Below are 72,089 nucleotides of genomic sequence, written 5' to 3'. Positions count from 1 at the left end.
CTAACGCGTGAAACCTTGCTTTAGCGTGGGGATTCCTAACGCCCAGGTTTGCATCTCTAATGAGATGCAAAGTTGGCGTTCCTGACGTAACATGACAGGAGAAATGTCGCTTAGCGACATTTCTCCTATCATCAAGCCCCACGCTATGAAGCATAGCGGCAGGAAAAGTAGAGATAACCCCTGTTATCGCTACTTTCCTTACGCCTGCTTCAGGACTGACTTAGCCATGATATCCTATGGAAGGTGGATATCATGGCTAAGTTTGTGAGTCCCTATCAGCAAGCTAACGCCACACTACGTGAGATTATCGCTGGGTTTCCAGCGATAATCTCACGTTAGGCAGTTAGCGTGAGGATTTTTATCGCTGAGGAGATAAGCGTTGCTAATAGCACGCTATCTCAGCGATAAAAATCCACGTTACCTGGCGATAATTATCCTCACGCTAAGAGCGTTGAGCGATAATTATCGCCAGGTGTTGCTGATATGCCCCAGAATGTGGCTTTCATTCTCTTGTGGGACAAAATGACCAGTCAAATCCTGTAAGACTTCAGATGTCTACGGCCCTCTCCTGGAAACTCCAGCATATTAGTACAAAAATACCCCAAAACAGAAAAGAGGTAAGCAGTGATCCTTTAATGCACGGATTCTTGCTTACTTCTTCCAAAAGAGTGTAATGCTTTAAATTCTGCAGTTACATTGCTTGCTGCTGACTTGTCTAGTCCAAACTCACCTATTGAGCTAGAGAAAAGACCATTAGGCGATGACGGAAAACTCATACAATGCCGCGTGGGAGCCACACATGTGTAAAGACAGGGCTGTTCCTTTGTGAGGATTGCAAAAACTGGTAGGAGCTCCTGATAGTGGCTACACCTTGGCATATGATGGTTGTAGCTGGGCACACAAGACTATACAAGGAATGTGATGTCAGTATAAGGCTATGTCTGAGCATAAAAGGATGAAATTTAGTATTTTGAGAGTGTGCTTCCCATATGATTCTGTGATTCTAGGAGTATGATGTCAGTGCCTGGGCATATGACTCAGTCATGTTATGATCCGGCATACGGGCTGCATCTGGGCATTTGATGTCTGGGAAGGCATATTAAAAGAGATACTGGTCCCTACCAAAGGAACATACGGTTATAAGCACAGAACTACAATTTAGAGCTGTGTTAGTATATATCCAAATGGAAAAAAATATTTATTTAAACATACAAAAAGTAATTAAAGCAAGAACCAATTCAATTATTATCCAGTGAGTAAAAGTGGAGGGGTATGGAAATCACCAGATTTCCAGACCTCAGGCATTTCCTTCAAATAGTGACATTCGACGATACATGTTTGCAACAGTCACAGTGCAAAAAACAACTTGTGCTCCATATTAATCACCATAGAGTTGGAGGCGCGGTGTGGGTGTCACACACCCCTCCACTTTTACCCACTGGATTATAATTCATATGGTTCTTGCTTTAATTTTATTTTTGTTGGTTTAAATAAATACATTTTTTTCCATTTGGATATATACTAACATAGCTCTAAATTGTAGTTCTGGTCTTATAACCGTATGTTCCTTTGGTAGGGACCACTGTCTCTTGTAATATACTGTTTACCCTCGGTCCCTCTTGGCTCTCAGGTTTCCCTTGTTCTTTAATATCCTGTCTGTGTCTGTATGGCCAATGGCGTCTGTTCCTAGGTATATGAGGATGTGCCTGTGCATATATATTTTTTTTTTTGCATATTTATATAGCGCGAACTCGACCCGAAGGTATTGGAGCGCTTTACATGAGCACCGTATTTATACGGCAGACAGTCAGGTTATCTGTCTCTGGGACCTGCTTGGCAGAAATTAAATTGGGCTGCGCCTGGTTGTAATTTTGCTTTAGAGTAAGTATGTTTTCTGATTTGAATTGATTTCATACACAGTGGTGCATTCATTTGAAAAAATATTTTTATTAGTTATAATAACGGTGCTCACATTTTGACTGGGGTCTGTCCGTGAAAATGTACTCAGTGGAACTTTCTAGGGCAAGCCCGGCCTGCAATGTTTGTGTGATGTCATCACTTCATATTGAGGCTGGGGCCGACTGATGCGTCAAGCAGGCAGCGGGAAAGACTGGGATGGAGTTGAATACTGGAAGGAGCTACTTTCCAGGTCGCCTCATATGTCTTAATTAAGGTGGGTTCGTGGTAGAGCTTTCGTTTTTAAAAACAGACCCAAACCGTGTCTAATGTTAAATAATGAGAGGGTCCGAGGTTCTTCCATTTTGACTCACTTTTTGTAGCAAAGCCCTTGTGTAAATGTGGGGCTGTGAGGTGAGAGGAGCACGCTGTGATCACAAGTGAACCACCGAGATCCAAAACTATGCATAGTAATAGAACGGTGTAATTTCCCGAACCTGAACTAAGGGTTTGTAGAGGGGTGGTGCAAACTATGAATGTGTATAAAGTGTTCTGTGTAAAACATGATGTCTCTGTTCCTCATAATTAGGATTAGTGTCATTTATTAGACAACCTTTTAATACTTTTAATCAGGTGGCAAGGGAATTTGTAGTTTAAGTTACTATTTACACAAATTGGAAAAGGTTCACATTTCCAAAGTTCACGCTTTGTCCAGCTGGGATTTAGATTATATGAAGTCACCTTCTATAAAGAACAGGAGAGAACACATGGGCAATAACCCTGTTGAATGTTAAAGTTTTAATATTATGCTGTGAATGAGCAGGCAAAAGTTGAATTATGAAGCTGCAGTATATTGGCTGGAAAGCTAAACGTATATGTATGGTCTAATTCACACTCTGCATGTAAGATGTGAATATTGACATGTAAAAATGGTGCATTTTGTGCAAGCTATGGCCCTGAAGGTATATGAGTAAGGTATTCATGGGAAGTATGCAGTTATTGTGGCATGGAAAAGATATTAATTCTGAATGATCTTACTAACACTGTATATTCAAGGAAATCTCTTTTTACACTACATATGTGCATATAGTTCAGCATACAAAAACATGGAATGCGTTATGCTCAAGACCAGTGTTGTAAACAGTGTTTGTTTTAAAGTGTGATAAGATAATAAATCTGAAAAAACTGAGTGCTGTCCGGCATCCCGGCCGCGTGCCCTGAGGGGTACTTGTGGTTCTGCTGCCTTGACAGGTGATACAACCAGTGAGAATTCAAGCCGCCACAGTGAATGATGAGCTGCCCATGTTGTGGAGGCTTCAAGTGCCAAACAGGAGCACCCCCTAACCAAGCCTGCTTTTCTAAATGTTTCCAGTGACCTGAGAGAGAAGTGAGGCCGCGCTCTTCGATCCTGCACTCAGTAACGGCCAGCTTGTACCGAGGGTGGTGAGGTGGGGGGGGGGGGGGGGTAGTAGCGGTGGGGGACACACAAAAAAACAATTCACTTACCTCCACAGCATGATGTCCTCCTCCCTCGTATGTCTTCCGGGAAGCTCTCAATGCAGAGACTTCACTACCCAATCCTGGCGCTGCTTTTACAGCATGAAAGCAGCGCCAGGATTGGATAAAGCAGGCTCTCCCAGGCACTGGAGGTCTGCTCTTTCTCTAACCCAGCAGTCTAAGATGGCTAGTTTAGAGAACTTTAAAATGTGGATGTCTGGCTAGCCGTCGCAAGATGGCCGGGCAGTAGCGGCTCCTGGAGGGAGTGCCGCCGGGCGGTGGGGCGAGGCGGGGAGGGGCAGGGTGGGGGTAGTAAACTCCGTCTCACGGCCGACCAGAGTAATGTAAATAAATAAAACAAATTTCATTGCGCGTGCTGAAACGCCAAAAGGTGATGCCTCAGCGGCGCAATGAGCTTGTAAACGAGGCCCACAGAGATTGTATCTTTAACTCATAAAAGATAAGTCTGCCATTAGGAATATAATAGTTACCAGGGCGGACTCTTTTGCTCTAGATCTAAATGAACTCACCTACTCGTTACTCACACTAATAGTAAGCTCACTCCTCTGACTAACCTATGATCCTTTTTCGCTGTCCGGGCACCTTAGTTATTGGGGGCACCATAGGAGCAGCGTAATGTCACTGTAGGGGGTGTGAGGCATGACTAAAGCTCATAAATGGAATTGGCGAACCGTGTAACCAGTTCCTCATCATTGTGTATAATATTTAGTTTTGCTGTGACAATAAAGTACTTATCTTTTTATTAAGTTAAGCACTGGGCTGGACAATGAGTTACTGTGTCTGCTGTTTGTTTGAATTCTGAGCCTTTGCCACTAACATTACCTGCTTCAGAGGCCTTTGACTGTTCTCCCATTGCTACGCTGAGAGTCACTTACGTTAATTGAATTTTTGACACTGTTCACAGTGCCATAGTAGGGTAGACCTCAGGAGACCAGAAAAAAACTACCCCATTCACCACACTGTGGCCCAGGAGTCCTGTCTACCCTACGTCCTTCTGAATGGGGTCCGACAATTACCTACTTTCCTTTCAATCATGGATGTTGGTCTATATTATACGTTGGCTTTAATTAAACACAGTAGCTGCTATTTTGACCAGCCTTTTCTGGTCAGGTGTTTTTGTTTCCTTTTCCATATATGCTGTTCCAAAATGGGTTCCGCACACTTAGTACATGCAGATTTTTGGCTTTTTTATTGCCTTTTTGATATTTTTTCTTGTAAGTAAGTCTCATTACATGTGTCTCACCCACAGTCTACTGTGGGTGGTTACAAACAATTGGAACAAGATTGCCACATATGAGTGGGTGTGAGAGATGGTGGAAGGGTACTACTTAAGGTTTATGGGGATTCCAGCTCAGGAAACACAACCAAGACATTTACATATCACAAAGGAGCAGGAGGAGTTTGTGGAGCTGGAGATGAAGCAACTGCAGGTAAAGGGTGCAATAATAGAAGTGAAAGAAATTTAGGTTTACATAAGTATGTGGTCATAAGAAAGAAGGACAATAACTTTGAGAAGCTTGAACAGATTTTTAAATTTATTTGCACTTTAAGATGGGAAGTATATATCTTCTGAGATATATTTAACAGGAAGGTGATTGTTTAGTGAAATTGCATCCACTGTATTTCCAATAGCACCAGAGAGCTAAATGTATTTGCAGTTCAGTGAAAGCAGCAACTTTATCAGTTTCTGAGCATGCTTTTGGTCCAATTGGGCAGAGGGTCGTCAAGACCGATTTGCATATGGCTGGGTTCAAACTGGAATGGCATGGGGAGCAAAAAACTATGGATTTAGGCCCAGATCTCTGTACTGGGGTGAATGTAAGACATTCTTCTGCATTCTGTTCATCAATTGTTTTTTTTGCATTTGTCACCCCGAGTGGGGCGGGTATGCCCAGAAATGGGTCCTGTGCTCTTCATGCCACTGAAGTCAAGCTATCATTACTGATAAGGGGTGAAACCCCAAAACCGGCCCTAGGATGCTTGTTTTCAGTACAGGGAGGACCTGGCCTGGCAGTTCGGGCTGGACTGTTCCCATTGGGCACAGGGTCAAGACTGATTTGCACATGGCTGGGTTCAAACTGGAATGTCATGGGGTGCAAAATAATTTTGGATTTTGGCCCAGATCTCTGTACTGGGGTGAATGCAAGACATTGTTCTGCATTCACCCCATCAATTGTTCTTTTTGCATTTGGTCTTTCTTTGGCACCATGGTGCTTTAAAAGAGCTCTGTTCAGCAGAGTGATTTTCAAGAGAAAAAGACGAATCAGACTAATTATTGATTTAGATGACATTTAGGTAATGTCTTGGGATACTATGGAGTTACAGGAGAATTTAGAGTTAGTAATGAGTACTTTGGAGAAAATCTTGATGAATCAGAAGTCAGAAAGGACGTCCAGCAAGGAGAAAAAGTTTCTAGGTTTCCAAGTGGATACAGTTCATTGTGTGTTACTCATGCCCAGAAAGAACATGGCATTGATAAAGACAGAGGGGCACACCGTTTTAAATAAGGAGACAGATAATTATCAGACATTAGTCAGGGTAAAAAAACTATTTTCATCATCAGTGTTTCCAGGCCCATCAGATGACAGAGCTTTGAAGAGGTGGAAAGAGAGAGATCTGAGAGATGGACTTAGGTATGGAGACAAAGTGAATTTCATTAAGGAATTGAAAAAAGTATTACTTTGTTGACCAATGCATTTGGAGTCTTTGAATGTCAAAGCAACTTCTGAATTCTGTGCTGGTATCAGATTAGAGCTGTTACATGTAGGTAGCCCAATTATAGCAGAAGAAGGCTATTGTGGTCCTTAGAGTAGGTCTGTGTGAAATTTGCATATTTTCGTTTGTGGAGATTACTGAAATTTTCCAAACAATTATGTGAAATCATGCAAAACGCCAATGCAGCATTTTGCAGTATTTTAACTCGAAATGAGTTTCACATTCATGGGAACAGTCACTCCTGTTCTGTTCCTTCATGTTTTTCCTGTGCTAATATGATCGGATTTGTACCCAAATAGAAGATCAATTGGGCAATGTGGCGTAAAAGTATAATTTTGCCAGAGTAAAAAAAGCTGACCCTGGACCTACTTCAGATGAGAAAAATCAGCATATACGATGTCTACAAATGTATGCAGAATTTTTGGCAATAATGATTTTTTAAGGACAAGTGAAGTTCTAAGGAAGTATATTATTATTTTTTGGAGCATGAGGTAAAGCTTTAGGCAAAATACCTTCCAGGTCATTAGAATAATGTGGTTGAGTGGAATTTAAGGTACAAAGCTCATCAGCTTGGAACTGAGCCCAGATTACTTTGGGAGAATACAGGCAATATGTGCACCATTTGGGTTAGATCTATGTGCATCCAGACTGATGGCTCAGTTGAGGGATTACTACTGGGAGTAGATGAACTGCGGAACTGGGGAAAAGGTCTAATGAACGCTTCTCTGCTGTGGAGATAGAAGTGTTATGTAATTTTACTGACTCCATTTTGGGTTACTCAACTGAGGTTTACAAATGTCTTGGAGTTAGCAGTGGAGGAGTCTTTCGTAATTTAGACTTGCATAGGTCTTCTATTGGGAATAGGTGGCGGTGGAAATCCTTTGGTGGATCAAAAAATCCCAAACCTTCTTGTTTGGAGGATATCAGGGGGATTGACACATTACAAAGGTCTGTCACAGGAGGCTAGATTGTTGCTCAAACATACATGGGCACTAGGCAGCAGTAACATGAAAGGTATGGGTTTATTGGTGTATGGAAAAGGGTGTGGATCTCCTGGAAGTTTCTAATATCCAACCCATGAGCCCTAATAAGGCTGAAAAAGAGCTCTTGGGTTGTTTGTGTTCAGGTTCGGGGAGGTCCTGGCCTGGCAGTTTGGGCTTTACTGTTCCCACTGGAGTAGGGTCATGACTGATTTGCATATGGCTGGGTTCAAACAGAAGCGGTATGGCATGTAAAATAACAATGAACTAGGTTGCAGCACCTTCCTGCACAAAAACAGTCACAAGAGGCGTTTTCCTCATTCTATGTGTGCTGCAGAATGTAGCACATGTGGAAAGAGAAAAAAACGTTTTTGGCACTGCCCCAGATTTAATGGTATGTTGTAAATCTGGGACGGTGTCAAAATCCATGGATGTTGCGTGGGAACACCCAGAGCAACACCCATGGCATGCCCCCTGCCGCAATGTAAGGCAACAAATTGACTCACATTGCTTAGCCTTAAACATCGGACCAAATACCTCAACGAGAGAGTATCCTTTCAAGTACCCAAGAGAAACCTCAGCTCTGCCGACCTCGCCCTGGCAGAGGTCCTCCGCATCCGCAGAAACAGAACAGACGGGAGAGCCTTCTCCTACATCGCAGCCAAGACCTGGAACGAGCTCCCCGTGAACATCAGACGCTCCCCAACCCTGCACACTCTCAGGAAGGACCTTAAGACCTGGCTCTTCGACTGATCCGGAGCTGCCCCCAGCGCCTTGAGACCCTCACGGGTGAGTAGTGCGCTTGATAAACCCCTGATTGATGATTGATTGATTACACCTTCTCTACAAAGCCATGAAAAGCCATTGAGGGTGACTTTGTGTCGCCTTATAAATATGGGCCTGCACTGTGTGCCACCGGAGCGTTAAAAAAAGGGACGATCCGATGAAGCAAGGGGCTTCTAAGTACGCCCCAGAATTTTCTATTTTTTCACCTGATGTGAAAAAATGAATCAGCTTAATTCTTGCAGTGTATTATCTCATGGCTTGCATTTTTTTTTAAAAAAAGGGTCTCTAGTTTCTCCCTTGTGAATGCGCAATGCTGTGTAAATAGGCGCACTTGTCTTAACGCTCTGGACTTGCTCACATACAATATTGATGTAATCTTAACTTTTTCTGTTTATATACCTCCAATTGCAATTCTTACATTTCATATATTCATTTATTTTGAGTGTATTTTTTAATTTTTTTAATTTAAAATTATTTTATTAATTTTTACAAAACAAGTACATTCGCATTTTCGTCATGGAGTTCAAGTTAAAAGTAGTTGATGTTACATTAATTACAGGTACTGTGATGTACACGTTCAGCTGAGCCCCTGTGCGTTGACTTGCTGGAAAATTAGAGACAGGATAGTAAAAAGAGAGAAGAGAGAAGATAGGAGAGAAAGAATAGAGATAGGTTACAAGAAGTGTTTCTATCGCTCTGAGCCTAGTCTGGGGTTGTATCCCTGTGTGAAATCCGATCATCCCCGAGGGTCCCAAGTGGGCTCACGGGGGTTCGTAGGAGCCCAGGAACATGTCTAATGACTTCCACACCCCCCTAGTAGCTGGTCTCCAGGGTGAGTTTTGCAGGGCAGTGCTATCTGCACCTCTGAGGTTTGTCACCCAGTTAAACCAGCATTTGTATGATGTCCTAGCAGTGTCCTTCCAGTTGGACAGGACCAGTTTAACTGCCGCGGTCAATAGGAGGTCCAAAAGGTCCCTGTCCTGCTGTGCAGGGAGTCCTGTGGTTATGAATGCGGTGGTGAGGGAGGAGAAATCTGGGATTAGTGTGCACCCCAGTGCCTTTTTTTATGAAATCAAAGATTTCCTCCCAGAACTTTTTGAGTTTGGGGCAGTAGAAGATGAGGTGTGCTAGATCCCCCTTTTCGTTGCCGCAGTTCCAGCATAGGTCGTTTTCTCTGAGACATAGTGAGGCTAACCGAGCGGGGGTCCAGAAGGTCTTGTGGAGTAGGCAGAATTTCGTTTGTGAAAGTATTAGCGAGATTTTGTTACGTGAGGGGGAGGCCCAAAGGAGAGCTAGCTCCTGCTCATTGAGTGAGGTATTGGCTTGTTTTACCCAGTAGTTAGTTGACTTGTCGTTAAGTTTGGTGGAATTTGGGCAGAGTAGTTTGTAGAGGTGCGATACTTGATGACCAATTCTATTGATTTTTGTCATATACTGCATGATTGACAGATTGGATGGAGAAAGTTTGGCTTTTGTTATAAACGCATATAGTGTTTGGGGTTCTTTGCCCATGATTCACGTAAAATATTTGTTTTTATTATAGTTTGATAGTGTATTGTTCAAATATATATGTATTCACATGATTTATAAGGCTGTGTAGAATTAAGTGACATTGCAACAAGATTGATATGTTCATTCTTTAATTTGACCGCACTCCATTGGATGCATGGCATTTTCAAAATATTTAGATAAATCTATTCAAGCTGGATACAGACAAGTACAAGGCAGAGTGGAATCATCGGTTTTCTGGGAGACCAGGATCAAGCAAGGAGCACTGAGAGAAATGCACTGGGGCGTTCTGGAGGATCATCCTGCTCTCTACTACTAGCCTGAACTAGTGGCCCGTGGCATAGGCCGACCTGAGTACTACAAAGCCTACATTTGAGCTGAGGAGAGAAGCAGGCCGCATACGCCGTGTTGTGGGAGGCAGCCAATATGGACAGCTGTGCCATTTCTGGTCCTCATGACTGCAACTGACAGAACTAGGCTTCCCACCCACAAAGAACAGTGGACACAGGGACAGCTTAAGGATTTTGGGGGCCCTGGGCCCAAACGTATTTTGGGGGCCCCTGTTCGGAACAGCTCCGAATTTATGATCCAGTTTCAGCTCTTTCATGCTGTCTTTGGCCAGGTCACTGGTAGTGCACAGGGACACTGGTCCAAATTCTAAATGTGTTTATATCTAATATTCAGGGATGGTGACCGGTTTTCAATATTGTAACACAGCAGCAGCCACTAATATTACTGCAAATAATGTCTGTGGCACCCTCCCATTTCTCATATGCGAGGTACTATTTGGATCTAAAAGAACTTTTTTATGGATGCTGCATGAATCATAAACAAAACATTTCTTTACAAAATGTCTGTAATTGCCTCTCACAGATCACCCACATTAAAATAAATTAAAGGACAGTGGTATTTAAAACAATATGTTTAAGAACTATTCAAGGCCACCAATACTCCCTGCAGAACAGAGCTGGCTCTATCGGGAGGGGGAGTGGGCTGAAAGACTGGAGCCCTGGGCAACAGCCCACTTTGCCCATGGCTTAAAACATCTCTGGCATTGAGTGGCAACACATAAGCTGAGGCCACGGCTTCATGAAGAACATGGGGCAGCTGACTGCTCCCCAGCTACTCTGGTGGCTAAGATGTCAGGCCAGAAGGCCCCAGAAATACAAAAGCAGCAGATGAGGGTGCAGTGCTGTTGTAAATACTATGAATCTAGACTCTTCTATTTCCTTCATATTGTATATTTAAGCTCTTCTATTTCTATAGGTCAAAATCTTTTACTTCTAAAGTTTAAACTCTTCAATTTCTTTCATAAAAACGTGGTTTATGTATGCATAAATATGCTTGCATTGTGTGCTTCCGCTCTCTAGCTTTGTTTGTTATAACTTGGTATTATAAGATAAATGTGATAAACAGGCTGGTGCAGTTCCTCTATGAATTTTTATCAATTTGCTAAGTTAATGTAAATAAAGATGTCTGAGAGCCTTTTCTTCATTTTCATTTTCCTAATCAGAAAGCAGGGGCATATTTAACATGCTTTCTCGCAGCGCAACGCAGCAAGACACCTTTCTGTGCTGTGCTGCGTGAAAGGGAAAGGGCAGGAATGCAACCTGTTTAACATCATACAGCCCATTCCCGTCCTTTTCCTGCACTGGCACACTTCATGCAGCCTAGCTCTAATGCAGGCACCCTTGCACTGTGCATGAAGGGATACCTTCCTGCACAAAAACAATCTCTTAAGACATTTTCCTATTTGTATGTGTGCTACAGATTGCAGCACACATAGAATAAGAAACTAACAAAGAGAAAAAAATATATCTCTCCTCATTACGCCATCCTCTAGGAGGCGTAGCGATTTCACACAAATTGCAGGTTTAAAAACATTTGAAATCTGGGATTGCATGAAATCCATGGTTGTATGCATGGGAACGCTCATGTTCCTCCCATGGAACGCCTCCCAGAATGAAATATAAAGCAATGCACCGCAAGCAGCTTCATTGCATTACATTTTATTTACAAAGTCAAACAAGTCTGCGCTAACCCTGGGCAGTGAACTCCGCTCCACTCGCGTCAAGTTGGCGACCCCGAGAGAGGAAAATCAACCGCCCGGCGAGATTTTTCCTCATTCATGATCGTCAACATCAAGTTGGCGAGTGTGGAAATCAACATCCCGGCGAGATTTCTCATCGCGTGGGTGTCAAGTTTCTCATTGCGAGTGGTCGCGTATGCTCGCGGCAGCTCGTGTTGATAAACTGCCCGTTCGCGTTGAGAAAGCTGCCACTCGAGTAAAAATCTACTCGAGCAGCAGAAAAGGAAAGGAGGGACCGCTTGCACTGTGCATGGTGCCGTTCGCAATGATTGCACAGTGCGGACAAGCTTCCGGCACTGTGCAATCACCGTGAATGGCATTTTTCCATAGTGCGCGTAGTGAAACTCCATGTAATACCCCCAGGGTTAGTCTGCGCAAATTGCCTCTTGTGTGACTACTAGCATTTTCCATCATGGATGTGCCACAAAAGTGGTGCAACCATGAGGCAAAATGTTAGTAAATCTGGCCCTAAATATATAACAAAAGATTCACAAAAGTAATCTGAGACAAAATCCTAACTTTACGACTTTCGGTATTCACAAAAGACATTTAGGAGTAGTAAAGTTAGGAATCTTAACTTTGCTACTCCTAAATGCCTTTTGTGAATACTAAAAGTCCTAAAGTTAGGATTTTGTCTCAGTTTAGGAGTAGTAAAGTTAGGAATCTTAACTTACTACTCCTAAATGACTTTTGTGAATACCGAAAGTCGTAAAGTTAGGATTTTGTCTCAGTTTAGGAGTAGTAAAGTTAGGAATCTTAACTTACTACTCCTAAATGACTTTTGTGAACACCGAAAGTCGTAAAGTTAGGATTTTGTCTCAGATTATTTTTGTGTATCAGGTCCAAGGGCTTTATCAACAATCATTTGATTGGATTCTATAGAAACCCAGGTGTAAGACTATTGGTAGGAAGAGAGCTTCACTAGGGATATCGCTGATGAGGTCACACCAGATTGTAGCACCTGCTCTAGCCAAGACCGACAATTAGTAGAGTGACCTTCAGTGGTTGCTCTTTGTATTCCAGAGTGCACAAAGGTGATAGGAAATATATACTTTGCTATTTCAGAATGAAACAATAACTCCTTGCCGTTTTAGAAACAAGCATGCTGGGCACGCCAACTCTGAAACTAAGAATTACTCTCATTATTTACTGATTCAGATAAAATGGAGCATAGCTCCTAGAAGTAGCAGCATGAGGGTGCTAAGATTATAGGTTTCAATAAACATATAACAATTCTTTCTGTTATTTTCATTATCCATTACCTGATCTGCTGCTTACAGTTTAGATTATGTGTGGTTACAATTCATATGTTATATACTAGGTTCGTATTTTAAAATAAACATTTTAAAATACATGTCCTGCTTCTTAGTGCTGTTTTGAGTGTGTTACTTATTTATGAAAGAGGTTTAGGAATTCCATGGTTGGAAATGATTTGATCTTATGGGACTGATTGTTACCAGTAAACAGTTCCTGCTCAACATTACTTTGTGGGTTGTGTATGGGTTGCAGTCCAAAATGATTTCTGATACGGGTTGGCACATTGTTTAGGTCCTTGGTGCCAGGGAGCAAGAAATCCAAACCCTGTAACTCAAGGATAACTCTAGGGGAGTGTAACCCTAGCGAATTTATCAGTTTGGTGCAAGTTATGGGGCTCAGATTATCTTGATCCTTGAATAGTTTTTCATGACACACATGACAAACAATGATTACATTTTAACAGAAACATCTGTTGTAATATTGGTTATATTACCACATACAGAATAAATAGATGTCTCCTATTTACTGTAGGTTTATCAAGCTTGGTTCATAAAAGGTTACTCACTGTGCTTTGGTTTCTGATATTTGGATCTCATGCTTACAGAATTTGTTTGTAAAAAATGGCGCAACCACCTTTTGCAACAGGTATGAATTACAAGGAGCTATTTGCACAACATATCCTTAACATTGATGCAAATGCTTTAAAATATTTTACTCATGGTTGGAATTTGAGGCTTTAGATCGCAACACTTGGAATTTTCAAATATACAGCCCAGCACCTGTGAAACAAGTTTATCAAGTTTATCTTGACTTGGAAGTCCCTTTGACTTACCAAGAAGTGGGGCAGCGGTCATTTATTGCATGTGCCAAAAGTTAGAAAAGCACCCCTAGGTAATGAAAGGGCCACCAGGCCTATAATGGCTGTGTACTTACCATATCTTGATGGAGCAAATTTACCAGTTGCAAAAGACGTATGACTATTTGATCAAGTAATAGCTGTTTACGGGTGAGTTAGACAATATGTACTTCTGACAACATTTGCCAGAGCATTTCCTGTAGGACCTGTACAACAAGCAAAGTTTGCCATACAGACAATCAGCCCACCGACTGTAAATGCTATTATTGGTAAAATGCCCCTAAAATGAGATGAAATTCCAATCTAGGTTGCCAGCAAGCCAAAAATGGTCTAGTCTCACATAAGATATCAACATATTAACACAATCCACCATTTCTCAACATCACAGATGGTTCTTGTTTGCTACTGGTTTCAAGGCACATATCTTATCCCACTGTGGTCCTATTTTTAGATTGCTACTGGAATATGTTTTCTTTTGATGCCCTTAGGCCCCCCGGTGTTGATTGAGTGATATAGTCCGGTGAGTGAAGAACTCCTCAACTAATGAAATATACATGGCTCCTCATAGAGCGGTAAAGAAATGATACCCGGTGCTCAAGTGTTGAAGTCTGGCAAAGCCCTCTCGTACCACTGACATTTGAAATAGGCAGACTGCATAAGTGCTCCTGGACCCAAGAAGTGCTGTCCCCCTCTCTTTCTCTGTAAACTGACTTCCAAGAGGAGGGATAAATATTGTTACCTGCTGGGTGTAATTTATAATTCATTAGACTCCTTGAAGGTGGCGGACAGACAAATACCATGAAGGAATGGAGTATAATTATAGTCAAACTCAACCTTGACATTGATAATGCTACACTATTTTATACTTATCATTTTATTTTAACCTTTGTAAGGCCCTGTGTTGTTGTCCCATCAACCACCTGTGACTACAGCAAATTCTGTTCCTAGCAGTGCAACTAAACCTGGACTGGCACCACACAACAGTAGGCAGGTTGTTCCCATTGGCATGTTAAATGTGTATTTTTACATTTAGACCTAACCTCTCCCTTTAGTAGCAATGGGGTGGGGAATTTGTATATCTTTTGTCACACATCACTGTAGGCATCACACTCAATATGTAATACAATTGATTTTTATATTATATATTGTCTTACAAATTTAGGGAGCAGATATTGTTTCCCAATTTCATACACATGATGGGTGCTCTTTTGGGCAAAAAAACAGAGAGGAGTATTAGTGGACAATTCTATTAGCCAGGGATATTCTTGCAAATAAAGCAATATTGTAAAGAATGTCCTAACCGCCAACTTTCTAGTCTGTGTAAAACTGTGAGGGCCAGATGTACGAAGCATTTTACTAGTTGCAAACAGCTCATAGGGCCATTTGTGACTTGTAAAATGCTTTTTGGCATGTACCAACCCGATTTTGCTAGTTGGTAACCCATTACCGACAAGCAAAATAGGATTTGCGAGTCACTATTAGGAAGGGGCATGCTAAGGACGTCTCTTCCTAATAGCGAGTTGCAGTGGTATGTAGAAATGTTTTGTGACTGGGAATGCGGTCGCAAAACATTCATAGTTCACCCTTCAAGTTGGTGGTAAGCCAATCATTGACAAACAGTAAGAGGTCCCCTAGGGACCCCTTCCCTTTCATGATGGGGGCACCAACATGTTTTCAGAGCAGACAGTGGCCCCAGGACCACTGCCTGCCCTTGCACTAAGAAAACCTTTTCTTTATTTCTTTTTAACACATCCCGTTTTCCTAGTATTTGAAAAAAAAAAAGTTGCTTTGATTTTAAAACAAACACAGACAGGCCACCATCCCTGTTTTATTGCCCATTCCCAATGGGTTGCAAATTGTTAAATGCCTAATGAATATTGATGAGGCAGGTCCCTTGTGACCCATTTGGGAATTGCTGAGGCACATTGATACATTTCATTTTGTGAGTCTGTAATTGCAAGTCACAAAAAATCACAATTAGAGACTGACAAAATGAGAAGTTCGTACACCTGGTCCCTAAAGTATTGATGCAGAACATATCTATTGTAGGGGTTCCTTCCAACATATTGGTATGGGTCTGGCAATACCACTTGTGCCTACCAGTAAGGGGCATAATTACATTCTTGTCATTACGATACGCGATATCTGACAGCTATCTGGTAGCTAAGCTCATGTTTGAGGTTTAATCCTATAAAGAGTTTCCAAAGGAAATACTAATGAATTAGGTTACCATCTTTGCTTCTAAAATGATGGTCCGGGTCTGCGATCAATTGGAGGTCTAACAGATCTGTACTTCCACTTACCCAATGGGCTAGTGGAATGTTATAATGCCACTTTGAAACTAAGCCAGAAGAAGCTTGGAGGTCTTGAAGGGAGAAGTTGGGATTAAATGCTCCCCATGGCTCTTTTGTACTATCATGTGCCTAGTCTAGGGAACCTTTCGTTCTCCTCATTTGAGATGTTTTTGGGAGGAAACCAAGAATGATCTTGGAAATAACCAAGAAATTCTAGTAAGCCCGACTTAATCATTACTAGAGTATCTAACCCAGTTAATGCAGCATGTTAAGAAATTATGAGATCTAGAACGTGAAAACGTAAAAAAATGCCAGGAAAAGCAAAAAGGCTATTCTGATAGAGTACTGCGGGTTCTGGAGTTTCAATCTAGTTTCTGTGTATTAATCCTTTCACTTAACTGTGAACATAAAATGTTAGCCAGTTGGTAGGGGGTATAAAAGGATCTGGAAAGAGTAAATCAAATTATCAAATTATATACAGGTTATAATTGTAAGAGAAAGGAAAGGAAGAACAGACCTCACCAGACGTTTGCGCTGGGCCCTGCAGGAGTATCACAGTACCCATGACAAAATGAAACAGAAAATGAAAACCTTTCACCCCTGGGGGGGTACCTATGGGTCTCTCTCACCAGTTCCAGGGGGTTGCTCTATTCCTATACTGCCCCCTCATATGTTTTCTTTTAATAGCTTCAGAATGCAGGGTTTGAGTCCCCTTGTCCTGGCAATCATTTTTCTCTGGGTTATGGCCAGCCAATTAGATCATTTGCTCCGACAGGACTGGTCCCAGTCATGCAATACCGAAAAAGCCAATGGGAGAAAAAGGACCCTTAATCAGAGGGTTCTTTTATAAAATTTCCAAATTTCTCAAACGGATTTGCACCAAATCACAAAAAGCATGCTTTCTTAGTAAAGATGCAACGTTTTGCCAAATGTGTTGTAATTCTGTTTAGCCAATGGATGGCATGGTGTACAAGAATTAATTTGCTATGTAAACTATAACTGGTGAATTTCAGTGTTTTTTTGTTTTAAAACATAGTTTTTATATTAATACAAGGCCTAACTATAAAATCAATTTATCTTTGGTGTTTTCAGTAAATTTCTACGGGTTTATTTACAATATTATTATCATACCTAACTATAATGTGATTTCGACCTTTGTTTTTTCTGTGAATTTATCAGTTTTTTTAACATATAGTAAGATCTTATTAACAGATTGAACTATAAAGTAACTGTTTTAGCAAGTTATAGAGGGTAGTAGTGGTTTAATTTTTGCACCTCGCAAAGAACAAAATGGCTGTCCACGATATTACTATTGACATTTACATTATACACACAGTATACATTTTGTTCTTCACGAGGTGCGGAAATTAAACCACTACTACCCTCTATAACTTGCTAATATTGGTTGTGGTACTCTGCACTCAAGTTCTTTTGATCTTGGGCAATTTCTATACTATATTTAGACTGTACGACACAGATAGATGGCTTCTTTTGATGACAAAAGGGACATGTTTTACAAGAAGTTTTCACAGGTCAAATGACCAGTTAAAAAAAAAAATCCACCCAACACCAGCCAAGAAGGTCTCAGGCAAATATTCATTAGGCTTGAGTGCCTTAAGAAACAAGAATTATCAAGATGGTGGGACTTGACCATATTAAAAAGGTATATAGATCCTAAACAGGTAACACAAGGCTTACCAGTGACTATCTTCCCGTTCTTTGACGACCTTGACACAGATCTCCTGGGGGAAAGGGAAAACTCTATTCTGTCCTCCTCCTTTGGGATGATGGACATACTAATTAGACATGCAGAATAAAAAAGGGTCACACTTTTACAAGACATTGAGAAACTTGATGAAGAGATTACGGGCCTGAATTTGTCTGATGCCACTGAAAAAAAACTATAAAATCCTTAAGGATGTGTTGAGTTCACATCAAATGTACATCAACGACAAAAAATTAGAAAGTTAAGGAGAGACGAAAACAACTATAGAACTGGCAGAGTGTTCACATTCGCTCGCAAGTTTGATGAAATCAAAACTCAACCTTGGCAACTTACTGATAATAATTAAACACCAGTGACCTCCACGTCTGCCAGTGAATCAGATGTATTAAGCATTACTAGCGACCGGAGCGATATACAAGAACTAAATCCTGCTCCTGCAGGCTCATCCAAAAGTATAACATCCACTTTTTTAGTACAGTTGGAACATGTTAGACTTGGGGGTCTCTAGTTGGCACAGGTATGCACTTGGGACAAATAGGGACCCTCTCCTCTAGTCAGGGTAAGGGGGTACACTCCTAAAATAACCCCTGCTCACCCCCTTGGTAGATTGGCACGAGCAGACAGGCTTATCTCAGAGTCAGTGTGTAAAGTATTTGTGAACACATACAGTAACCAAGTGACAACACTACAGATGGACATCACACAGGTTTTATATCAAAAATAAGTATTCTTTATATAGATTTATCACAAGACCATTAAACGACAAAAACACACAATACTGTTACTTTAGATGGTAGTATTTAGCTTAGTTTTCTTAAGTTCTTAGATGCGACACTTTAAGTCAATGTACCTTTTAGATGCGACACGCAGGGCAACGAAAGTGTTGCAAAGATGTTGATGCGATGAAGATTTTGGTGCAAAGAAATAAAGACGTGAAGATCTTCCAGACGCGGTACGCTTCTCCGATGTTGCGAGAAGACTTGACTCGATGCTTCAGCTGCAGCGGCGACACCCTTTACGCGATGCGATGACAGCGGCCTTGGCAGCGACACTCTTCTCCGAAGTTTGCGAGACGCTTCAGCTCGATGCGATGTTGCAGCGGTGACACACCTTTACGCGATGTCATGACAGCAGCTCCGACGGCAGCATGCTTCTCCGTGGATGCGAGGCGCTTTTTCTTGATGAGGTGCAATGTGACAACTATGATGGCTGCGATGGCGACATGCTTCTTCCTCGATGCAAGACTCTTCTCTTGATGCGGTGCAATGCGTCAGCTACGATGGCTGCGATGGTGACACGCTTCTTCGGTGTTGCGAGACACCTCCTGGATGATGCGAGACACTTCCGCTCGATGCGATGCTGCAGCAGCGGCACACTTTACGAGATGCGACGATAACATCTCTGACGGCGGTACTGTTCTCCTTCTTGAGTCGCACTTCCAGCTCCTTGCGACACGCAGTCCCTCAGAAGGCCCAACAACAGCAGCAGGCACTTCCAAAGAACTCTGGGGAGCTGGGGGGTGAAGTCTGTTGTTCCTGAGACTTCAGCTGGAGGCAAGCTCTTTTCCAAGCCCTTGGAGATCCTTCACAAGTTGAGCAAAAGTACACACAAAGTTCCTTTCTCCTCTCTTTGGTAGTAAGGCAACCACTGCAAGCCAATCCCCCAGGTTCAGGGATAGTTTCCTCCTCAGCTTCTTCTGGTTCCTCCCTCAGCAGAGGTTCTTCTTGTTTTCCCAAAGTGATCTAAATTCTTGGGATCAGGGTCCCAATATTTATACCCAGAAATCCTTTGTCCTCTGAAGGCAGAGGGGCCTTTGCCCAGTCCAAACCAGTTCCTGAGCACTCTGTTTACCAGACTTCTCCTTTCCTTTCACAGTGTAGAGCAGAAACATTAGATGCCCCACAGGAGGTGGAGCCAGCATTGTGGATGGCAAGTACAGCCCTGGAGCACTTTGTTGACAGGATTCCTTCTCTTCATTCACTGTGCAGGGCAGAGACATCAGCCGCTCCCCAGGAGGTGGAGCCAGCATTGTGGAAGGCAGGCACAGCCCTATTCAGGTCCCAGGTGCAACCCCTCCCACCCATCTAGATGCAGATCTCTCAATTCACCACTGGGGCACCTCACCCTGTCTCCTGGAATTCCCCAGCCCTGTCACTCAAACTCCAGACAAAGGAATACACAGCCTAGCAGAGGCAGGTTTGAATGGTTAGACAAGAAAATGCCTACTTTCTAAAATCACAAATTATACATTAATTTACGATTGGGAGCACTTGCACTGTGGCACTGGACAGCAGTGGCACAGTGCCCTGAGCAACTAACACCAGCAAAACATATGAGGCAACAGCGAAAAATTGAAGGGAGACCCATGCCAATGTGCCAGGACTAACAGAACACTACAGAAAAGGTACAAGGCAAAACTTCAACAAATCAAATGCAAACATAAAAAGACAAGAAGGGGCAGACACTAAAAATAAAACAAATATGCAAGCGAGGATGACTACCAGATCAACATCCCGCAGTCAGAAGAACTAAGAGTAGGATCCGACACAGTATCTGAAGGGTTTAATGGACATACGATTATGCGTGTAACAGCAACTGATAATGTAACGGTGGTTAATTAGTCTAACTACAATTTTTCCAACTCAGAGAACAACGTACTTAGTAGGGGATTACGTTTTTGTCCAACTTTTAATGCTGACTTTACACAGATACACATTGATTTGTACACGTTTATACAGAGCATTAAATTAAATTTAATTTTTGTTGACAAACATTTGTATACTTCGATTGTACCACCATCTGCTTGTAACAGATCTATTAAGGATGTACAAAGTCTGCACTTACTGTTATCGTTGGATGAAAGTGTATGTTCTGCTCCTACTATGTTTGATTTGTTGTCTGACTTAGACATAAGTCCCAACCTGAACATAGACAGTGGATTAACACCTAATTTCGAAATTTTTACCTACTTTTCAACCAGATAATCTAATTGACTTCTTTTACCGGGCAGTGACACACGATCTTTATACACTGGAGGACAAATTGGATAAAAACACAGACGACTAAGAGACAATCTAACCTCAGACGAACGGGTAGAATTAACTAGACTTTCAAAAGCACCTGAAAACATTATCAAGGAGGATGACAAGGGAGGGAACATTGTGATCATGAAAACTAGCACAAGGACATATAAAAAAAATTGACAGATGGTCAAGCTTATACGAAGCTTTTAGGCAACCCATTACACAATGTCACACAAAATATTGAGACTAAGTTGATTTACTGGCATGAACAATGTCTCCTAAAAGATATTGAATTTAAATACCTGTTTAATCCATCACCAAAAGCCCCTTGTTTATACGTACTACGAAAGATACATTAGGGGGGTGATTTTTCCCTGGGTAGGCCTACTTTTTCTGGCTAAGCTTGCCTACTGAACACATTTCAGAATATATAGATGTTTTTTTACAACCTTTGGTCAAGAATTTACCTTCCTATTTTCGAGATACAAAAGATCTCCTTCACAAACTGGAGGACATTGAACGCGCTGAAGAGTTTAAGTTTGTAATGTTGGATGTTAGTTCACTTTACACGTGCATTCCTCTTGGAAAAGGCATATCTGCCTTAGCATCTTCTCTTTCTAATAGAGATGCTGAACTCTATGAACACACACTAATGCTTTTGGAATTAACACATCTTGTACTGGAAAACGACATCTTTCTACACAATAGAGACTGGTACCAGCGGGCATAGGGCATTGCCATGGGTTAAAAATTTTCCCCATCATATGCTAATCTGTATATGGGCTACTTTGAGAAAATACATGTATGGAGCACTTGCCCACCAGACATTACGCAACATATTATATACTGGGGGCATTACATTAATTATGTTTGCTATCCGTACAGGTAACAATACTGAATTAGAAACATTTCTCCAGTACTTGAATAGGAACACTCATAATTGACACTTTACACATCGGGTAAGTGACAAGGAGATTGATTTTCCTGATGTCATAATATACACAGACGCTCACAAAATAGCCTCACAACTATTCAAAAAAGCGACAGCTTGTAACTCTATTCTGCAAGCAACTAGTGTACATCCCAAAACACCGAATGATGTGACCCCATTAGGAGAAATGGCACTCTTGAGACACAACTGCAGCGATAACACCATCTTTCTGCAGAAACTAAACTTACTTGAAAGCTGCTTTAAACAGAAAGGCTACCCCGACAAGTCTTTGACCTTAGCTAGGAATGAGATCACGAAAAGAGAACAGCACTCTCTATTAAGAAATATTAAGAAAAAGAAGCAGCGGGAATAGAGACTGACATTTATTACAATATACAGCACACAGAGCCATGATGTTTTTAAGGTTCTAAAGAAACATTGGCACCTCCTTAGGTTAGACCCTATACTTTCTAAATTTACTTCACAAAAACCAGTAGTAACACACAGTAGGGGCAACACACTGCACAACATGCCGTGCCCTAGTTACATGCCAATCACAACTTAATGTTCTGGCAAAACATGGCTACCCGACAAACCTAAGGGATTTTTTAAATGTACAATGCAGTGTCTGCCTTCTTTCTCTTAACAATACAAGGAGTTTTCATTGTAATACCCAAAGAAAACACACAATCAAACAATTCATGAACTGCAACACTAAATTTGTGATCTACTGCATGATTTGTCAATGTGGCCTAATCTATGTAGGCAGCACTATCAAGCCACTAAAATAACACATTTAGGAATACATAAGAGGCATTAAAAACAACACTTCCTACTAAATCCCTTCTATGGTTCGCTTCAAAAAAGATGCCAAAACCTTCCTAATGGGCAAATTCCTTGCCTAAATTTTGCCTTCTAATCATCTAGAGACCTTGCTCCACTTCCGTCTAATGCATCCCCCTGGAGTACCCATACACCATTCACCCGGCACCTCCGGGCATCCCACCATGGACCCTGGGACCTTGTTTCTCATATATTGCAAATGTAAAATGTACTTACTTGTCATTTTATCCCCTATGTATCCAGCACCCCCCCCCCCCACTCCAAGTCTGTTGTCTATTACTGCGGAATCCTGTAAAGCGCTCTGATACCCTAACGGGTCAAGTTTGCGCTCTATAAAAACTCTAAATAAATAAAATCTGTTTGCTATACATTACAATTCAGCCCACTCTACCTCGGAAGTGATCAACATCAGGTTCCATGGTTCAGCACATGCTGGAAACATCCCAGGGGAGTAGATAGGTTACTGATCCTTAGAAAAATGGAAACCAAATGAATTATTAAATTATGGGCAGTTGATTTGGGCCTAAATGTGGACAGGGAACTTCATGTATTTCTTACAGATTAACAACTTTTAACATGCAGGGACTGTGTAATCGCTCTGCAATTGTAAAAAATGTACTATTATTGTAATTGGTATAACTGCATGTACTCTTGGACTAACACATAGCTAAACATTATTCAACATATATTTGATGAGATAACATACAGACTTCCTCAGAAAAACCTTATACATATAGTGCACAAGGTCGGGGTATAATTACTCTTTTTTCTTTGTTGTAACAATAATAAGGAGCCAGCACATGCACACACATTTCTGTGTAATATTTATCAATCTACAAATGTAAGTAAACAATGCAATGTTAACAGATTTTGTCGTACGTTATTGTAACATACAAAAACTGTTTGCGATATGACCCTCAATATTTTTGGATTGCACTTCTATGATATGATCATGCAATATTCTAATTTATAAATGTTTACTCTTTACACTAATTATCTCCTCTTACTATACTTCAACTATAGCATGCACTGTCACCAAAATTTCCTTTCACACTGGATCAGCATGGCCGACTTATATTTACTACGGTGATAATTCTTGTATCGCATACTTGTACACTCCATACTTGTTATAGGTTCTTAAAGTAATGTTATTTTACATATGTCACATTAACAAAGCAAAATACGGAACTTATGCTATCAAATTTACACCCATCTATTCTCGCCGCCACGACATATACTGTTTAAAAGACAGTAACTTTAGGTGTCTCTCTTCTGTTTTTTTGTACTTCCTTGTACGTCGTATGTACAAATAGGAAGCTTACACGTTCTTCTCTTGTGGAGACCCAGCTAGGTAGGAATTTACATCGCTGATCACTTTCAAAATAATCTGTATCTCTATAGGCTTAAGTCTTATACTTTCTTCCAGTAATTGACTACTTTTCCTTTATAATCAGATTCACTATACATACGCCTTTCTTGGACATAAGGACTTACAGTGTAGTAAATGTCCGAGATTATTCAAATTTACATATCTGCTAATCCTGTTGTTTTTTACATATAAGTATCTAGTTCAGCAGTATCAAAGGGCACGCTACAATGTTTTACACGATAACATGGATATGACACGTACCTGTTTTGGGTTTCTATGCAGTCACTTTTCTACAAGTTTTGTATGATGAAAACACCTCAATTTTGCCTTATTGGTCCTTACTTTTCAGGTAGGAGCTTATTATGGCCTCCATTCCTTTACTTGACCTGGTTGGGGAGAGGTGTGGCGCTGTGGCCAGGGCGACTGATGCTGCGGATCACGGTTCGATCCCTGGCTCCTACAGCAGGGGTCTGCCCAGCACTCTGCGACTCTGGGCAATAGCTCGGTTAATCTTCCCAACGGCCCCCAGCGCCTAGATACCCCTTCGGGGGTGATTCGTGCGCTATACAAGTACTGGATTTACATTTTACTTGATACGTTTTCACGTCTTCTTTAATATTTGCTTTTTAGGTAAGATTTTGCTATAAATATGCTTCCATTTAGCAATGGTGTTCTATTGGCCTTTTCTTTATGAATATTCCAAGGTGATGTATTTACAGGTACCTAAAACTCCATATCTTTACTATCCAAAGGGGCAGCCCCCTTTTAACTTTACCTTAAGTTTTAGCCATGCGCAGACCACCTTACCTCTCATGAAATCATACCTGACTTACCTACATGCAAAGGTGACCATTATCTCTATTGCACAGAAGTAGAATTCTATAAATTTAGTCTTACCTGCACCCCTGACTAATGTTCTTTAACTCATTAATGCATCTTATAGGACTTACATGTTGGATGTTGGATCATTGATCTCTCGCCATATTTCACTACTAGCAATGTCGGAGGCCTGCTCAACCCTCGCCAATTGCTTTGTAAGTGGTATAGCTGGTCTACACACACAGTTGCACAGTCTTGTACATTATGGACAATAAATATTACATATATGTCTTGCAGTGGTGCCACTTCAAGGCCTGTTGTTTCTTTTACCAGTTGTGCCTGATGTGGAAAAACCTTCTGTGGGGAAACCATTCGCAGTGGGTATGCAACAGAGTATAACAAAGTACGCATGGTGTTTATTGCAAGAATATTTTACTAAATATATTGAGTAATCTGAAGGTTAGTCTTGACAAATCTATGACTCATAATTAAAAAACACGTATCTACCCTAGGGGTCAAAAGCTAGGTTTACAGACCACCTTTCATGCCATGTCAGACTACTTAGCTATACTTTCTTTCTTGTACTACTGATATTGGATGATACTATACCTCGTGAGGGAAGTTTTTCCCCAGTATTTTGCTACGAACCACTAGAAATAAGTTACTGGTTACTCATACATTTGGACTGCTTCCTCATCCTTTAAAGGTTGGTCTGATAAGAGTACCTTATACTGTGATATTTCTCCTTATTCTTGGATAAACTACGTTACAGTCTTTTTTTTGTTTGGATCCATTCACACTCTATATCGAATCATGGGTGTTGACTGTAATTTCACCATCTGGATCTTCATATTTTATTCTACCCTAATCTACATGTACTACTCAATTTGTTTGCTTGTCTCTAACAATCATTATTACTCTGACTGTCCTTATTTATATAATGTTCACTTATTCTTTGTTCCTAATTCATACTTCCTATCTTTTGCATGTTATGAATTGTTTTAATTGTGCATTCTCATGTCATAATTTCCATGCATGTAGTGACGAAACACGTCTCGGTTGTTTTTGATGCAAGAATCTGTAAAAGTGGAATGTACAGAAGAGCACAAGCATTTATATGTGTGATTAAACTGTATCTCTACAAAATCCTTACTGTTTGGCTCTCATACTGTTGTGACACTGCCTAAGTGCTTGGTTTTCTGATTTTTTTCAGTTAATTTCTGTTATTTTTTTATTATATTCACCCAACTCCGTAACAGAGCAGGGTTTTTGACCATGTGCTTAAGAGCACTGGATATAGGACCTGGCCTGTTTCCAGGCACTTTGCCAAATTCTTAATGGGTGGCCAAGCCCTGCCATGCAGGATTTTTGGCTGTGCAATGCGAGAGACTGTGCGCTGGCCCTGGCCTGTGGACATGCCCTATGCCCAACTCCCCTAGGGGCAGCCAACTCCCTGCAGCTCATGGCCTTCAGCCATGCTTCAGGCACTGTTTCATAATCCCTACAGGTGGCAAACCCCACTCTACACACGCCCTTTGGGCGTGCTTGGAAAGGGGTTGGCTACAGTGCGTGGCCTGCAGCCAGGTAATGCGGCCAGCCCACACGGGTGGCCTACCTTCCAGGGGCATTCAATGCCCCTTTTGGCCAACCCTCCCCATGGTCATGCACCGCCATTAACACCCAACCCTCATTATTTTTGGCGTTCCTGCGGTACTCGTACTGGGCCACAGAGGAGTACTGTACTATGTTCTGCGTCCGGCAGGACATAGTACAGGAGTACTGTACTATGTTAAGAGTCCGGCAGGACATACACAAGGCCTTGTTAGCTCCCGTTGGAGTTCTGCAGGACCTGCTGCATAAAAAATGGTTATATTTTGCCCCAGGCGGGGATTCCTTTAGACCTCCCAAAAAGAGTCAGGATTTCAGGGTGCCCCTACCCTGACCCCTCATACTTTTTTACTTCATTTACAGGACACAGGGACTGAGTCTCATGTCCTATAGTGGCTGCCTCAACATCTCTGGTTGAGTTGAAAACATCAAATCAGATTTCTTGGTACTGGTAGACCAGCCTATGGGGAAAAAAAGCCCAGTCAAGCAATCAAATTGCTGTTTTTTAAAATTTGCAGCACCACTGAAGTAGCGAGGGACTCCCGCAGGGCCAACCATCCAAATATAACTAACTTTTGAATCTCAATTTTTCAAAGCAGACTGAATGGATTACATCAAAGCACAAAAAGCATGTTTCCGAGTAAAGATATATCTTCCTGCCAAATTTGGTGCAACTCTATTCAGGACATTTTTCTGTATACAATTCCCACTGGAAATTGCATAGGGAAAACGCATTCTGTGACTCTTTTTCACAGCTACTGCTTGACGAATCACTCTGAAACTTTCCAGGAAGGAGCTGAGGTGGATGACATTTTTTTTGAAAGTTTTCTGAAGATGTGTCAAATGGCCCAAAATTTACTGGTGAAACAAAAACACTCTTCCCTTTTTCACAGAAAAAACACAACGGTTAAAGTGACATTATAGCTCGGTGTTGAATTAACACAAACACAAATGTTTAGAAATCAAAAAAACACAAAAAGTCTCCCCCGCCATGCATTGCTTATGATCTCAGGTTACTCATGGCATGTTAAATGAAATCATTGATGACATCACTTATGACACATTTATGGCATCATTGATTGCATCACTGATGACATCATACAATAATTATGCCACCTTTTTATTAGGTTTGTAAACCTGAGGAAATCCAACACACCACACTGGTATTCAAATTATTGGGATTACCGACTTGAAAACTTCAAAAGACCGTTAATTTTGAGTCAAGAGATTGAAAGGTATACCTTTGCCACTGAGAAGGCGACTTCTATGTGGCCTTCTCATTTAGTAAAATACGTTCTGAGATCGGCACATACCATGCTTACTAGTATGAGATAAACCACATCTAAGTGTCCTTTCTCAATGATGTGCAGTAATTGTTGTGTTTTGTCAAGTATTTGTTTCCTTCCTTGATCCTTCCTAAACCTAGATCCCCATCCTTTTTAAGTTATCCCCCTTCCTATGTTTCTGTCTCTCCCCTTGGTCATTTAAATAAAGATAGGAAGAAGAGGTGTATTCGCTCTGACCTTGTCCATTACCCAATGACTACCCCATAACCATTGAGGTCCTCCTCTGTAAAGTCCTCAAAGAAGAAGAGGACTTAGAGGAGGGTGGTCAAAATTGGGTTTCTGGTTGGCAGAGGCATGCACCCTGTCCAATCAGAAACCCCAAGCCTACTCAGAGTAAGTCAGATACACACCATAAATTAACCTGTGATCACCCTCCGGTAGTTTGGCGCAGAGCAGGCAGGCTTAATTTAAGAGGCAATGTATAAATAACTTGTACAACACTTCATACAGTAAACCAGCGAAAATACCACACAAAAAGATGCCACATCTGGCTAATAGAGCTTAATTTAATGAACAAAACAAGACCAAACTGACTAATATCCAATAAGTATAACTGAAGTTATGACGTTTTTCACGAATATCTTGAAATATATTTCTCAAAAGCATAAAGCGCCAACCAGGGTTTTCTGGTCACGGATCATGTCCAGAAGTTCAGGCCGACTGTTATGGAGCATGGGTCGGATACAGGGACCAATCTTGTTTCACTGCAAGGTACCTTGTTGTGTCATCAACAAAGACCCGATGCGTGGAGCAGAGGAGGCGTTGTGTCATCGTTGATCTCTTCGGATGTAGGCGATGCAAAGGTTCTGAGCCGTGCAAGTCGAAGATGCATTGGGAACTGGAGGCAATACATTGCACAGTCAATGATGTGATGTCTTTTGTCCTTTCAGCTGAGGCGATGTGTTGACGTTGATGGCAATGTGCCGGTTCCGAGACGAGCAACAACGGCAATGCAAGGATCTTTGGTAGTTGCACACTTTATACCCACTTCGAAGGGTCCAGGACTTGGCAGTGTAAGACTCTCAGATCACAGAGACCAGGTGCTGTAGATGAGTGGATTGGAGTCTTTGATGTCCCTGAAAATTCTACCTGGATACAAGCCAGCAAACCATTGAAGTCACTTTGGTTCTGGGTTGTAGAGATGCAGAAGGTCAACACAGTAAAGCAGGATTCCAGCAGAGTGACAGTCCTTTTTCCTGGCAGAGTATCCCCAGGTCCAGAAGTGTACTAAATTGGTGGTGTTGGGAATACAGCGCTTATACCCAGTTGTGCCTTTGAAGTGGGGGAGGCCTCAGAGAGAGGTCTTTGAAGTGCACAGTGTCCCTGCCCTTCCTGTCCTGGCTCCAGACACACTACCGGGGGGTATGCAGCCCTTTGTGTGGGGACAGGAATCAGCCTATTAAGGTGTAAATGTCAGCTTCTCCCTCCCATCCTTCCCAGGATTGCCCATCAGGATGTGGATGGCCCATCAGTCACACCTTATGCTCCCTTTGCGAGTGGCTGTCTGGAAGTAATGCAGATAGCCCAGCTGTCACCTTCCCCTGACGTGCATTCAGAGACAAGCAGACGGCGACAAGTGGCTAAAGTAAGAAAATGGAAAGTTTCTAAAAGTGCTGAAAACACAAAGAATCTAGCTGACCGTTTATAGTGCTGTTATTTATTTCGACAGACTAAGACCAAACTCTGGAATGTTTTGGTCTACATAATTTAATATGTCAATTCTTTAGACAAATTTAAAAAAAATCATTTTATGGAATTTACAAACAACATATTTGGACAACAGTTCTTGATTTTATAAACATAAAGACTAACTAACGTAGAAATCTAAAGCAACTTCAAAAACAAAAATTACAAATAATTACAAATATTCACCATTCAAGATCAACATAGTAACCCACACTTCAATTCATAATGATGTTGGTAAAGCGTACAGGGGTTACTGACCAGCTGAGACAAATATTTTAGGCAACAAAGGGTTTATACATTTTGAACCTACCTTAGGGGTGACTTTTATGTATTAAAAAGTAATGTTTGGGCCTGGCAAGAGGGTTAACTTGCCAAGTCGACATGGCAGTTAAAAAAACTGCACACACAGGCTCTGTAATGAAAGGCCTGAGACATATTTAAAGGGCTACTGAAGTGGGTGGCACAGTCAGTGCTGCAGGCCCACTTGTAGTATTTTATTTACAGGCCATGGACACATGTAGTGCACTTTACTAGGGACTTATAAGTAAATTAAATATGCCAATTGTGGATAAGCTAACGCTACCATGTTTAATGCAGAGAGTGCATGCACATTAGCCCTGGTTAGCAGTGGTGAAGTGCCCAGAGTCTGAAAGCCAGCAAAAACAAAGTCAGCAAAAAAGGAGTCAGAAAGCAAAAAAGTCAGGGGAAACCACGCCAAGGATGTCAGGTCTAATAGATGGGCAGAGAAACATTAAGCTGAGACTTAAAGTTTTGGCGAGGCATTGAGTAGGGTGAGGTGTGTGCCTATTGAAGGTGCTGTGGGTCGTAACAGTTGGGGAAGGTGCAGATTAGTTTGTTTTTGAGGGATTAATGGAGAGGTGTGGGCATGTTGCGGCAGTTGTGGGTGGAAATAGTTGGGAAGGGGAAGATTAGAGTACTATAGCTTCGTTTTGCGGGATTTTGGGCAGTTTAGGGAGAGGGGTGGGTCTATTGCCGGTGATGTGGATAAGAAGAAGAGAGTGAGGGGTAGATTAAGATTTAGGACGTGTTTTTTTAAATATTTATTTTTTCATTCTTAAGGGATTTTATTATTATGGTTATGTTACAATTTGGGTATTAGTTGTATTGTTAGTTGCACTTCTTACTATACCATTTGTAAAAGAAGATGCTCCACCTACCAACCGTCAAAGCACATGCTGAGAAATTAGGACAACCTACCAACCGTCAAAGCACCTGCTGAGAAATTAGGACAACCGGTACTACAGTTATTAAGGGGAGGGGTGGAGAGGGAAGGGGAGGACGGCACTGATGTTGCTATATGTGATTGTAACATTGTTTTGATGCAGTTTAATTGCCAATAAAGGCAAGTTAAAAACTTGACCTGAGCACCCTTACCAGGTTAACCCTAATGCAGGCCTCCACTCCACCTTCCTACAATCAGTAGTGGAAAACTGATGATGCATTACTTTTGCCTCTGCCCTTCATGATTTGCTTTCACCAAAGACCACCACACTTCCATCAGTCAGAGGTAGTAGAATTAGTTGCATACTGCCTTATCCTCTGCACCTAGTCATTATCATCATTCACCACTAAGGAGGAATACTACTTACAACAATAACCCATGGAATACAAGAGATGCGTTTATGTTATGCATATTTAAAATTTCTATCCAACACCGAACCCAACCACTCCCTCCTTCAAGTTTTTCTACTTAGCTGAGCAGAAAGGTATTGTGTGCCACCTACCAAGACTTGGTGATGTTGCTGATGCAGTTTTTTTTAAATGGACTAACTGCTGGTGCCCCTTACAGGCCAAAACCGGAAGGACATCACAGGAAAATTCCTAGGCGAAGTCCTGCATAAACCAAGTCAACAACTTGACACAGTATTATTTACTTAACATAAGTGTGGGATAAATGTGCACACTACCTCTCATTTTCCTTCTAATGTTATATGGTATTCTCTTCACTATGATGTCCCTTTCTGGCCTGTATGAGGCGGATCTTGTGGGCAAATTAGCTAATTTTTGTAACCTCACACTGTAACAGTTTAGCATTGCTTACATCACAGCCACCAAGCCAAGTGTGAGATCTGTTGATTGTGGAAGTAAATAACGGCATAATAGATCCCACAGCTTGGGGGGAGAAGGTTGAGGTATTGATGATAGGATGGGTAGGGCGAATTAGAGAAAAACAAACAGCATTCAGCAAGCTCATGAACGTTGCAATCTGTCATTGAAAGAAGATGACATTTAAATGAATCTACTCACTTTTTGAGCAACAAACTCCCAAGTTGTTTTAATTATCTAGGCAGGAGTCCAAAATGAAAACACAAATATATATAATGGGAGTTAAGATAAATAGTACTATATACAAATGGTGCAAATATATACTTCTGCCATTGCCCATCTTGAAACAGGAGTGAAGTGCAGAGCAGGAGTGCCATGGAGGTTCCACTTCTTTGTAGAAGTCAAGGTCTGTAGAGTAAACAAAGAAAATGTCAATATTTGAGAGAAAATGTAAGCATGACGTGCTGGCGCACCTATGGCTGCCTAGCACTGATTCAGATGTTTTCATCATGGGTAGAATTGTTATTGTGTAGGAAGGGGGGCTTCCAGCATAGAAAACAATCATTAGAGTCATATTCCTCTTTCGGTATGTGCACACACATGGAAAGGCAAAGTTGTAATGAGAAATGGAGACATTTCCTTACGCCTCTGTCCATAAAGTGTACCATTTTGGTGTGTTTGTAAATCTCGGTTTATTTAAAAGTACACTGGTGGAGGCATGACAGTGCCAATGTTCCACCAATATTCCATCTACCCAACTCAAATTAAGGCAATGGAGCACGATGCATGGCATTGCGGTACTTTACATTTACATTGGGGCTAAGCCACAAAAGTGACTCAACCCTGATGCAAAATGTTTCGAAATCTGGTCCAGTGTGAAGTGATGCACATGAGGTGTGTCTTGAGAACTGGTCCACATGTCTGGTGTGAGAATGATGGATTATACAGTGCTATCCTTCATTGCCTCATTAGGGCAGCACTGGTGTAGCAACAGTTGAAAATTAGATGCAAGAAAAAGGGAGGAGATTGAGTGCTAATATTTTGGCCAACCCCCCATTGTATAAATGGACTAGCTCATGGATTCAATTGTATGGCGATTACTTGCTGAACAAGGATTTTATAGCTAGTTGTTGTGAGAGTTGCTTTCTTTGTAAGGATACCACCACCTCAAGTGCCTTGCAAGTTGCTGGTCGGCTGCATGGATGCTTCTTGATTGCTGCTTTAACCCTATTTACCTGAGCGATGCCAATGTTGCTGCTGGTGATGACTTCACACTTAGAGCAACAGTGCTTTTTTGCATGATGATAACCTCTACTTCTTCTTCCTCACTTTCTTCTATCTTTTCAACAATTTCTTTTTTCTCTCAGCACCAGCTATCCGTTTGAATTGATTTTACCATGAAATTGCATGTTGGTTTTTCAGATAGGCCTGTTGGCCCCAGTACCATAATGACCACCTGGGGCCATATTATGTATTAGGACGCACTTTTCCTGTTTGCACCTGGCGCACCTTAAAACAGGTTTGCCGGGTGCAAACAGTGAAAGTGCGACCTATTACATGGAATGCGCTGCCCACAGGGCAAACGGGAACTCGTGCTGCCCTGGGGGCAGCGCATTCAAGTGAAATACTGAGTGGCTTTAAATCAGCCTCTCCGTGTTTCACTGTGCAGGTGGCAATCCACCTGCACTTTAAGGGGGGATTAGAGATACCCTTGCATGTGGGTGCAGGAAGTGACAGCACCCACCTGCAAGCGGATGCCTGGGGGATCCATGGTACCCCATTCCCCCCTCCAGAGGGCTGCTCTCAGGGGGTGCACTGACAGTGCACCACCGTCAGTGTGCCCCCTGAGAGCTTTTTTTCCTCGGCACCCTCGTCATTATAAATCAAGGTTAACCAGATCCACGTCTGAAAAAGGCTCCATAGCCGAAACGCGTCATGCTGAGTGAATGAATTGCAATTTTAATTGTGCTGAGTGGAATAAATGCAGTTTTAACCCTTGGAGTGCTCCGGTTTGTTCCTGGTGGAAGGGTCTTTACTGTTTAATTATTTCATGCAGGCCACGTGCACTACAGAGACACCCGTCATTAAAGAGTTCGACAGGTATTGTGGCAATTGTTGGATTGTTGAAATGGAACCTGCGAGAACCGCCGCGGCCCAATGAAAGAATGTGACTTTGAATAGAAAATCAGGACATGACTACATGGAAAAGGTATCCATCACTGAGACCAGCACCTTCGGGTACATGATTGTGAAGGGGCAAACAGCGGCCAAAAGAGGGGCGTATCATACCATGTAACTTTCTCCCAATTTATAGCACACAGTAGCCTGACAAGGCTATCAAAGTGTTTTGGGGATATGGAATAAACTTTCCCATTATGTGAATTTATGGTTACGAAAACGGATTGTCATCATGGAGCTGGCACAGCATTATAAGACAAAGGTTAACCAGATGCATGTGATGATGGCTGTGTTACGAACTGAAGGAACCATATTCAACTTGCAGTCCTTACTTGATTGCCACTTGTAGGAGAGTAGGATCTGCTTCTTATGGTTATCCCCACTTTTTGCTGATGTAACACTGTTTTTTTACTTTAGTCTGGCTGAGGCCCTGCTATTCAGGACCCCAGCCTAGCTGCTTCCTCTCTAACATGGATTCCTAGTACCTTAGGTACACAACAGATTGGATTCTGAGGGGCCCTTATAAGTCCCTAGTATATGATATACTGTGTACACAGGGCATAGGTACCCCAGAGGCCCACCAGGGGCTGCAGCATGTATTATGCCACCCCTGGGAAGCCCTCCAAAAATGACACCACAGGTCTGCTACTGCAGCCTGGGTAAGGTGGTGCATGCACCCCTTACTGAGATATAGGTTCACTATAACTCACCTTTCACTGCACATATAAACCTATCAGTTACCCCTATGGCAGGCCTTATCAATCCTGAAGGCAGGGTGCTTGGTTTTGTGTGAGAGGGTGCCCATGCATGAGCAGAGCCCCTCTGAAGCCTTCGGAATCTCTTCTCCTGGGTTGTCTGTGATGCAGCCTGACCACACACTCTTAAGTGCCTTATAACCAAACGGTAAATGCTAACTTTGGACTGGCTGCATGGAAACACGTCGTGTTTGGTGTCAAACACCTTGAATCATACCCCCACACCAGTAACTGGTGTGGGAGTATGATCCCACCCTTCTAGAGGGAGAGACATGACAGCACCGGTATACCCGGTACCAGCTTAAAAGAGCCCTGGCATCACAAAATGGATGCTGCAGCCACATACATGGGTCTGGCCTCCTGCTGCTGGCCGATACTCTGTCAGGGGAGGCCTGGACAACAGGTTTCCTGTCACAGGGAGGTGTTACCACCTCCCAGACAGGTCTTAGTGGATTAGGGCTGGGTGGGAGCACTCCAGGATTGCTTTGAAGTCCTGCACTGGGAGCACATTTGGTGTACCTGTGCATAGTCTAGCTCAAACCGGTTGCAGGGGTTACCAGCCCCTGCTCTGGCATGAAATTGGACAAAGGAGATGGGTGTAGTCACCCCTCTTTCGAAACCCTCCCATAGGTGGGTCCCCTGAGTTAGTCCAACCCCTTCCTTGGGTATAAAGAAGGAACCTCTGTAACCAGAACTTTAGATATCCCTGGACGAAACTCTGAAACTGAATCAAGGAACTTCGACGATCTGTTCAACACCAGATGACTGAAGAATCTCCCTTGGGGTAAAGGAGTTACTCCCCTGCTTGGCAGGCACCAAAGACGCATCTGTCCAGTCTGCGTCTCCAAAGCTCCCGCCGGACGCCGAAGACTTTGCAATACCAGAGGTGGATTTCCAGACTTCCTAGAGGCCGAACCGAGTCCCCAGCAAAGTTGAGACCCGTAGCCCTAGTGGGTACTGTGGGACCGGAACCCCTGGACACTGTGCACATTTGCAAGTGCATCAGCTTCCCAACAACTCTCGAGGCTGTGCATTGGGTTATAGCCCAGATCCTGAGCATCTTTTGCGCCAAAGATTGTGGGCCTACACTCCACAAGTGTTCCGTGAGCACGCTCTTTGCATTCCCGCTCGAGGTACCTTCGCAATCCCTGGTCCGTCGACTGGTGGGTCCCTGTGAAGGCAACTCTTACTTTAATTGGGCTTCCCTGGTTGCTTCAGATATGCCCTGACTCTCCATTGCTTGGGGAGTCCCCAGCACCTTGCTGGTCCGCACCGAAGCATCTTTTTCCTTTCTGCGTGGGTTGCTGTTGCCAAGGCTTGTTGTGTCCAATCCGGGCACCGATGCTGCACTACTGGACATCCTTTGTGGGACAGCTCGAATCCAGCTCCTAGTTGTCCTTGACACCTCCTGGTCCTCGTGGCTGAAGAGTCAAGATTCACATCTTCGCAACTGAAACACCCGACATTGGTGGGCATTCGTCTATCGTGCCCCTGGTCACTGGCAAGTGACCCAGACTCTGTCCCATTTGCTTTTAGGTTCTTCACATCTCCCATTCAGGCTTGGATTCCTTCGGACACTTCGCATCTTCCCGGCAGCAGCACTTCTTCGCCAGCTGCCATTGAAAACGACGGCGCGACCCGACACCATTTGACACCTATGCACCCGGCTTCCCTGGGTAAGGTAACTCGAGTACTCCGGTGCTCCCATGGGTGTTGACCCTAGAACTGTCTAAGTCCAAGAGGGTTTGGTCCTAGTCCATTTCTAAGTGTCCTTTAACTTTAAAAATCGAACCGCGACTTTCCCCATAGAAGCTAACAGGAGCTCGTGGCTGTGTTCTCACACTGCACACAGCCTCCCCTGGGGGTCCCCCGTGTCACTACCTTGGGTGGTTCCTTGGGGTTCCAGCGATTCTACAGGCTCTAGGCCTTGTGTCTAGCCAAGTCGTGGTTCTTATACCACTTTCTTAGGATATGGTTTGGTCCGTCCCTAGGGCCTAACGTGTATTGTGCTATTTTACTGTAATAATTAAAGTGTAACATATGTGCTTTTACCTCTAGCCTCATAAAGAGACTAGTAGGGTGTGTTTAGGAATAAATACATATATTATATATATATATATATATATATATATATATATATATATATATATATATATATATATATATATATATATATATATATATATATATATATATATATATATATATATATATATATATATATACCTGGTGTGGTCTCCTTTCAATTAGCCCCTCAAGAGATTATAGACTGGTAAAACAAGCTGTTTACATTCCTTCATGACTTAGCCTGAAGGCTGCTCTCCAAAGCTACCACTAGGATAGCTTTCAATAAAGGTTGTCTTTAACCTATCATCAATAAAGGGTTGTTTGGACTGGTGCAAGGTGCCCACTATAACTAGTGGACAGCATATACTAGGCCAACTTCTCACACCACTGTGTAGGGAGGGCGAAGTAATCCATTTAAATACAGGTATGATAATGATTAGCGTCACTGGAAGCATTTGAAAAAGGCCTGGTAGCCGAAACGTGTCATGCCGAGTGAAGGAATTGCATTTTTAATTGTGCAGAGTGGAATAAAAGCAGTTTAACCCGGTGGAGTGCTATGGTTTGCTCCTGGTGGAAGGGACTTTGCTGGCTAATCATTTCGTGCAGGGCGAATGCAAGGCAGAGGCGCCCGTCATTAAAGAGTTTGGCAGGTATTGTGGCAATTGTCAGATTATATATCTATTTGCAGCAGAGCATTCCATTCAGGGCATCCATTGGAGCACTTAAATGATGATGGCGGTGTCCTATGCGCCTTCAATTGCCAAAGCCTCTGAAGAGAAGTGGGGACACTTCGAAATGCGCCAGGCATCCATGGCACATTGAACTGCTTAAAGTTATCATTGTACTGGTGGACTGTATACCATAAAGGCTCTTTAGGAGCATGTTGCCGCTCGAGTGCTCCTTGTACGTTGGCCCACCTGGGAGCATTCAATGTTTTGTTATGTTATCTTTATTTGTAATGCGCACGGATACTCACAGGTGTCCCGGCAGGCAGCAAGGTTGGTGAGAGAGTCTGTTTAAGCGAAAAGATGTGTTTTTAGGTTTTTCATAAATACAGCAAGTTACGGAGGGCAAGGGGCAGTGCATTCCGGGCAACAGCGGCCATTCTTGCCAGCGAACTGCCACCTAGCCTCTGGTATTTGAATCGGGGAACATGAACAAGGCGATGGGATGAAGAGCGCAACTGTCTAGCAGGAACATAAAAAGAGAACCGTTTATGTAGGTAGGGTGGACTGAGGCCATGCAGAGCTCAGTGGGGCAAAACCAGTGCTTTAAACTTCACCCATTCCACCACAGGCAGCCAATGCAAGGATCACAGGTGATGTCGCACGCTGTTCCTGGTGGACATGCCCAGAAGAAGTCTGGCTGCCGCATTCTGGACCACCTGGAGCTTTTTTAACAGATGTCCCGGGATGCCCATGTAAAGAGCATTGGCATAATCAAGCCGGGACAAATTAAGTGCACAGGTGACCGTTTCTCTCGCTGCTTGGGGAATGAGAGGAAAAAACGTCCTCAGGGTCTTGAGAAGGCAAAAACAGTTGCCGGCCAACTTCTTAATATGGTTTGAGAAAGAAATGCTCTCGTTGAACCACACCCCAAGTTCTTGGCCGGCTTCTCAGCAGAGGTGGGCAAGGGAAACTCTGGAGGCCAAAGAGATTCCCAAAAGTTCGGCGGGAATTTTCTGTAAAGGAGAATATCTGACTTCTCCTCATTACATTTTAATTGCGCAGCCACCAACCATTTAAAACTGGATGAAAGACAGTGGTGAACCTAGGCAACTGACTCATCACTATCTTCCCACGCAAAAAGCAGCTGGGTGTCGTCAGCATAAGCCATCACCTTAGCCCCCAAACTCTCAGCCAGATAGACTAAAAAAATCACAGCAGCAACGTTGCGCGCTCCATTTGGAGATAAAGGACACTACAAGGCTCATAATGCTCTGCTAGTCGCGGCAGAGCGTCCCATTCAGGGCATGCAGTGGAGCATTTAAATGATGAGGGCGGTGTCCTATGCGCCTTCAGTTCCCAAAGCCTCTGAAGAGAAGTGGGGACACTTCGAAACGAGTCAGGCATCCATGGCACATTGAACTGCTTAAAGTTATCGTTGTACTGGTGGATTGTATACCATAAAGGCTCTTTAGGAGCATGTTGCCACTCGAGTGCTCCTTGTACTTTGGGTAATTGGAGCTTAGATAAATACGCGGCATACCCTGCCGCAAAGGAGCACCACCCCAGGATGCGGGGGCCACGCGGTCTATTATCAAGTAGGTCTATATCATGGGGCAGCAACGGATTTAGCGTGTCCACCGGCACACCGAGGCCCATCTGGGGGCATTCAATGTCACAGCAGCAACAGTGCGCGCTCCATTTGGAGATAAAGGACACTACAAGGCCCATAATGCTCTGTTAGTCACGGCAGAGCGTCCCATTCAGGGCATGCATTGGAGCTTTTAAATGATGAGGGCAGTGTCCTATGATCCTTCAATTGCCAAAGCCTCTGAAGAGAAGTGGGGACACTTCGAAACGCGTCAGGCATCCATGGCACATTGAACTGCTTAAAGTTATCATTGTACTGGTGGACTGTATACCATAAAGGCTCTTTAGGAGCATGTTGCCGCTCAAGTGCTCCTTGTACGTTGCGTACTTGGAGTTTGGATATATATGTATATATATGCATACACTGCCCAACCCTGCACCCTAAAAATTCCATACTATCCCTTTACACTACCAACCCAATAAACCTGAAAACTCCTTACTATCCTTAAAAATCCCCGCCCCTGACCCCTAAAGCAGTGATAAGATCAGTCATGTCATTAATTATGTCATTTGAGATGTCATTGGTGATGTCATCAATGATGCCATTGCACATGTCATGATGTAATATGTGATATTATAAGCAGTTCATGGTGTAGGTGTAAGTTCTAGTTAGCTCAGCAAAATATATCAGGTGAGTTTCAGTGTTTTTGGGGGTTTAATATGGTATTTTATAACTGACATTTTCACCTAAATATAACATGTATATATGTCACAATTATTTAAAAAAATATTATCTTCATGGTAAATTACCTTGTTGGAAACCTACCAAAAAACCTTACTATAATTACCCACATCGTAACTTCTTGCGCTGTGCTTATCTGTGTGGAAATGACAACATTGTGAATTACTGTACACCACTGTTCAGATATCACAGTGCACACTCTGGTCTCTGAATCCTCACTCCACATCTCAAGCTGGACCTTCACCACACTGAGGGAATGCTGCTGCTCCAGCATCAAGCATTTGTTTTAGCTCTGCTGGTCACCTTTACCAATACAGCATCATCCCAGGGAACATCTGCAATAAACTGCTTTCACCGGGTTCTGGTCCCAGGTTTCAGCAGTGCACCTTCTCCCTCCTCAAACCTCAAAGGCTGTCCCTCCTGCGTCTGGTCTAATGTGGTAAGTCTCAAGGTTGCATTTACCAGAGAATTAAAAGGTTTGTTTTGGAGGTGATCAGAGCCTCACATGGTTGTGTCTGCTATTTTGGACTACCCAGCACCATCCATGAAGTCCTCATTTTTTTATTGCTCTTAAATGATGATGTATTCTCATTTACTCCGTGTTCATTATGTTCCCATTATATTTCTTCTTGCAGGAACCTTTTAACACATAGATGACAAACTCGGATTACCATGTAAGTTATTCTGTGATTTTCATTCTTTTGCCATATCTAGTCACATAATCTGTGTTTTTATCACGTTCACAAGCCTTTCATTTTCCATATTCCCAGAACCCATATGGTTTGTGAACTAACTGATCTTCTCTTTTTTTTAAACTTTTATCTTGAAAGTGACTCTGTGTGACTGTGTCCCCTATTAATTCTGATCTTATGTAAGTGATTTGGTGCGAGTTACCAATAACAATTTTCATATGTTCAGTTGCATGCAGCATATTCCAATTATTTGGCAATATTTTTATCAGCACCATATGCCCAATATGATATTCAGTGATGAGCTGGAAAGTTTGCTTTTCTTTCTAATTTTTATTCTCACCCTTTCCTGATAGTTTACCAGAGCTACTCTTGTCTTCATTGCACCAATTAAAGGTCATCTGTTAGTACCAGTTCCAAGTAACCTCCTTACCCGAAGAGATCAGCATTTGCTTTGATTGCATATGTCTTTTTCTCTGGTATAGTTCCAGTATACGCTACATAATTGGCTGTACCATATTCTCCATTTCAGGGCCCTTGGATAGCCACTCTAAGCATGAAGAACTCTAGTACATCTCTGATTAGGTCTCGACTGACCCAGCACATGCGCTGGTCTGGCGAGACTTATTGAGAGGGCTCCAAAAAGTGCTACCAGGCCAGCATAGAGCTACAGTGCATGTGCGCGGGCGCGCGCGCCGCGCTTTACCGATTACTTTCACTTTCGCTTTGATGTTTGATCGCGATCGCGATCACTTTCACTTACGGCCGCTTGTTTGTCTGTGTTATTTGTACAGGTCCCCTGGGGTGAATAGGTAAGATGGATGCCACGGGCCCTGCTGCAAGCTAGGAAAATGACCCCATTAACTGCTGTCGTGTACACATTTTTAACACATTTTGCACTGTAATGTTTACTCTATGATAAATCGTTGATATTAGCCATCATGATTTATGAATTTAATATGTTAGCCAAATGTGATCTGGCTTTGGATTATTCCCCCAAACATTTGCTTGTTCTCTTACAATAGCCTGGACTTTGCACATGCTAACGCCCTTGCATGATTTGCACATAGGCCTAAATGCGCTAGAAACTTTATAGTTGATTGGCTTTTCCTCTGAACAATGATTGGGGTATTGTGATACTTTATACATGGTATTTCTTTTAATATGTTACACAGACATTTTTTATGAAGCATAAGTTGGCATGTTTATTTGATCCCTGTTGCTTTGAATGCCTGTAATGCGTAACTTTGAACTAAGAATTTGCCATGTAAATCAAATGTGTCTTGGCATTGAAACTATTCCGTCAACAAGTAGCATTTGTTTTTATACAAAAGCTTGGTCTCTGCTGATTTCCTTGAAATGTTTGCACACGCGGCCGGTTGCACTAGACAAGGAAGACTGGATTTTCTCTTTTGCAATTGGACGATGTTTAGGGAACCATTGACATCCTGGTTCACTAGATCATTTTTAATAAAATGTATTTTATTGTATTATAGATTTTTTTTATTCCATGTAACAAGATGTCTTTTTTGTGATTTGCTTTCGTTGCACTGTCCTGTTATGGTTGTTTATGACCGAAATAAAGTAAACAATGACTTCTGCTGTGGTAGTAAAATACAGCAATTGCAGGAGTTCAATGGGTGTAAAGTTCCCTCACGACTCCGGGCCCCGGTGTCACTGCACCTCCTGCATCAACGCTAGCTACACCCCTACTTGAGGTTTGTGGCCTTGCTGAAGCTGACCCACACACTCCTGTTTAGTCTTAAAATCGAGAGCTCGCAGAATATTCCTGAGGCCTGCAGAGCAGAGCAGAGCTCCTCTGCCCCCGGCCACTGGAGAGTCACAAAGTGCAGGGCAAAGTGCAGGTGCAGCTGGAAAGTGAATCATACCTCTTAGATTAACTAATTAGTGCGCACCATTCACCGATAGAAAAGTGATGCACGACTTATGAACATTTCATACTGCTGCTGCTTGTGGCCGTTTATAATTACTATTAGCAGGATGTGCCGACGACATTTAAGAGGTGCAGTGGGCAGAACTGGCATTCTATCTGAGAGGTTACCGGTAGGCTATCAAGAGAGGAGGGCATTTATTGTCTGGGGAACTTTGTGAAAACAGGATTCAGGATGTTTAGGGAAAAGACAGGTTAGCCTGTGTATACAGAAAGAACAAGCATTTGCAATAGGTCTCGCATTTACGCGAGTTTAACCCCTTGTGTGCCCCGCCCTTTCCCCGCCCTGTGCCGGGCGTTGAATTAGCGGGCGGGGTTCATGACGAGATAGTCTCGTCATGGGCACAGCGCAACCGCGGCCCATGACGAGACCATCTCGTCATGGGCACTCAAGGGGTTAAGCTATTGGCACTGTAAATGACTGTGTCTTTTATTTATGCTTTGAAAACCAAAACATAAATAAAAGGCATTGCCATTTACAGTGCCAATAGCTCAAACTCTCGTAAATGTGAGACCTATTGCATTTTTAATGCTTGTTTTTTATTGATCTTAAAGTAGGTTTTTTATCCATTACATAAAATTTCATATCCAGAAAATGTATTTCTGTTCTGCTAACTTATTGCATAAATGTCAAATTGTGACTGTTAACGTTAAAGATAACTGTGAGTTCCAGAGGCTATCCCTCAGATTTTCACCCCTGGAGGGGGGTGGGGGGGTTTAACTGGGGAAAAAGGACGGCGAGCACTTGAAAGAGGTCCGAGAGACACGTAGTATCGCCGCTAAGAGTTACCTCGATCAGGCAAGTTACATGCACATACATGACACGGTCCAAGGCTTCACAGTTGAATACACCGGCGACTAGCAGTACAAAAGAGAACACACAGACTGCATGATCTATCTGGGGACTCAGAAAAACCGCATGTGACATCCATCAGAGAGCTGCTTGAACAATTAATTGCTGAGAGGAACTGGCAGCTGGTTGGGAAACTCGGGACTTTGTTTTCAAAGAGGCGGCTTACTCTGCAATATCATGACCTGATTGATCACCATTAAGGCCCCCAGATAACTGTTCGGTCTTGTGCTCCTTAAAACCACTAGAATAGAGTCAGCTGCCTGGCAAGTGGTTTGGAATGTGCCTGCTGATGTGCATTTCTGCAAATTTAAAGCATTTTTTTTTCACGGGCACATTAAAGCATTGTGTCAGCTGAATTTATAATTCTGCTACATAAGTTGCAGAGAGATGGAGAAAGGTGGACACTGGCATAGTAAAGAGAGTGGGCAGAAAGAAAGATATGGAAAGAGAAGAGAAAGTCAAGAGGAAGGAGGGGGAAGAGAAGAGGGAGAAAGGAAAGAGAAAAAAGTGGTGAAAGGAAACAGGCTGAGGCAAGAAAAAGAAAGTAGAGAGAAAGCAGATGTGTGACCCGAAAAAGACCAGATGTAAAAATGATTATGGACAAGAAGGGAAGAAGACGAAAAAGATAAGAGAGAGAGAGAATGGAGAGAGGCTTGATGGAAACCAGTGTTTCATTCAAGTTTTCAACCTATGATGCCAGCTCTGTCCCAACTACCAGTGATAAATAAGCTGAGGATGGAACCGCCTTCCCCCCACAGTAAAATTATCTCTTAATAATTTTATCATATCATAAATCGCTTTCTTTGAGCTGCTGCCTGGCTGAGATTCTTCTCTCTTAAAGGGGCATCATCTGAAGAAAAAGCAACAGGCCTCTCCTGCACCACTAACGGGCACCACAAGTAAGCATCCCAGAATGCTGTTTATTTGATGACTGCGACGTCTGCTTGGATATCGATACCTATTGTAACTTTATTCACTAGATGGCCCTTTAATGAACGGTCTTGGGTAGCACACACAGTATGATTCAGACAGTCTTGTTGCACAAATGGGTGCAATGTCTGATATTTATATGTTTCCCTCAGCTTCATTCCTTGAATTTGCTCGCCAGAAAGTGTCACTCATTGCCATAGAAATGTCACTCATAATTACACTGAAAAAAATTATGAAAATGTCACTCATTAGAATCTGAAACCTTGGCAGCTATGCATGATGAGTCACTCAGCCACCCACCCCTCTGAAAACGTTTAGGTGGCTGAGCTCCTGCTGCTCTCCTCTTACCTCACTTGCTCCAGGGTCTCTACTCTATGGCAGGCAGGGGTGCTTGGTTCGAACTTGAAGTTCCAACTTCGTTCACTTAATCACTTCAAGTTCTGCTGTTCTGACTGCAGCAGCCAGACTCCAGAGACAGCAAATCGCTCAGAGCAGCACTGCCACTGACTGCCCCAGGCCACAATTGACTCCTCACGACTCAAGCGCATAGTAGTGAAGTGCATGACACGTCACTGCTACATTCTCGCACCACGAGGGCTGGCAAAAATCATGTCGCCCAGGGCCGTCATGGTAGCGCTCGCGCGCTACAAGATTGACGGCCCTGGAGGCTGGGACGGACCATGACCACCAACAGTCAAGGCAGCAGGCAAGCAAAGCAAACACAAACGTGGTTACGCGGGATGTCGTCGCGGCAGCAGCGGCAATTTTGGCAGCACTGTGTTTAACTGGGCCGCACGCGCAGCACTGGTGGCCCGTTGCGGCCGCGGTGGACTTTATAATTTATTTGGGGACACTGTGTCCCCAAATAAATTATAAAGGCGGCGCAATGGGCCACTAGAGCCGCGCGGCCGCCCCCAAAATAGTGCTGCCTGGATCGGACCGCCCCCCCCCTAGCTACGCCACTGGTGAGTTCTTATAATTCCTCAAATTAATCGTACAGATTAAGAGGAGTTAGCCCAGAATACTATATGTCCCGTCCTTTCCTTAATTTCTTCTGACGAGGCCCTGTCCTGCCCCCACCACCCGATTAAGAAATTATCAAAGATGGAAGTCAAAGAGGTGCCCATCACATAACCTTGTTTCAGTAATTGCAAGTTGTTGGAACTGGCCCTTTGTGCAGGGCTATTCCCAAACATATTGCCTTACTCCTTTATTTTATCTGACCTGTTTTTGTTGGTTTTATCATTCTGGGCATTTTACCACTGCTGATCAGTGCATGTGCTCTCTCCTGTAAACTTGGTAAGATTGGTTCTACATCTGTTTGGCATATTTAATTTACTTGTAAGTCCCTTGTACAGTGTTATCCTATGCACCCAGAGCCTGTAAAATAAATGCTATTAGTGGGCCTGCAGTGCTGTTTATGCCACCCACAGAAGTAGCCTTTCAAACCTGTCTCAGGTCTCTGCCGCTGCAGGGCCTGCGTGCACAGTTTACTGCCACAGTGATGTGGCATTTAATGTGTTTGCCACGTCTGAAACTCCCTTTTTACTACATATAGGTCACCCCTAAGCTAGGCCCTAGGTAGCCCTTATGGAAAGTGCTGTGTAGGTAAAAGGTAGAACATGTGCCTTTGTTGTGTGGCATGTCGTGGTAGTGACAAACAGCCTATCTGGTTTCTCACTGCTTTGAGGCTGCTCCTTTCATAGGTTTGCATTGGGAATTCCCTGATATGTGTGTTCATTGGTAATTTCTGATATGAAAGGGGTAGCGTGGCCATGTTTGGTATGTTTGGATTAATAGTGAAAAAGCCTGCTTATTGGTGAAAGCAGATTCGTATTACTATTTTAGAAATGCCACTTTTAGAAGTGGGCATTTCTGTGTGCTTATGCCTATGTGTGCCGGTGGCTCCTCCACTAAGATGAAGGAGTGTAACCCTACTGAACTAAAGGAAAAATAAAATGATAATAACTATCCTTATTATCATTTTAGTTTTCCTATTGCAGTCAGTGGTTCGCAGGGCTGGACAGAGCATCGGGAGGAGTGGTTAACACTCACTAAATGTGCAGGACTGCTTGGCCAACCCGCAAAACAGTCCTGCTCACTTTACATCTTCCTCACCAGGCTGCATTACACAGCCTGGTGAGGAAAATGCCCAGTCTTCCATTCCCCGTCTGAGCTTCAAACCATAGACAAATCACAATGCTGCATTGCAGCGTTGTGATTGGCTCTGGGGAGCTTGGGAGGCAGGTGCTTCCTGCTGCCGGCCAGGACTGCAGAAAGAAGGAAGATGACAGAGGACGGAGGAGAGGCGGTGGCTAGCCGTTACAGGCAAGTTTATTTTTTATTTTTTCGTCGTCCTCTCCTTCCCCCAAAATCCCACCCGCCCCACCACCCAGGTCCGGTAGCAGCTGGTACAGCTGCCTGGTTGTGTATTCACTGTCTGGTTTTGGAAGTGACAGGAGCTGGGGATGTGAATTCACTGTAGACAGTCACAAGAGGAGTTGAGTGGTGTTCTACCTTTCCTGGGTGACTACTAGTTGGGCTGAATAGGCCTAGTCTGCATTTAGAGTGGTTGGAGGAGTTGTCATCTGCACCTGAATAGGGCTGTGCCTGCATTTCACATTGCTGTCTCTGCCCCCCCGGCAGTGTGTCTGGATCCATGGATGGGGATTGAATGGGGATGTGGAGCACTTCTAAAGTTGTTTGAAGTGCCCCCAGAACAAAGACTTTGTGAGTATAAGTACAGGGGCTGTGACCAACTCCATGATTAGAGTCACTGTGTAGGATTCGTAACCAGACGCTGCTGGTCCTACATGCTGCACCTTGCGAGATGGAACTATGATGCTGCAAGGAGGAACCTCCATTGAACTTCCTTGCTTGTGCTGACCTGTGGCCTGTGGAGAAGGACAGCCAGTTTGTTTCCGATAGCCCTAATGTGCTGGCCTGAAGATTGTTCCCTGCCCCCCTGTGGTTCTCCAGGGACTGGGTAGTGCGGCCCTTACCTGTTTTGCTATGAGCGCGTGGGGTATCTTTGGTAGGAAAGTGCATGCACTTTCGCTTCCAGCGAGAAGTTGCCTGAATCAGTTCATGTTGAGTGCTTTATTGTCCAGTTCATGGTGTGCCTAAAAATCTGTGGCTAGCACTTGTATCAGATAGAGCCTTCAGATCTGATCTCCAATTCCCTGGGACAGCCCAGTGTTTGCCTACAACGCGGCCCCCTACCAGGGAGACCTCAACCAAAGACTGCTGTGCAGGGAATACCGCACTGAAGCACCCTTCTCTGCCAGTGGCAGCAACATCGTGCTTCGAGGGCCCCCATGCTGCAGCCTCATCGACCAAGGGGGCACGTTGGAATCCATGATGCTCCGAGGGAGTCCTGCAGCAGGCCCTGGTAGGTCGCGGTCATCGTCTTCCCAGCGGACGAAGAGAACTCTCAGTGGCGTAACTGTGTTCACAGGAGACTTTGCTCCAGGCTGCACTCGTTCCTACCACCTCGCTTGGGAGAATCAGCTGGGCCTGTTCGGACCAGACCAGACAGAAGTACTAGGGGGTGCCTGGTATTCGCTGCAGCTGCACCGCACATTTGCAAGCAACTGCCATCGCGCCCCTGCTCCACCGCCCAGAGGCTCAGATTGACGTTTTAACTCCCCTGAGCGAGGTCCCCTCTTGGGGCCAAGATTTACTCCCCACCCCACTGGAGGGCTCCTACCTGAAGGAGCTGGCTGCTGTGGGTGGCGCTTGATCTGTTGGGGAGCTGCTTCCAAGCAGCTCCGTTGTTGGGCACACTAATGGCGAAGGGCGGTGATGCCCACTTCCCCGCCTGTGGGTCTCTGAGTGGTGTCTTTGCCACAGTACCCCGTTTCACATACCAGGTGCACTTTTGAGGGAACGTCGGGGCAGGGTGGAACCTCGACAGAGGCCCCCGGTTCCCTGTGCTAAGTGCCTAATTTACCATAGTTCCCCTAATAGGTGGGCCGAAGTGCCTGCACCGACGTTAGGAACTAGAATTACCATATAACATGTAAGGGAAGCGCAAGTGCGCTATATCTAGGGGAGGACTACACGATTATGGTGACTTCCTGTGATTTATGAGATTAAGCAAGAGAAGGGCTTGTGCGCAGAATAAGTAGATACGCACTGAGGAATAGGGACATTTTGGGGGGAGAAGACTCTACTCAGAGCGCTCCAGTGGAGAAAAAGATCCTTGCTGCCCCTCTGGCCCCCCTGAGAGTATTAAGCGGCAAAAAATCCTGTGTTCTACTTTAACTTACCTGTGCTCCTGTGATAAGCCCTCCCCCAGGTAAGAACACTGAATAATGTAAGCACTAGGCACACACCAAAGAAACCAGAGAACATAAAAGTAACACCTTCACTTCGCTCGTATTTTAAAGTTCAAGCCAAGCCCAAGGCACCCTAACGGTATCTCCCTCACAGGCATTGCTCCATCTTGCTTAGCGGAGAGCTCCCCCAGAAGCTATGGAGGGCACGGTCTCTGCTAATGTAGGGGGGGAGTCTTATGTCTAGAGAGTAGGTTTAGTCCTTTGGCAGTAGACTTGTCCCCTGAACAATCTAATCCTCGTCTCATGACCTCAGATACCCATCTGCAGGTTCAGGATGGATTACCCACTGTGGTTTCTAGGCAAACCGATATCCCTGAACTGGAGAAAATTCTATCTAGACTGTCAACAGAGGTCAGGGAGAAATTTGCGATTTCTAAAATAAGGCACTTTTTATGCTTTGGAGGTAAATATCAATAACCTGGTGGAAAGAGTCGGGCCATGGAGGTTTCTTTAGAGGACCTCTATAAAAAAGTAAATACTAATAAGGGAGAAATTCAGAGCCTGAAGAATAGTGAGAAAGAGCTGAGAGATAAGCTGGAATGTTTAGAGAATAACGCCAGAAGAAATGATATTTTTATTTTGAACGTGCACGAGCGCCTCGAAGGAGGAGACATAAGATGCTTTGTGATAAACTTCCTGAGAGAATTTAATATGGAAATTGATCAGAGTTGCCTAGAGGAGGATATCCAAAGAGTGCACAGGGGTCCTTTCACGAGGCGTCCGGGAAACAATAATCCAAGAAGGATTCTGTTGAATTTCAAATCTTACTCCCTAAATGTAGCAATAGGCTCAGTAACCTCTAAACGGTTTTCCTTACCATGTGGAGTTCCGCAGGGCTCTGCCCTGAGTCCCACACTTTTTAATCTACATGTAGCACCATTAGCCTTGATAATAAAAAAAGAAGGATTTGTCCTAGCTTCCTATGCTGATGACACACAGATTGTGGTGTCTTTAACAAATGGAGAAAAGCACCCGGGTGAGGCCGTTAAGATCTGTATGAAGAATGTGAGTGACTGGATGGACGACAACTGTTTGAAGTTGAATGCGTCTAAAACAGAGATTATCATCTTTGGTAATAAAACCTCACTCTGGAAACCTGACTGGTGGCCACCTGCACTCGATGTGCTACCTGTACCCGCCGCTAAAACTAAGGATCTGGGCATTATTATTGACAAAAAACTCAAATTTAAGGCCCAAGTCAATAAAGTCACAGCCATCTCCTTCTGTGCTATAAGATTAATTAATACAATTAAGAAATATATACCAGAGGAACTCTTGAAAACAGTGGCTCTGGCTTTGGTCCTCTCCCGCCTAGATTACTGTAATAGCCTCTGCCTTACAATCAATTCAGGCATCAGATTGTTCAAAATGCGGCGGCACCCCTTATCCTAAAAATCCCTAAATATGTTTCAGCAACAGAAGCCATAAAGAAATTACACTGGCTTCCAGTCAGGCAGAGATGTAAGTTTAAAGTCTTATGCCTGGCTTTTAAATCATTACACAATCTGGGACCAACACAATTTAGGAACAGATTAAAATGGTATGTTCCCAATAGAACCCTACAGTCAGGAACAGCCAGGAACATGGCAACTACCCCCTTCAAGAAGGCAACCTGGGGAGGCAGGAGCCTCTTTAGATCAGCAGCAATGCTGTGGAATACATTACCCGTTACTTTAAAAACAGCACCCTCTTTGATTAATTTCAGGAAAGGTTTGAAAACTTGGCTGTTCACACAAACCATCTGAATTATTCAACATGCTTACTGTCTGTACTAGTGATTTTACTGTTCTTAGATCATTTATAGCGCCAAGACGCCTCTGGGCATGAGTTGAGCGTTATAAAGTTAAAAAAAAAGAAAAAAAAAATCCTAGCAGGAGCCCTCAAAGCATCAGTCAGATGCATCAGCATCAGCATCAGCATCAGAAAGATGGTTGGTCCTTTCATATTAGATCTGATATTTCATGTGCCACACGGGACAGGCAATGGAAATTGGGTACATTTATTCAGGAATTGAGGGAGATGGGAGCTACCCCAAACATACGATTCCCTGCCACGCTTAGGGTAATGCGAAATAATAAAATGCACAACTTCAAGGACACAAGTGAAGTCACTACATTTATTGAATAGATCATGGATCAATAAGTATAAAACTCAATCCTTCCGCCCTAGCATAGCGAGAAAGTTCACATGAGGTAATCCAACATAAGTTTACCTCTAATGTATAGGGAGGGTTCCTCTGGGTGGAGAGCAGGGATTTTAGGATGGGGGATTCACATGAAAAGGTAAATAAATCACTTTTGCACGGGTGAGGGAACATGTGGGAAAAAACAAAAAAAATTTCTCATTTGCAATTTTCAGACTAGGGTCAAGGAAGCCTCCTAGTCTGATGGGAAGAACTAGGCTTTTAGGCATTTATTTTCCTTTAATTTACTGTCTATTGCATGCCAAATTTGGATAAGCCTAAGCTTTTAAAGATTCTATCTTGGAACGTCAATGGTCTCAGGGTTCCTGCAAGAAGGAGGAAAGAGTATTTGAGAATTAAGGATAAAGACTTTTTCTTTATTCATGGATCACATTTGGCCAAAGAAGAATGGCCAGAGATTCTAGGGGTCAGCGGTGGATTGAGCATTGCATATATACTTCACAGTCATGTATGGTGAAAGGGGTTGTCCTTCTTTTTAAAAGATCTGTCCAAGCCATACTGGTGGAGTGTGTAGTAGACCTATGTGGTAGGTGGGTTATAGTTAAAGCAAAAATCCATAACCTTTGGTTGGCCTTTGTGGGATATTAAGGCCCTAATCTCGATGACCCCACACCGTTACGCACCCTGGTTTCGCATTTAGTTGAGACAAACGATCCCATTATAATGGGAGGTGATTTTAACATTTGTCTGGATCCGGAACAAGATACGACCTCTAGGAGGGCAGCGTTGTCAACCCCCAATATGAGAGGGGCTTTGAAGCAGCTGATAGCTGACACAGGTCTTGTAGATATCTGAAGGACTATGAGTCACAAGGGAGGGACAGAAGGGGAAAATGTAACTTTCCACAATAAAAAACATGGCCATCGTTCCAGGATAGATGTATTTTTGATAGTTTTGAGTATGAGTAAGAATATTAGGAAAGTTACGCATGTCTCTGAACATTTATCGGACCATTCTGCAGTTTTTCTTGAGATTATGTTCAGAGATAAAACACCTTTGCGACGCTGGACATTAAATTGTACAATGTTATTAGACTACATGGTGGTGAAAAACCTTAGGGCGGCCACAAAGGAGTTTTTCCATTTCAACCTTAATTCAGCACTAAAGGCTGTTTGGGACACATAAGGCTTTCCTTAGAGGCATCCTATCCAGCCTTAGCTCTTTCCATAGGTCAGGGAGGAAATTAATACTCTTGAAGTCTCCATAAAAGCTCTTCAAAGTACTCTGACACAGGCCCCTAACTCTCTAAATACAGGTCAAATCAAACAGGAACTGCAGCTGGCAAAATCTAAGCTAGCTGATTTTCTGGAAGTCATAGTAAGGCGGAAATGGGAGGCCAGTAGGTTATCCCATTATGAATATGGGGATGGATATGGGAAATTGTTAGCCTGGAAGATTAAAGCTAACTAGTCCAGGAATTTTATAAAAGACCTAAAATGCCAGATTTCAGGTAACATAATTTCAGAAGCTTGTGAAATCGAAGATGCATTCATACAGTTCTTCCAGGACTTGTATACGGAGGATGTGGCGCCAAGCAAGGAACAAATCAAGGCCTTTTTTCAAGGTTTAGACCTTCCACACCTTCAGGGAGCTTTAAGGGAAAAATTAAACAGCCCGATTTGTATGGAAGAGGTAGATAGCCAATAGTAGCTTAATGAAAGGGAAAGTGGCAGACCCGGAAGCCCTTCCAAATGAAATAAATGTGATTCTAAAAGAAGAGTTAGCTCCAATTTATTGCAACTCTGTAACTCTATTTTTATTTCCAACCATGATCCTCCATCTTTGTGGGACTCTGCTACCATAACCATCCTCGTTAAACCAAACAAAAATCCAAGGGCATGCGAGTCGTATAGACCTATTTCGTTGCTCAATAGCTATTTTAAGATTTGTTCTTAGATACTAACTAAGCGCCTGGATAAAATAGTGGGAACCCTGGTCCACACTGACCAGAAAGGCTTTATAAAAGGGAGACAGTTGCACGAATTGACTCATGAGCTAATCGCACAATTGATTTGGCGAAATAATCTGGTAGCTCATTGACGGTTATGACCTTAGATGCCGGCCACGCTTTTGACAGGGTTAGCCGGCCCTTTTTATATGAGGTGATCAAACGTTTTAACCTAGGAGAGACCTTTCTGGCAACTGTTAAAGCCTTGTATAGGAATCCGTCTGCCAGAGCGTTAGTCAATGGGAATCTATCTAAAAATGTACACATTGGTAGGGGGACAAGACAGGGTTGCCCCTTATCGCTGCTTCTTTTTAATCTATATATTGAGCCTTTGGCAGTTAAATTAAGATCTTGCTGGAGTATCTCCCCCTTTGTGTGTAATGGGTGGATGAAAAAGGTCGGGCTGTATGCCGATGATTTGATGATTTTTACAGGTCACTTAGCTCCGTCGCTTCTAGCAATTTGAGAAACACTTGTGGGTTTTGGGAAGGTATCAGGTTATGCCATAAACCAACAGAAAACAGAGATAATGCAATGGAATACCTGTTTTCCGTCTGAGGTATCCAGACACAGATTGAGATATCTAGGTGTTCAAATAGTGCACAACTTGGAAAACATAGCTAAAGTGAACTTTGATAATTTATTGTCTAGTGTATGGAAACAACTACAGGCAAGAAGCACCCTTCCTTTGTCATTTTGAGGCAGGTCCAACCTGATAAAGATGTCAGTACTTTCCAAATTTACCTTTTTGTTTAATGCTATTCCATTGGAATTTAAGAAAGATTGGCTTAAGAAGGGTCAAGGGGACTTTACGAGCTTTATTTGGGGAGATAAAAGGCCCAGAATTGCTTGGAGAAAACTCAGAATGAAAAGGGTTGAGGGCGAAATAGCCAGTACAGATCTCCTTCAGTATTATCGGGCTTTCCATCTGAAGATTTTTAGGTAGCTGTTGAGAGACACTTCAGAGATGTCACCACTTTTCCGGTCCCTAACAGCCGGCCCCACAGACCTAAATGGTTCTTTTTCTCTGTGATTTTGGTCATCCCAAATGTTCCCAAAAAGTCAGGCTAAAGGTTCTTTTGAGTGCATGTAAGGTATGGTGTCAAATAAGAACATCTTTACAAATACATTACTTCAGTCACAATGCACCTATTTTGAACTCACTGGGTACACCAGCTTTTCTTCAAGACTCCCTAGCTATTCCCCTATAGGAATGCGGTATTCTGAGATGCGGCCAACTCCTGGATGATATTGAATTAATCTCTTGGCAGCGTATGCAGGAAATATCGGAAGGGACAGTATCCAAATTTAAATACTACCAGCTAATGAGTTGGGCAAAAACGCTGAGTAAAGATGGAAAGGGGAATCAATTTTGGGAGTCAAAGATTTGTTCCCGTCCTCTATTACGGAAGGAGGTATTGGAGTGGTGTTGGATGGTGATTCAGGTTTCTGAGGAAGTGCAAGTCCCACCGTTTGCAATCTGGCGGAGGGAGCTGCCGGCTTTTGACTTCGATTGGATATGGCAAGTATCTATGTCTCATCTATGGCTAGATTTAAAGTCTGCTCCACTTAGAGAGAATCATCTTTTTACAGTCCATAAGGCATACTGGACGCCTCGGAAACTTGTGAAAATGGGAACCCAGGCAGTGAAGAGGTGTCCCAAGTGTGATGAGATCAATGCAGACTAAGCCCACATGTTCTGGCTGTGTCCCTCCATCCAGCTTTTTTGGCACAAAGTGGGCCAGTCCCTATCTGGAATCTTGGGTCAAGAGGTTCATGTGAGATTAGCTATGGTTATTTTTGGGGTGTTATTAGAGAATGAGGGAAATAGGGCCTTTACGAAAGCACAAAAAGCTCTTGTATTTATGTTAATTCTCATTGCATGTAGAGAACTGTGTATTAAATGGATACTACCTAATCCCCCTTTAGAAGTGGAGTGGATGAGATCAATACATAAAATGGCGAAATTAGATCGAGCTATAGTGAATTCCAAGAGAACGACGTTTTGGGACCTTCAGAATAACTGGGTAAAAGCAACATGCATGTGATTGGTTTTGTTTCATTTCCTTCTTTCTACTTTTCTGTTTTGCTGTCTTTGTAAATATTTTTCCATTTTATTTATTTCACTGGTCCAATGATTAACAACATGATACACAGGTAGCTTGAATGGGAGGGAAGTGTCCCCCTTTTCTTTGGTTCCCTAGTCCAAAAGTTCAACACCTGTTTAAAGGGGTCATTTCCAGGTTGGCAGCACAAAAAAAAAAGACTCTGGATGTTTATACATCCCTCCCCTAGGGGAGCAGCCGAGATCTTTCAGATTGCTGCAGCTGCTTGGATCCTTTTGACACCTAATGTAACTATTGGCAAATTAAGACTAAAAAATAAAAGAGAAAAAACATCAAATCGAGTGTCACCATTTTATACTCTTTCTGTTACAGAATTATTTTAGAAAGTCTTAAATCTAAAATAGGGGACTAGTAAACTATCTATAAACCTAGAAGTATTTTTCCAATAATGATCCAAATAAACATACAGTAGGTTTTCCTGATGGACAGGTACATGGTTAATTCACTTTAGGTAAAAAGTATAAGGTTTGCATTATGGGATGCTGTTTCTTAAGATATCTCAATTCTTCTTCGTCAATAAGACCGCAGTCAAGCCACTTGAACAGTACTCCATGAAATGCTACAGTTATTTCTTGAACAGGACCACTTCTAAGTTACTTCTAGTGCTCGTCATTAAAAAGTTGACTATATGTCATATAGGTTTCCAGATCCATAAATGCAATATTACCACCCATATCTGAGGCTTTGATTATAATTGAAAAATCTTTTCAGGTCTCCCCATGCCTCTCATTCATAGACATTGATGATTTTCCTATTTTGTGTAATAAATCACATTTACTTCTCCACCAGTAATAGTGGACAAGACATGTTCTTATTCCTCAAAGAACTGATATCAATTCAAAAGGCTTCCATCGAATTGCAGGTTACCATGCCTTCCATTCTGACGTTCATCTCACTTGTAAAATCCTTGGCCTGGAATGATTTTAATGCTCCCAAGGTTAGCAAATTGGGTACATCCTGAATCTTCAGACCGGGGGGCATATTCTCAAGAACGTGTGATAACCATCGCAAAAGTAACTGAACGCAACTCTCAACATCGCAGTCTATCGCGGGAAAGTTACGCCATGTCAACTAAGTATTCACAACACGGCTGTACCATGCAATAGTCACCAGATAACACGTCAAATGGCTGCGTTAAAATCAACGCCACGCCGCAAAAATGCAAACACGGACATAAAAAAAGCTGCGATGAGGCCAATCGCGATACAAAAAGCAGCAAAAACCAGCGGCAGGCCTGCAAATCCCACCCGTCTGGAGGGAAAATGCACTATAAAAGTTACAAAAACAACACACCAGAAACAATCCAAAGTGCGTAGCAACATGGATGCACCCTGACCAAGCGCAGAGGCCAACATGAACCCCACAAGCCCCACAGACCACCTGCAAGGAACAACAGGGTCAGGGAAGGCCAAGGAGAAGAGGGAGAGGAAGACGGGGTGCAGTCCGCAGGAAAACAAGATCAGCGTCACGGAGGTGACAGAACACTGCTAGCAACTGTCCCACAATCCGACTACCTTGAATGCAGCCGGAGTGTCGTGGAGGCCAATGAAGGAGGCCAAGAGGCGCTGGCATGACGTGAAAACCTAAACCAGGCACAAAGCCGCTGCCAACAGGAAGGCAGCAACGGCAACAGGAGGTGGGAGTCCTGCGCCACAGGAGGAGCTGGAGGAAATGGAGGCCAGTCATCAGTGTGGAGACAGTTCAAGGAGGTGGGAGTACGGACACAGCTCGAGAGGACCTGACACAACAACAACAGGGTGAATAATGACCAGGGACTGGGGGGACGGGAGGAGATGGGCACAATGGCACACATGTACAATTAAGTATAGCACACTGCACATCCACAATGACCCAGGATCATGTCCCTCATCCCTGTGGCACACTGCATCAAACACACATAGCAATCACAGCACATCCCATGACAATGTGGCACAAAGTGTAGCACCGACACTGCAGAACAGGGGATACAACTGGGTCCGCTCATGCGCAGAAACAGGCCAATCTCATTTGACAGAGCTTTGAACTGTGAGATGCATATGTACGGGTACAACCTCACATCCGTCATGTAGTCCAAATGTCCACTGCCCCCCCTCAAATTGCCAGCACCGCCCAAACAGTCAAAATGTACATTGTCTGCATGTCAACAAGAACAATGCGCAGCCATAAATGTCAACACAATGTCAAAATGCATCTCCCCTTCACATTGAAGAGGGACAAAAAACACCTCCCGCAGGTCAGACCAGACAACCCATCAGTGATGCCGGAGACGACCACCACACCTTCGACACCGACACCCTACAACAGCTCATGGACATCTCAGGTAACCCACCCCCAGGAGCAGAGCAGCCAAGCTACATAGAGGAGACCCCAGCCCCTGCACAGACCACACAGCAGAAAGCACCAGCCACCACGGCTGGCTCCCAACACTTCACAGAGGCACACATCGCATTCCAATGCCAGGTGTCAGAATGCCAAAAGGAGGTGGCCGAACAGGTGTGGGTGGGGTCAGAGCTCATGGAAGCCAAACTACATCACATACGGGGTGTCGAAGTCCTATCAGGGACCACCTACACCCCACAAAGGAGACCCACACTGTGACAGAGGCACATGCATTTCCACATTTCCTGTACTGAACTACACCCAGAGCCCCGTAAATACCATCCACACACCCACGCTGGTCCTCCGTACAACGGCCCAGTACACCTCTCTTATGTATCGAGTGGCTGACGACAAAGCTACATCTCCAAGATCTAACCCGCTGTCTGCGATGACATGGTTTGCGTCCGCTGTACACATCACAATGTAATGTTGTAGTGCCCGGGACCCTCGTGCACACATCATGACAACACGGACACACACAGATAGTTTTTGCAACTGGCTACGAGCACGTGCGCCCGGACCCTTTATTGGCAGGGTCACATGTACAGTGACGCCTGTGCTGGATGTGTGTGGGGTGAGTGCAAGCCACACACATTACAACATTACAATACAACATTGAACTCCATGAATACGGAAACAGACAACACCAGCATTACAGGGACAACTGCGGAGCATCATGGAGGTAGCTGGAGCAAGTCCAGAGGTCACACAATGAGCAAACAGAAGTGTCCGTGAGTTGCAGTGCGCTGAGGTTGGGGCACTAGAGCTGAGCGCGCTCATGTGAAGAAAATGTGTAGGATTGTGTCCCTTCTGGACATTCCTGAAGCAGCTGCAGTGGGGGTGTGTCACACCTGCATCATCTTCCTCATCGTCACCCCAGGTCTCCCACACTGCCTGAGGTGACATTGCTGAATGGGCTCTCCACAGCACATAACCAAAACAGTAATAAACGATGATTCGTGGTGCACTGAATTAGTGGCACCTGGATCGCTGAGCAGGGGATCAGGCAGAAGATGTCATCCACGACAGGTGCAGGCAACTCTGTCAGTCTGCCAGTACCACTGTTTTAACACTGGCAGTTGGCAGTTGGAGTTGGTCCTGGTGGTGGGGGCGTGTGCTTCCTGCGCTGATGCGACATCCGGGCCGGTCAGGACTCAATTTAATGTGTGAGCCCTGGTGGGCCGCATTTGAGGCCGGAGGCAGCGGACAGCGCAGGGCCACAGACACATGCCATTGATGACCCCAAGGCCATCGCCTCAGAGGCCATCCAATATCTCAGAAGAAGGGGTCCCTGACCAGCACAGAGTTAGTGGCCCCAGATGCACAGCGGCCGGCACAGGCACCCCGTCACGGGACGGTGACTTGCGATGCACTGAGGTAGGGCCACGCGGACTGAGCGGGTCCTCATCGATATGGAAGGTGAATGTGGCTCAGGGTTGCGGGGGACAGTGGAAGGTGTCCTCCAGGGCATGATGCAGAGGGCAGAAGCTATCTGGAAGCAGCAAATGGAGGAGTGAAAAGCGACAGCCTCGTTGCCACCAGCAATTTGGTATCAGCTGCATGAGGATGAAAACTACCCCCTAGTCCGTAGACCCAGATGCCACCAATGTACGACTAGAGAGTGTCCATGAATGTCAGGAAACAGACTTAGTGGCACCAGGGCTGAGAGGGGATGCAGTCTGCAATTATGCCGGTACACTGATATGAACTCCGGCATTGCCAAATCAAGATTTTGTGACCTACTGGACCGCAGTGTAGGCCGGAGGCAGCGGTCAGCAGTGGGCCACAGCCACGTGTCATAGGCTCGTGCTGCACAGAGTTAGTGACACCAGGGCAGTTGTCGGTAGTGTTCGATCACCTCCATAACGATGATCCTTTTTTTCTCCCAAATGCAACGCGTCATCCTCTTACGCCTCTTTTTGCGTCCAATGATATGTACTCTGCCTTTGAATAATCGATGTTCAGTTCCAATTCTGTGACCTACTCGAGCGCAGCATAGGCCGAGAGCAGTGGGCCCACAGAATCTTGCGGTTGTGATGTACTACTAAGACCTGGTGGCACCACATCGAAGGGTATATAGTGACATACACTCAGCCATAATCAATGTGCTCTGCCATGGTGTAATCGAGACTCAGTTCCAAATGTGTGACCTACTTGTCCTCTCTGCATGCCGGTGGAGTACGTCAACGAGAAAGGAGTACTGCGGGCCTGTGTTGCAGAGGCCATGATGGTCTGAGGAGGTTGCCAAGGTCGCAGGCCTCGGGCTTGGAGATTGCACCGGCACGTTGTGGGCCCTCTTCGACACACGCCGGTGTCGGCAGGTGAGCATTGAGGCCTGGGTGCGCAGGAGCAGGCAGGACTGGTTCGGAGACCAGCGTCCAGGGGTGCAGCAGGCGCACAGGATCGCTGGCAACACTGCTCATGGCGTTGACCTCGTGGCGGGGTGAGAGGCGCCGCTCTGGCAGAGAGGTTGGGCATTCTGGAAGAGGACCATGCCCAGAGTTACATGCCTTTTATTCACACCCCTACGATGGCCTGGCGTACGCCGGGCCAGCCCACTCTGCTCACACTTACAAGGGGGGGCGTAACAAGATACATTTCCGTGAACTTACCCACTGGCTGGGGTGACATGGTTGCATCCACTGTCCACTACACTTCAAACTCCAGCGGTGTGTGTTGACATGGGCATGTCTGTCGTCTGCATACTGCAGTCTGGCCAGCACATCCACGCCACACTTGGCATTGTGTAGAGTCTCATTCATCGGTCACTTGCCTCCTTCGCACATGCCTGGTCCCCAGCTCTTCCGACATTCTGCTATTGTGTGGCCGAGGTGACATGCCGTTGATGGCTAATATACATGGCTGGCCCAGGTTCCCACAGTGAGTTGTGCATGTTTTATATGAGCTTGTGACGTGTGCATTCCCTGTGTTGTGTGTTGCATGATTGTGGAGTTGAGGTGTGTGGTGTGTGCATTTGGTATTGGCCAACAAGCAGAGCATTTCCGTGGGTGCCATCCTGGTGGCACAGGTTGATGATGGACTGTCGGAAGGTGTAGGAATCATGCACACTGCCTGGGAGGTTGGCGGCAGAGTTGGCGGAGGTTCCCCAGTGGTCCACTATTGCCTGCACATTGGTGGGATATTTGCGCTTTCTGTAGCGCTAATTGTGTGCAGTGTTGCCAGGGGCCACTAGTAGGACATGTGTGCAGTCAATTGCCCCCTGACACGTGCGGGAAGCTAGCTGTGGTGTACACACCTTCCTTGGTCTCCGGCTGTTCCTGCGCAGTGTGTGGGAAGTATAGATAGTGAGGTACCAAGCTGATGGTGTCATCCTTGACCGTTGTGAGGGACTTGGATTGGCCTGGCAGTGTGACTCCTCCGTCTCAGGCGGATGTTGGTTGGAGGGTACCAGAGGCCAACATGTGCAGCACGGCCAGCAGCTTTGTCTGAGATGGGATGTTGGTTGTCCGCTGTGTTGGAACCGTCAGCCTGTGGGTAATGGTGGTCAGGATGCAGAGGAGGTTTGTCTCTTTGAGCATTTAGTGGGCAATGACATTCTCTGGTGTTGGGTCTGTGAGGTTGGTGCATTTTCAGAGAGTCGCTGTCTTTGTCCGCGCTACCTCAGTGTTGGTCCGGGGGGGTGGTGGATTTCGAGGGGGGTGGTCCTAGGGGCGGTGGCGGTGGGTGTTGGGGCCCTCTTGGGTGTCTGACCCGCATGTTCAGTGGCTCCATGGCATCTGTTGTTCGTCTGGTGTGACTCTGGGCTGGGCTCCCTTTTGTGGTTCAGGCTGCCGTCCGACTTTACACCAGGTCAGAGCAGGTGTTCATTTTCTGCTGCTAACATGCCTTATCGCATGTTTCACGGTCTTTTCGCCGATCTGGCTGGTCATTGAGAATGTTGCGGAGTGGTGTTGTTTCGGCTTTTGGCATGGGAACGCCTACTCTGCATCTCATTAGCGATGGTTGCCGGGGTCATCTGTGGCGATGTTTTTTGCGGCTGCTATTGCGGGTAAACTGGTGTTATGGGCTGTTAACACCAGCGTGTGAATGAGGTGATACATTTATCGCAACTTTGGCTGCGATAAAGTGCCGTTAACTCAGCGTTCGCTACTTGAGAATATGCCCCCTAACATCTTAACTTTACGGTTGTCAACCTCTTTTCAAGGATGAATTTAGAAAAACCTCTAAAATGTATATTTCCTTACATGTTTATATTTCCTGACACTGCATGATTATCCCTCTGTTTCCCGTGTGTACTTTGAGAGTTAGATACCAATTAAAGGAGTTTTTGCTTGATTTAAAATCTGGCATTCTCATGATGTAATACAAACAGATAATATATTTTAAAAAAACTATAGCACACGGAGAATATCAGATGTAAATTGACAGGGAGCATCTGGGCTAGTAAATAATTCTGGGCAAATTTATCGAACTATCAATAGCCTTAAAATTTGGGGAGCTGCGGTGCAAAGTTTACTAAGCGATGGGATAACATGAGATACGGATGCTACTGTATGACCATGCACAGCACTTTTGCTCAGTGGCACCAGTAAAGTGACTCCTTGTGCTTGCTCGCAGACATAAACTCTGACAAAAAAACTCATGTTTGATTACTAAGGTCCAAGAGCATGCATATTCCTTCAAAAGAGATCACACTTAATGGATAATCGGTCTTCTAAAATACTTTGGGGCAGATTTATGTTTCCTGGCACATCCCTGCAAATCAGCAAGGATGCGCCAGGAATGATGCGTCACGCAAGTTTACCCTTGCGCCACACATGATGCGCCGCATTTACATGGCGCAGGAATAAACAGATGCGTGACGCATCCGGTGGCGTAAGGTTGGCGCAGTGCTTCAGTTGCGTCGCAAGCGCGACGCAACTCCAGCACTTTTCCAACCTACCCTATCCCTAACATGGTGCGTCAAGCCTTACGCCTGCTTCAAGCAGGCGCAGGGTTTTGGCGCATCAGCGTTGGGAAAGTGACTCAGTCAAATCTTATAGATTTGACTGAGTCACTTTTCAGGGGCGTTCCTGCGACGGAACGCCCCCCCCTCTGTCGACACGCCCACGTGAAACCTGACGCAGGTTTTACGTGGCGCAGGGCTTTACATCGTGACGCATCTATGGAGATGTAAATTTGGCGCAACGTGGCGCAGGGATTACACCGCCGCTGAGTCACAAAAGTGACGCAACGGCGGCGTAAAAGTGGCGCATCTCCAATATAGATCTGCCCCTTTGAATATATTTTGCGAGATGCCAAAGTTAATTCTGCAATAGAGCTTGCACTATCCAGTCATCAATATCTGACTAATGTCAATTTCCATAAAAGTGAGCCTATGGTTTGAAAATCAATGAGATAACATAGCAGAATGAAGGCTAAGTTTCATACATATGCAGTATAGTAAATCAGAGAACCTTTGTCTTTTTTTAAACTCTTTTGCATTATTTTTATTTCCATAATGAACAATCAATACAGCAGTGGATTTTTTACAAGGATTAAATCAAATCATAGCAATCAGTAAAATGTAATAACTATAATTATTTAACGGTAAGACATGAGGTTGTAAATAAAATATAACAACAAGAATAGAAGTAAATGAACTACAAACAAAAGGATTCATGGTAGGATCCAAGTAATGGGTAATTAAGGCATTCAATTTAGGATGACACATATGAGTGCAAGGGCTATGCTCCCTTGTAGGGGACTCTACATCAATATGGCCCAGTAATTATGTATTATATACAGGAGGGTTATATGTTGCTACAGATTTGCTACATTCCATAAAGGACTGAATAACACTTACCCGTATTCCAGCAATGGCGCGTCCACGTGTGGCATTTGCCTCCTCCAACCTCAAGGCTTCCTTCTATGCCCATGTCCAGTGTTCCACCTAGATTCTCAACCTAGAATATGCAAGGCCACTTCTCAACTTCTAAGTCATGGGAGTCCACCATTTTGCCAATGCCAATGCCAAGGCCAGGTCAGAAAATCTATTGCTAACATTATTCTTAGGTCTAGGGAAAAGGCTGAGGAGACAAGCCTCAGGCTCACTTGGAAATTCCCTAGCTAATATGTCTCCTAAATGTTGTGTGAGCTGTTCCTAAAAGACTCCAATTAGGGGCAAACTCCAGATCAAGAAGACAAACCTACTGCTATTGCTGCACAGCAAGGGCTGGTTTTGGGGTCTTTCTGAATATCCAGCTGATTTGAGAGGAGACAAATATGTCTGGTGGTGATAGCTGAACTCAGTGAACTTAAGCCTCGTGTTTCTAGAGATCTTTTCTATTTACATCGATATTTTCACCCAGTCATTATCACAAAGTCTGCCCCAAGGTGTAACTCCCATTGAGTTATGGTAAGGTCAAGGGGCATTCTCACCATCTTACTAAGACCTCATTACGATGTTGGTTGGAAAACATTCTGACTGACTCCTTGTCGGAATCGGTTCCGACCGACTCGGGTTCGGGAAGTCAGATCGACCCATTACGATGTTCCCGAACACCATTCGGTCGGACTTCCATGGGAGCCTCGGTTCCAACTAACAACACAGGATCCCATTGAAGAAAGGGGTGGTTCTGGAAAACCTTGCACCCTGTCGCAGGCACCCCATGGTGCCTGCCACACTGTGCATGGTTGTAAAGAGGGGTTCCATGGGTACCACCATGGGCCCCAACGGGAGGCCTCTGGGTGAAGGGGACCTGCTACGGGCTCCCAAAGTCAGTTTCTGACAGCTGTTTCGTGTCGGACAGACTGATTCGGAAAGGCTGTCTGAATCCGACATCTTATTACATAAGTCGGAAACGCAGTCCATAGACCTGTACAATTCGACTCCGACCGACTCAGAGTCTCCGAATGCTGGTCAGAATCTTCTATTGTAATCCGTCGGTAGGAAATGTTTCAGAGTTGGTCAGAAACATGGGTTCCGACACGGGTTAGGAATATTCGAATACCGTTCAGAGCCTTTCTGACTGACATCGTAATGAGGCCCTTAGTGTTTTTATTGAATGAAGTTATTAATTTATGGTCTGGATAAGGATTGGGTGGGAGACGGTGATGAAGGGCACAGAGAGGTCGAGAAGAATGAGAGCTGGGGGGTTGTCCTTATCTATGACGAGACAGATGTCGCAGATGGCGGTGATGAGGCCAGTCTCAGTGTTGTGATTAGGTTTGAGTCCAGATTAGGATGGGTCAAGGAGGTGTTGCTATATATATACATATAGAGGCTTTAAATAAGTCCTCCTCATCCATTGGTCTGTTTAGCTTTTATTCATATTTTGATTCTGTCCAGCAACGCATTTAGACTGGGGCACTTCAACCATTGGCTACCCTGTACTGTGAGTGACTGCATTTTTTCAGATCACACAAGAGCATCTACCTAAAAGGAACAGCACCAGGGCTGTTTGGACAAACTTTACTTTGCCGAAGCTTTTTTCTTTCCGGTCATTTTTGTTTTTTTTCTGTTTTTCTTAAGTGAATTAACTATGTCTTCAGAGTACAGCAATTTAAAGTCAATACAACCTTTCCTGGCACCAATAAGAATCAAGTGAAAAACCATATAAAAAAAAGTTTGAGGTGAAGGTCCAAGTATACCTACTTTTATGGGAGGGGGCAAGTGTCTATTATTGATTATATATTTGCTCCAAAGAACTTCCTTCAATTATAGAGACTCAATGGGAGGATCACAACACACTATCTATAGAAGGGTTTTCCCAATGGGCAAGCATAAATCCCCTGCAGTTTGTACTGATATCGCCCAGCATTCAAAAGATGGACTCAGATTGGTCAGGTTTCTTAAAGGACCCAAAGGCTACGTTTGGTGTCCTTCTCAAAAACTATTTGACAGCATGAATAGGATGTTTAACGGGGAACATTGGAGAAGTCATATTTTCCCACTACCAATACTTAAGTTTATATAAAAAGAGCCATTTGTTGAAACCTCTTTGGTCAGCCCAATATCTTCCACAATGGTTTGATGAGCATTGCTCTGTGGATAATCGCAGTTTAAGGAAGGGTCTCTTAGGGCGTCCACTAGATGTTGGGGAGGTTAGGGAGGGCAGGAGTGTTTGTTAACGTACTATTATGGAGATGAAAAACCAATTGAACAAAAGGGACTGGGAACAGTTGGAACGAGCTGCTACAAGGAATAACAGCAAAGTATATTGGGACACTGTTAATAGGTTCCACCAGAGGGATGCCCCACCCAACCAGCTTTTAGTTTGAAGTATTTCTGGACTGGAGTGGGTTAAGCACTTCTCCACTATCTATCAGGCATCCTAGGAATCGATTTGTAGCAATTTGTTACTGGCTGATTTGGGAAACTCTTCCTCCTTCAGACTTCCATTTTGGAAGTTGAGGAAGCTATCAGGCAGATTTCAAGTGGAAAGGCTCTGGGGCTAGATGGAATACCCATGGACCCTTTTCAAGTGCAACATCAAACTGTGGGGACCTTTGCTCACAAATTGGTTTAACAACTCTTTATGTAGCCGGGTCCTGAGTAGAGGTGGGTGGTAAACTGCACTCTGCCGGCAGAGTTCAGAAAGTTTTGCCAAGTCCATGCTTTACTTGAAGCATGGCATTTGGCAAAAACTCTGCTAACTGCCGCATAGCAGAGCTTTTCTCATGCACAGCAACATTAAGTTGGCGAGCGCGAGCGAGAGAAAAAGAGTGCTGGTCCGCCTCCCGGCGAGGTTTCTCAAAGCAGGCAATTGCAGCAGGTCGCTACAGTTCACATTGAGAAAGCTGCCGCTCGAGTAGAGAACATACTTGAGCGGCAGAAAGAAGCAGCACCCTCTGGTTCACCGCATGGTGCCATACACACTGATTTTACAGCACAGGACGAGCTACCGGCACTAAAAATCAGTGTGAGCAGTGTGACGAACATGAATTCTGGTACTCGCAAAACTCCACGAATTCAGCAGAGTAAAACTTTGCGAGTTCCACTCACCCCTAGTCCCGAGCTCCTGAGCACTTTGGGTCACCCAAAAGTTACCGGCCGATCTCTCTTATTGATAGCACAGTAAAGATTCTGGGGAGGGTCTTTTTTAGTCATTTACAGTCTTGGGCCAATCTTAATAATATCTTTCCCCTTGTGATGGGATGGGATTTGTCCAGGGCTTGGTACCGTGGAGCAGTGCCTTAACTGGCATGTCATCGTGGGTAAGTACACCATCACAAGGCGCTGTCCACTGTACCTGATCTTGATGGTTTTATCCACCGCATTTAATTGTGGGAATTAAGTAAAGCTATGGATGATTCTGTCTGGGATATGGGAGTCAAAGTTTCTCTAGTGAATTACTTGCATACATTGGATGAGAATCTAGGGGCCAGGGTTGGTTATGGTCGAACACGGTAAACCTCAGATATTTTCCCTCTAGATAGTGGGGTGTATCAGGGGTGCATTTTGGCACCTTTGCTTTTTATTATTCATATAAATGAATTAAGTACCCACTTGTCTGCAGCTACTTGTGACGTACAAAAAAATGTTAACTTGCTCGTCCCAGCATTATCATACACTGACCAAGCCTTTTTAATAGAGTCCTTTGTTACATTTATAGGTAGTTTAGACTTGTTTATAGATTACGGGAAATTCCATATAAAGGGGTGTGGTCCAGGTAGGAGGAATTTGACATCCCTGCAGATTAAAGACCAGTCTCTCCGTTATGTGCAGAATTTTAGCTACCCTGGTCTTACTTCGAATTCGGCCTGCTCTTGGCAGCCCTGGGTAAATACCACTTGTAAAAATTGAGCAGGGCTTTAATTTAATGTTACTCTGAAGTTAGGTAGGGGCATTTTGATTAAACTTTATTCGCCTTATTGTAAAACAGCCATAAAACTACATATAATACATACAATACGATAAAATAGTCATTACATAATCTAAAACAAATAAAAAAGTCAGCCCTGTGTCCTCCCACTATCATCCCTAAAACATAATACTTTTCCTTGATTGCATTGGCCCCTTTATGAAAAGAGCAACATTAATACATACAAGGGGATCTCCAAGTGCAAACAAATAGCTCAGTGCATTTTTATAATCTCTGGGCCCGATTCACAGAACTAACTTAAGACAAAATCCTAAACTTACTACTTTTGGTATTGACAGAAGGCATTTAGTAGTAGTAAAGTTAGGATTTTGTTTAAGTTTGACTTGAGACAAACTTAAGACAGACATAAGACAGACTTAAAACAAACTTAAGACAAACTTAAGACATACTTAAGACAGACTTAAGACAGACTTAAGACAGACTTAAGTTAGGATTTTGTCTTAAGTTTGTCTTAAGTTTGTCTTAAGTCTGTCTTAAGTCTGTCTGAAGTCTGTCTTAAGTTTGTCTTAAGTCTGTCTTAAGTCTGTCCTAAGTCTGTCTTAAGTTTGTCTTAAGTCAAACTTAATACAAAATCCTAACTTTACTACTACTAAATGCCTTCTGTGAATACCAAAAGTGGTAAGTTTAGGACTGTGTCTTGTTAGTTCTGTGAATCGGCCCCTCTGATATTTTGTGCAAGAAGCATTGGTTTAAAATAATAACTCCTAAGATTCTTGTAAACAGCACAAACATCACAAGGACAGGGTATCATATCTGACGGGTGTGTCTTTATGTCAGGAAAGGCGCCTAAATGATTAACTGTGCCTGCTCACAATCTAGTCAGAACATAGCGATGCTGGGTAATAGTCACACAGGACAACTAAAACTGACAGCCTTCCTGTGGATTAAGTAACATATGCAAGTCAACAGTTGATTTCTTCACCTCATTATACATGCTACTATCACATCTGTGTTTAAAAAGGTTACCTTAATAAAACTCTTGTCAAGAGATCAAGTTTTCGATGGATCTTGCAATACAGTAATTATAAACAGAGTACTAAGAGACTTATTAATGTAGGTAAGCCAAGGAATGTGAGAGATGTGATCCAGGGTAAGGCAATCTGTAATAATCAGTTTCATAAGACTTGTTTCCTTTTACACCAAATAGGAAACCAAAGTAATGAAGGTATCAGTAAAAGCAGGGCCTCCAGGTATTGCAAATCAAATTCCTTGTGAACAATCAGGGATGAGGTCGAGGCAGGTAGACACAACAGACGTTTAAGGTATTCATTTTCTTTTTGTCTGAAGGGGCTTACTAGGAGTATAACCCCATAAACCTGCCCCGAAGGTAGCAGTAGCCATTCCTTTGGTCTTATAAATGTCTACCATCTCCTTAACAGGTCAACTACTCAATTTGGGGGAAAATCTAAAAATCACATGATAGGTTCTACTCGTCTTTAATCTAGCGTTCAGAACCTGCTGAGTCCAGACCCCTTTACTTGAGAATAAGATCCCTTAATAACAGAAAGAATTTACCCTGGCTATCAGGGAACCCCAATAAAAAACACCTACATTTTTCCTCCATACCATGGTATAAGTTTTTGTTTTATTAACCACCATCTTCTTTGAATCCATAAAGTCCCCAAATGAATTCATCAGCTTCTGCAGGCCGGGGGTGTCCTAAATAGTAAAACCGTGTCATCTGCGTATAGCAGCACAGGGGCGGGTGACGAGCGACATTAGGTGCATCAACCTTCACATTCTGAACGGTTAACCAATTAATAAAAAGCGTGAATAAAAGAGGTATCAATGCACACCCCCTGTCTAACTCTCCTCCTTTACCTAAACCGGAAGGAGCATTTTCCCTGGGGGCCATACCAAACCATTGAAGATATATTCCCATACAAACGTGCTAAAATGCAGATAATCTCTTCTAGGGCACCATGGGGAAATCAAGGTTGACCAAAGAATGAAATGGTTGACAAGGTCAAACGCACTGCTTAAATCTGCGAAACAACCATAAAGAGATCCTGGCTTAGCCCTAGTATACTTTCCAATTAGCAATTCCAAATTCACACATTGCTCTCCTGTCCCTAGGACATTCCTAAATCCAAAGGGCCCGATTCACAGAACTAACTTAAGACAAAATCCTAAACTTACTACCATTTTGGTATTCACAGAAGGCACTTACTCATTTTGGTATTCACAGAAGGCACTTACTCATTTCGGTATTCACAGAAGTTAGGAGGCCTAACTTTAGGACTCCTAAATGCCTTCTGTGAATACCGAAAGTCTTAAAATTAGGATTTTTCTCAGTTTAGTAGTAGTATAGTTAGGACTCCTAACTTTAGGACTCCTAAATGCCTTCTGTGAATATCGAAAGCCTTAAAATTAGGATTTTTCTCAGTTTAGGAGTCCTAACAACTTTACAACTACTAAACTGAGAAAAATCCTAATTTTAAGACTTTCGGTATTCACAGAAGGCATTTAGGAGTCCTAAAGTTAGGAGTCCTAACTATACTACTACTAAACTGAGAAAAATCCTAATTTTAAGACTTTCGGTATTCGCAGAAGGCATTTAGGAGTCCTAAAGTTAGGACTCCTAACTTCTGTGAATACCGAAATGAGTAAGTGCCTTCTGTGAATACCAAAATGAGTAAGTGCCTTCTGTGAATACCAAAATGGTAGTAAATTTAGGATTTTGTCTTAAATTAGTTCTGTGAATCGGGCCCAATCTGTGCTACTAATAAAATAGAATTATCCTGAGCCCATTCCTCTAATCTCTCGAGTGGAATCTTGCTTATTAATTTTACTGATAAGGCTAGGAGAGAGATGGGGCGATATCACCTGGGATCTGATGTATCACCCTTCTTGAAAATGGGAATGATTGTTGAAACAGCCCAGCAATGGGGGATCATACATTCTGCAGCCGCATTACACACCAGAGTGAAGATGGGGCCCCTAAAATCTAAAGCTGTTTTGAATGTATCTACTGGTACCCCACTGGCCCTGGTGCTTTCCTGGCTGCACTTTGATGTTAAGCAAGGTTGACCTCCTCGAGGGTAATGTTTAAAGAGAGGGGACTCCTTCTTAAATCCCCCTCACACATGTTTGAGCCACTACTCACTGAATTAGAATGAAAAATTACCAAAAAGTGGGAAACCCATGATTCACAGGAAACAAAAGAAGTAAGCTGCAGGATTGAATCATGTTTTAAAAACAGGGCATTAACATTGTCCCAAAAGAGCTTAGGATCCTTCATTTTAGCCGCTGTAGTCAGTTTGGACCACGCCTTATCTTGTAACACTTTCTTCTTGTTTGCTATGGCCAAATTGTAATTTACCGAAGGAGCTGAATAGCCATAGGGTTCGTAGGGGAACAATGTAAGGCTGATTTCAAACTTGCAGAGCCTGGGTAGATGATCTGTCAAACCACCCATTGTTGAAAGATTTTGTGGATCATCAGTGTTATGTGAGAAGTGAATTTATTGTTCAGATAATCTGATTACAACTAGACAACATTTGTCAATGTTCAACCACCTCCCTCAAACAGTAGCCAAACTCAACAAGACTTTTATATACTATTTTGTTTTTGATTTTCAAAAACCTTTATTAACAAAGTAAACATAATCATAATACACTTTTGCATCAGTTCAAAGCGTTGTACACAGCAGGTAGTTAGTCGAATATCATAAAAGTAATGATATCACCGTCATGCAAGAATATAATTCTGAGAGGCACTGCTTTGGCACCATAATCAACACATCGCAAAGTGGGTGGGGACTGCACTGTAGGGATGGGAGTAAGCACAATCGGAAGGGGAAGCAGGGGAATAGGGAGAGGCAGTTACTGACCAGTGCCGGCGGCCCACGCGGGCGGAGTGCCGGCGGGGAGCGCAGGGGAGGCAGCACGGCTCGAATGAGGTCGGGAATGAAGGTATGTCACTAATGGCCCCCATATGTCAATTGGGCGAAATCTCGTGGGAAGTGAGTCCCAGAATTCAGAGAGCAATGTCTGGCATCTCGTGGCATCTTCAAGCCAGTGAGTGAACTGGGGCACCGGTCTGTGACCCCAGCACATGGCCACCCTACGCCTAGCCAGAACGAGCAGCATCGCAATCAGACGGCGGGAATAATACGAGCAAAATTTAACAAAGCCCAGCAGACACAGCAGTGGGTTGGGTCGTGCCGGTGAGGAGGTAATCTCGGAGATGGCGGCACAAACCGCCAGCCAGAAATCTGACACCCTAGGACATAGCCACGCTAGATGAGCAAAATCCGTGGCAGGGGCAGCGCAACACATGCAACTATCGTTAGGTATAAGTCCCAGTTTTTGGAGCTGAGCAGGAGTGCGATATAATCTATGTAAATATTTGAAGTGTATGAGGCAAAGCTGGTAGTTGGGTGACAGTTTCTTCATCTGGTTGCAGAATAAAGCCAGTCAGCCTGAGCGATATCCATTCTCAAATCTTCTCCCCAAGCCATGCGTGCACGATCCGTGGAGATGGAGGTGGACGAGAGCGCGAGGGCATATAATTTGGTGACTATTTTGCGAGGAGATGGGGATGTATATATATAGTCGAGAGCCTGCATTGAAGGCGGAGGCTGTGGGTACGTTGGATCTACCTTCCTACATATAGTTCGTAACTGATAGACAAGTAAAGTGTCCAATGGACCAGAAGGGGAGGGGAGAGAGTAGGACGAATCGCTGGGCTAAAGATCTGCCAGCGTCTTCAGACCCAAGCGGGAGGCATGTTTAGACATACCGGTTGGTTGGAGAGGGGGAAAAGCAGGATGCCGAACAATCGGCATGGCGTTATCCGACAATATTGGGGCATTGGAAAGTTTGCGCAGTCTGGACCAAGCCCAGCGCAGGGTCTCGACTGTATCCACCTCAGCACGCAGACGACTTGGCGGGAGCAAACAGGGAAGTAGTCAGCGGCCAGGGAGCTGTGATGTCCTCCTCCACCGCGATGTGCGGTTGATAAGGGGAAGGCTGAATCCTGAAATGTAGAAAGCTAGCCTGGGCACTTAAGTCGTAAAGCTTAAAATTAGGAGCTCCCATGCCTCCTACCGACATGAGGAGAGTAAGGACATCGTATGCAATACTGGGCTGTTTGCCAGCCCAGACAAGGGAGATGATCAAGAAGCGAATTTTTCGAAAGAAGTGGGCAGTGAGGAGAATAGGGATATTTAAAAAAAGGTAGAGGAATTTCAGGAGGACCACCATCTTGGCAATGGGTATACGGCCAGCTAGGGACAGTGGGAGCCGGTTCCAATGCGGTATTTTAGACTCCAGTCAGTCCACCGCTCGCCCAAAGTTGGCCCTCCAGAGGTCGTCCAAGTCCCTACTCAACCAGATACCTAGGTAGCGGATGGGGCCAGAGGCCCAAACGAAGGGAATATCCGGCGTGAATGGTTTGGTGGCATCCGTAAAGGGGAACAGCACTGACTTAGTCCAGTTAATCTGTATCATGCAACATCATCCACATACATTGAGAGCAGAAGGGAGCGGGTCAAAAAACCTATTCCCCTCTGGGTATGGTGTTGC

Source organism: Triturus cristatus, chromosome 2_2, assembly GCF_964204655.1.
Source record: "Triturus cristatus chromosome 2_2, aTriCri1.1, whole genome shotgun sequence".
Classification (NCBI taxonomy): domain Eukaryota; kingdom Metazoa; phylum Chordata; class Amphibia; order Caudata; family Salamandridae; genus Triturus; species Triturus cristatus.
Note: the sequence above shows the minus strand (reverse complement) of the source record.